Genomic DNA, 72,089 nt, shown 5'->3' with positions numbered 1-72,089 from the left:
TATATGCATAATAAATGTTTGTTTTGTATTTGCTTCTTGATTTCATTGTGTGACTAGTTCTGGGCATTGAGTTGAGCTCAGAAAGCATTTGCATGGTGTAATTATGAGTAATCGCTCTTTGTTACAGGACTAGGGGGAAATGGCGTTAGTAGAAACCGAAGAGGCTCGCAGAGAGCGGGAAGCAAGAGAAAAAGAGGAGGCAGATGCAGCAGCTAGAGCAGAGAATGCACCACCACCACCACACCCAATGATGCACCCAGACTTCCAACAGTATATGAGGGCAATGGAGGAAGATAGGAGGCGTTACTAGGAAAGTCAAAGCAAGAACATGCAAGATTTCTTTACCCACGTCATCAATGATAGGGGTAATGAAGGCAAGGGAGTAGCCCTATCAGACTTCCAAAATGCAAGACCACTACCGTTTACATCAGCTCCAGAACCAATGGACGCTGAAGATTGGCTTATGGATACGGAACGGAAGCTGAAGACCGTTGGATGCAACGATGAGGAGAAGATTAGATACACAACTTATCTGTTGTCAGGACCAGCAGCGTCATGGTGGGAGAATCTTGTAGCAGTACACCCTCCAGATAAGGTGTTCACCTGGGAGGAGTTCAAGAAGAAGTTCCGGGATGCCCATGTTCCGGACAGCGTGGTGGAGCTGAAGAAGAGGGAGTTTGACGAACTACGATAGAATACTGCACCCATCATGCAGTATGTTCGGGATTTCAACAGGTTATCCAGGTATGCACCTGAGGATGTAGATACGGAGGAGAAGAGGAAGAAGCGGTTCATGAAAGGCATGAATCCATACATGAAGATGCAACTGAGGTTGGCACGGACTGCCGAATTCCAGGAACTGGTTGACTCGGCAATCACTTTCGAGGATGATTACCGGCAAGTCCAAGAGGACAGGAGGAAGAGGGCTCGTATAGAGCCAAGGAAGTACCCAATCAGTAAACCAACACCTGATCGGAGTTTCAAACCCCGATACCGACCTACTACTGGTAGCCAATACAACCGGGGAGGTCAGAGTCAGAATCCAATCAGCCAGATCATCTGCAACAATTGTGGCCTAAAGGGTCATTTGCAGAAGGATTGTCAGAAGCCCAGGATCATTTGTTATGGTTGTGGGAAGGAAGGACACATCAAGCCGGATTGTCCAAACAAGGCGTCTTGGAGCGGACAGAGCTCTGGAGGACGAGGTGGAAACAACAACAACAACAACCGCAACAATAACAACAACAACCGCAACTACAACAACAACAACAAGAGGGGAAAGCCTTATGGAAAGCTGAATTGCACATCTTTGGAACAAGCGGAAGAGTCGGATCAAACAGTCTTAGGTACGCTAAGCATTCTTACTCATCCTGGCAAAGTATTATTTGATACTGGAGCAACCACATCATTTCTTGCATTGGAGTTTGTGGAAAAATTTGGGCTTAGATGTTCTAAGTTAGAAACTCCTATAACTGTTCTATCCGCGGGGGGAACGATCTTAGTAACCCACGTGAAAGAAGCACAAGTCCTAACCATATGTGACTGTGTGTATTTCGCGGACCTATTCATCATACCCATGAAGGACATATCTGTCATCCTAGGGGTGGATTGGTTGACAGAGAATGGAGCGGTGATTAACTGTGGAGACAAAACAGTATCACTTCGCAACTCCATCGGAGGTCGAATAGTGTTCCAAGGAGATAAGTACAGTGAGTTGGAGATCGGACTGGAACTCAATAGTCTGAAGGAGGTGAGAATTAAAGATATTCCTGTAGTGAATGAGTTTCAGGATGTATTCCCTAAGGAACTACCGGGGATGCCACTCGATAGGGAGATTGAATTCACAATCGACCTGATTCCAGGCACAGCACCAATAGCTCAACCACCATATAAGATGGGGCCAAAGGAATTAGTGGAACTGAAAGCTCAGATTGATGAGTTAGAACAGAAGGGATTCATTCAAGAAAGTGTGTCACCATGGGGTACACCAGTTATTTTTGTGGATAAAAGAGATGGAGGAAAGAGAATGTGTGGAGATTACAGAAATTTGAACAATGTAACTATCAAGAACAAGTATCCTTTACCTAGAATCCAAGACCTTTTTGATCAAGTTCAAGGAGCTGGAGTCTTTTCGAAGATAGATTTAAGGTCAGGATACCATCAAATCAAGATCAAGAAGGAGGATGTACCAAAAACAGCGTTCGTATCAAGGTATGGACACCATGAATATTTGGTTGTACCATTTGGACTAACAAATGCACCAGCAATTTTCATGAATTTGATGAACAAGATATTCATGAAGTACTTGGACAAGTTTGTGATAGTGTTCATAGATGATATTCTAATCTATTCCAAAGATAAAGAAGAACATGCCAAGCATTTGAAGATAGTTCTGCAAACTCTGAGAGAACATCAGCTATATGCAAAGTTTAGCAAGTGCAAATTTTGGTTATATAGTGTTGAATTTCTTGGACATGTCATAACCAAAGAAGGCATAGCGGTGAATCCAAGCAAGGTTCAGTCCGTATTGGAATGGAAATCACCTAAAAATGCTAAGGAGATACGAGGATTTCTTGGTATGGCAGGATATTATCGGAGATTCATAGAGGGATTTTCGAAGATTGCAGGACCGATGACCAAGTTACTCAAGAAAAATACTCCATTTGAGTGGACTGATGAGTGTGAAGCCAGCTTCCAAACACTCAAAGATAAGTTAACCACAGCACCGGTGTTAGCAGTTCCTGAACCTGGAAAGGATTACACGGTGTATTGTGATGCTTCCAAGAATGGACTTGGATGTGTTCTTATGCAAGATCGGAAGGTAATAGCTTATGGATCAAGGCAGTTGAAACCACATGAACACAACTACCCAGTACATGATTTAGAGTTAGCGGCAGTTGTGTATGCTTTGAAGAGTTGGAGACAATTTCTATATGGATCCAAGTGTGAGTTATACACCGATCACAAAAGTTTGAAATATTTCTTCACCCAGAAGGAATTAAACATGAGGCAGAAGAGATGGTTAGAATTGATTAAGGATTACGACCTTAAGATCAACTATACACCAGGCAAGGCTAATGTAGTAGCAGATGCCCTGAGTAGGAAGAGTACGGAGAATCAACCTACGGAATGGGAGATTCCAAAGGAACTTCGGAAAGAGCTAGAGGATGCTCAGATTTTGTTTATTCAAGGTGATGATAAGGGAAGTATAGCAACCATGAGGATTGTGGATGAGATGTACTCAGATTTGAAGTATGAGATTATCCGGAAACAAGCGGATGATTTGTTCATCCAAGAAGAAATCAAGAGGATTGGAGAAGGAAGACCATCAGAATTTCATCTAGGGGATTTTGATTCATTATACTTCCAGAAAAGGATCTGTGTACCGGATGATCCAGAAGTGAAGTCAATCATATTAAAGGAAGCACATGAAACCCCTTATGCAATACATCCGGGAAGTACTAAGATGTATATGGATTTGAAGGAGATGTTCTGGTGGAACAACATGAAAAGAGAGATAGCACAATATGTCTCGGAATGTCATACATGTCAACGAGTGAAGGCAGAACATCAGAGTCCTGCGGGATTACTCAAATCACTAGAGATACCGGAATGGAAATGGGATGAAGTCGGAATGGATTTTGTTACTGGTTTACCAATGACTAGTAAGAAGAAGGATATGATATGGGTAATAGTGGACAGACTTACCAAGAGTGCTCATTTCGTAGCCGTAAATACAAAAGATACTGCAGAGAAGCTTGTGGATATATATGTGAAGGAGATTGTGAGTAAGCATGGCGTACCCAAGAAAATAGTCTCAGATAGAGGTTCAATTTTCACATCAGCATTTTGGAAACAACTACAAGAAGCTTTGGGATCCAAGTTGGATTTCAGTACCGCTTATCATCCACAAACCGGAGGACAAACCGAAAGAACCAATCAGATACTGGAGGACATGCTTAGAGCTTGTGCTCTGAACTTTGGAGGCTCATGGGAGGACCATTTACCTTTAGCGGAATTCTCATATAACAATAGTTATCAGAGTAGCATCCAGATGGCACCGTACGAAGCATTGTACAGAAGGAAGTGTCGATCACCAATTTGTTGGTTTGAAACCGGAGAAAACAAGGAGTTTACACCGGACTACATCAAGGAGAGACAAGAAGTCATCGAGGTGATCCGGGATAGACTCAAAATAGCTCAGAGTCGTCAGAAGAGTTACGCCGACTTAAAGAGAAGAGATTGGGAACCGAAAGTGGGAGACATGGTATATTTAAAGGTTAGCCCAATGAAAGGACTTAAGAGGTTCGGAGTGAAAGGAAAGTTAAGTCCTCGATATATAGGACCATTTAAGATACTCGATCGAGAATCGAGGAACAGCTTTTGAGTTGGAATTACCAAATAACTAAGTCAAGTTCATAATGTGTTTCATGTATCACAACTCAGAAAGTGTTTGAAGGCACCGGATGATCCTATCACATATGAAGAAATAGAATTGCAATCTGACCTAACTTATGTGGAGAGACCGGAAAAGATCTTAGAAGTACAGTGGAAGAAGTTAAGAAACAGAGCAATCAAATACTGCAAAGTTCAATGGCAACATCATCCTGAGCGAGAAGCAACTTGGGAGACGGAAGAAGAATTAAGGAAGTCTTACCCCGAGATGTTCAGGTACCAATCTTAACTTCGGGACGAAGTTTCTGTTAAGGGGGAGAGGCTGTAATAACCCAGAACATAGGAACAACGAAGGGTAGATTTAGAAATGGGATGTGCATTTCATCGCAAAACGGGGGAAATTTTCGCGCCTTATTGCAACTAAACCTAAGAGGGATCGAGGTTCTCTCTCATTTTGCACTTAGGGTTAGGCAATGTGAGTTAGGGAAATTTCGACATGATCTCTTTTGTATCTTGTTACTTTGGGGAATGATTGCATTTGATAAGTGTTAAACATTTAACTATAAACATCACACAATATAAACAATGAATTCATAATTCAAACACAAGATATAAATTCAAATCACTTTGAATTTCAAAGTGAATATCAAATACAATATTTAATCAAGAATATAAATATTACAACATACAAAAGCTCATAAACCAAAACTTGAGCTTTATTGATATACAACACAAATTACAAAGTCTTTACAAAATTCTTGATACAAGAATTGAGACATAATGATCAGAAATAAAAGAAAAAGGAAAATTACAAGTTTGTTCTAAACTAAACCTAGACTAAGTGTCTTGAGGATGATCTTCTGGCCATAATTCAAACCTGCAAAACAAATAGCAAAGAACTAGCCAGAATGTAAGTGTTAGCAAAAATCACAGGAAAATTCAGTTTGGACAGTTAGCCAAATAACACAGAGATTCAGTTTGGACAGTGCACCTTTGTCAAGACACTTGTGCTTGTCCAAATTCTTGGACAGCACAAGATAGGCATAGGCGGACCAGGCGAGCAAGCCACAGGGGCTCAAGTTTCACCATATGAAGGCTGTTGCTAGCCAAGCAACAGCAAGGCAATGCAAGGGGTGAGTCATAAAGTAACCAGGCTTGTGTGTCATGGCCAGGGAAGAAGTAGAGACCATAAATAGCACACAAACCCTAGAACCATGACAGTCGACCAGATATGCAAATCACCAGGTAAGGGTGAAGCAAGAACCAGCACCAGTTCATCCAGTTCATACTCAAGAACAGAAACCAACACAACCACTTAGCCCCAGGAATCATGGTGACCTGAGAAGCTCAACCATAAACTGGAGGTGAAGGGCTGTGAACAAAAACCCCAAGTCTGCAACAACCAAATATTTCAATCTAGCGAAATTTGGAACAAGGTATACCAAGTTCCTGGACAGATCCAATGGATCTGATCCATACAATATGCATGATATAAGCATGGGATTGAGCAGATGCTCAAGAGGGTAGATCATCACTTGGTTTTCACCAAGGATTACTGCCAGTCTAAAAGCCACTAAAAATGGAAAGCATCTAGATACAGATCTTGTACACAGAAGCTAGCAAACATGCACAGATGCACACAATAGCCAGATCAGATGCACAGATAAGCACCAGTAGATGTATTGCAAGGATTAGCAGCTAATAAAGACTACACAGTAAATCCTAAGCTATGAACCATCAGTAAACCCTAGATTTTCATCAGGCAAGCATATTGGCATTCATATCTAGTATGATTCCCAAATATGCAAGCAAAGGTTGAGTAGCCACAAGATCCAATTAAATAGGTGAGCAACCAATCAGTAGCAAGGCCACTGAGGTCACATCACACTTAGCACCAATTAAAAGAAAGCCAACTATAGCACATCATTATCCAGGAATGGATTCAGATTCATTTGCTTGCTAAACAATCATGAATAGCCAAATCATTTGCAAGCAAGTCATTTAAATCATTACTGCATAAGCAGTTCATCATAACTTAATTAATTCAAGCATGAATTTATCACAGATCCATGCTTAGTACTGACAGTAGCATAATATAAGGCAACACAGTTTAATCACTGCATCATAGCCACTGGAGCAAGTCCAGATAGCTTGAATGAGCAACAGCACAAGTAAGCAGCAGCATAGTGATGCTTGAGCATCAGCATCAACAAGGAAATTGAATCACTTAGCCACAGAATTTAATCAGTAAGCCATCACTGACATTGAATTGATCAAATGGATCAATTGAATCAAGTCAAGCTACACAGGGAAGCTAGCCAACAAGCAATGGATGATCCAATGGATCATTAGCTTGCATAGGAAGCACAGAGGCATTTCACAAACACCACTGGCACACACAAGTGTCACTGATGCATCACAGAATACCTAGACAAGCAAGTATGCATGCCAGTAAGCACAAGCAAGCCATAATCAAGTACAGCATAGTATAGCAAGCTTTTGAGCAAGCACAGCAGAGCATGGCAAGTACAGGGCATGCTAGGAGCAGCAGATAAGCAAGTAAAGCATGAATCGCAAGCAAAGCAACAGCCGGTACGATGGCGGTAATTTGGCCATGAGCTTGCAGTAGATAGCAGCACTGGAAGATTAAGCAACTATGGCATAGCTCTGTGTGATCACAGGATCACCAGAGGGCAACAGAGCATGAGGAGGAAGAAGAACAGTAGCAAGGGAGGCGCACAGAAGAGAAGGAGGAGATGAAGTACTTACACGCGCCTGGAAGCAGAAGCTAGGGCATGGCGAGGCAGTGCTCGCGCGGCCCTAACAGCTGCAAATCCAGGGTAGGCGCCGACGTTACGCCGGCGAACCCAACACCACCGTAGCAGATGCACCTGAGGCGACGGCACGAGTACTGCGAGCAGCACCCGCACCAGATCAACCTCAGGGGCACACCCATCGTCGGCGAGGACGAGAGCTCACCGGAGTTCGTCGAGGCGATTCTCCTCGAGATCCAGAACGGAGGCGATTTGCCAGGAGAGGAAGAGAAGGGGAAAACCACGCGGACAGATCGATAGATCTGCACGCGGCGGTTCTGATTTGGTAGGTGGCTACGGTGGGGGAGCTCGGAGCTGGCCGAAGCGCGGCGGCGGCCATGGCGGCGACGCCGTCGCCACGGGCGTCGCAGGAGGTTAGGGTTAGAGACGAAGGAGTGAGAGAGGGCCGAGTGATTGAGTGAGGTGGGCCGTTTGGCGCCACCGACCCATAAGGGACAAGCCTTAATGGGCTGTCCCTGGGCTTTAGTTAAATGGGCTGGCCCAATAGGGGCCAGGGGGGTATTTTGGTCTTCTAACAATTAATAAAAGGCCAGAACTTTACCAATTTTTAGTAAATAAAATACAACTCTAAAAATCCATTAAAAATTGGATTAATGAATGAAAAATAAATCTTAACAAGAATAAAATATGAAATAGAATTTATGAAACAAATTCAAAATTATGAATTTTAAGAATTTAAATAATAACTTGGAATTTTAAACTATTATTTCCTTGTATTTAAAATTCAAGGAAAAATCTCAAATAAGTTCAAATACTTATTTTCAAACATTTCAAAATGAAATTCTACTATTCCAAGTCATTTTTATTGAAAAAGGTATTTTTCCAAGAAAAATACTATATTCCTTTTATTCCAAAAACTATAGAGATAACTCTATAATTTCAAATTATTTTTGGAATGATTAAGGGAATCAACAAGTAAAGTAGTTTTACTTTGAATTATGTTACTTTATGTGAATTAAAATGGTTTATACTTTTAATCCATTGCAAGTTACTGTCAAAGACATAAATCTTAAACGCAACCCTAAATTGCTATAACTCAGCGGGGTAAAGGGATTCAACATAAAATAATACATCCATGATTGCATTATTTGGATTTTATAACATTGTCCTTACCGGACAATGATGCTTCTTACAGAACCCGAGGTCCAGGTTCCATCAATCGCATTGAATCGCACTATCTCGCAGTCCACAGGCAAGTTCACCCTTGCTCATGTCAACTTGATTATTTTCTACTACTTTAATGCAAAGCTATATACTTATCATTCCTGCATCACAAATGAAATGTTACTTTCCAACTATGAATATGACTATGTGGTGGGCAATGGAACCATGGTATGTGTTGATATGGTGGAGGTTCCATTGCAAAGGGGTTATATCACCCTAGGATTAATTACCAATGACGTCCAATGATTCTAGCGCCGTACAAACCGCGTTGACCATGAGATCTATAATGGCTCTGGGGAAGCCAGCTGTATCTTTTCCCTTCTGCACGCCAACGGATTGGTAGAGCCGGCGGGGTGTTGGAGGCACTGCCGTAGGTTGGGATAGCCTTTTAAATCCCCTTCCATTAGTGATGATGGCTCTACGATCTATGAAGGATTGTCCGGAGTACACCGTGAGTAAAGCCGTATTATCGGGGGAAGTCTACTGGGGGTGTACGGTTGGACAAAAGGGTGGGTTTGCAGTCGCGGAGAAGGCGGTGTGGGCTTGGATCTTTATACCTGGCCTCACACCAAAGGAAGTGTGAACGGGGGCAAGTCCCTGCGGATGGCAAAAAGGGTGAGATCTCTTGTGGGAAAAGTAACGCACCTCTGCAGAGTGTATCAAATTGTGGCTGTCACTCCTTGTTCCGGGAAGGGAACTGCGAACGCGGCAGGAAAGGAACTCCACGAAGTTCTAGTCAACCTGCGAAGACTGACGGGCATAGTTTTCATAATAAAAGCAACCTTTTGAAGAAATGATTTCAAAACATGCATTGACCTGCGATTTCCTGATCAATGGTCGTATCTAGTGCATCAAACACTTTTTTTTTACTATTTTAGAACTTGCTGAGTACCCCTGTACTCACTTTCTTTCGACACCCTTGCTAGACTGTGATCCGGAAGTGGAGGCCATCAACGATGGAGCACCAGAAGGAAGTTACGAGCTGGTCTACGAAGAACCTGATCTTACCGGCGGAGTGGAAGGAGTAGACTATGGGATAGTCTACGGACAAGATGACACGGAGGTGGAGGAGTAGTGACATACCCTAGCATCATAGAGCCGAGCAACGTAGAACTTACCTAAATAAGTTGTTGAGCTCTCTTTATATTTGGTTATGAGTTGTAATCGTACTTAAGTAGTATCTTAGGGTGTTCTCATAGGACCTGTGAGAATACCAACTTGTTAAGACAATGTTTGTAATAATGTATGGAGTGTTATGACCTGCAATGTTTCTGTTGTACCACTCTGAGGGATATGGCAATTTGTGAAGAAGTCCCTTCACAAAGATCATATCAACGACTTGTATACTACAACATGCAATGGTATGCTGGGTCACCGCAGCAAGACTCTAAAAGTCGCTTTCGTTGGGTATCGCGAACACAACTTGTATGTGGTGGACTTTTCGGGGACCACCACGACAAGTGCGATGTGCCTATTCGGAAAGGCGGACGTGGGTTGGTTGTGGCATCGCCGCCTAGCCCATGTCAACATGAGAACTTTGCAAAGTCTTCACAAGGGGAACCATATTGTGGGACTAATGGAAAATGTGTCTTTTGCCAAAGATCGTGTTTGTAGGGCTTGTGTTGAGGAAAAAATGCATGACTCTCCGCATCCAAGCAAGACCATCATCTCTTCCAAGAGGATCTTGGATCTCCTTCATGTGGATCTCTTTGGTCCCGTTACTCATGCAAGTCTTGGTGCGAAGAAACATTGCTTGGTGATTGTTGATGACTACTCAAGATACACTTGGGTCTACTTTCTCAAGACGAAAGATGAGACTCAACAAATATTCATTGACTTTGCTACCGAGGTGCAACGCCAACACAACCTCCTCATTATGGCAATAAGAAGTGACAACGGCTCCGAGTTCAAGAACTATACACTCAATGATTTTCTTAGTGATGAGGGGATTCGACATCAATATTCCGCTGCTTACACCCCTCAACAAAATGGTGTTGCGGAGAGGAAGAACCGGACTCTTATGGATATGGCAAGGTCTATGATGGCGGAGTATAAATCCCGCTATAACTTTTGGGCCGAAGCCATCTCCACCGCTTGTCACTCCTCTAACCGGCTCTATCTCCGCAAGGGCTTGAACAAGACTCCATATGAAATACTCACCGGGAACAAGCCTAATATCTCATACTTCAAGGTGTTCGGGTGTAAGTGTTTCTACAAAATCAAAGGGGTTCGTTTATCTAAATTTTCTCCTAAAGCTTTGGAGGGTATATTTGTTGGTTACGGTGCCGAATCTCACACTTATAGAATCTTTGATATATCCTCCGGGATTATCATCGAATCTACTATTGTGAAGTTCGAAGAAAATGATGGCTCCCAAGTGGGGCAAGTTGATGTATGTGCAGGTGATGAAATACCTCAAGATGCCATAGTAAGAATGGGTGTGGGATTTTTCCGCCCCGTTGAGGGACACGGTGTGGCGTCTCGGGAAGGACTATGCTCTACCACGGTGGAGCCTTCATCTTCTCAACATCAACAAACCCCATCAAGTGAAGCAAATGATGCACCAACCCAAGAACAAGAACAAAACCCTCCCTCTTGTGTGCAAGATCAAGGACAAGATCAAGGTCAAGATCAACCAAGAATTCATGATGGCTCCGACGAGTATCCATTTGATATTTGCTCCGCACCAAATGATGTCCAAGATCAAGCACATGAGGTTGAGCACACTCAAGAGATTGAAGTTGCTCAAGTTGAAGGTCAAGACGGGGACCCAAATGATCAAGTTGATCAAGTGACACCTCCAAGGCCAAGAAGAACCAAGGAGGAGATCGAGGCCCGTCGTCTAGCAAGAAGAGAAAGGCAACTTGAGCGTCTTGAACACACACATGACAAGGTTCTTGGTGATGTAAGGGCAAATGTTTCCACAAGAAGGCAATTGGCTAACTTTAGCAATCATCATGCCTATATCTCCTTAGTGGAACCCAAGAAAGTATTTGAAGCCCTTGAAGATTTGGATTGGTTGGAAGCTATGCACGAAGAACTCAACAACTTCAAGCACAACAAAGTGTGGACCTTAGTAGAGAAGCCAAAGGGGTGCCGCAATGTTATTGGCACTAAATGGATATTCAAGAACAAGCAAGATGAGTTTGGAAATGTTGTGAGGAACAAGGCAAGATTGGTGGCTCAAGGGTTCTCTCAAGTTGAAGGAATTGACTTTGGAGAAACCTATGCTCCCGTGGCTCGCCTTGAGTCCATCCGTATCCTTCTTGCTTATGCATCGCATCATAACTTTAAGTTACAACAAATGGATGTGAAAAGTGCATTTCTTAATGGTCCTTTGCATGAAGAGGTTTATGTTAAGCAACCCCCGGGGTTCGAGGATCTCAACTTCCCTAACCATGTCTACAAGCTTGATAAAGCTCTTTATGGTCTCAAACAAGCTCCTAGAGCTTGGTATGAGCACCTTAAAGAATTATTGGTAGACCGTGGGTTTGATGTTGGGCTAATCAATCCCACTCTTTTTACTAAGAGGGTCAATGGGGAACTTTTCGTTTGCCAATTATATGTTGATGATATTATCTTTGGCTCTACTAACAAAGCTTTCAATGATGAATTCTCAAAGCTTATGACCGATAGGTTTGAGATGTCTATGATGGGAGAGATGAAGTTCTTCCTTGGTTTTGAGATTAAGCAATTGAGAGAAGGAACCTTCATCAACCAAGCAAAATATCTCCAAGACATGCTCAAGAGGTTAAAGATGACCGAGATGAAGGGTGTAGCCACTCCTATGGTTACTAAGTGTCATCTTGCACTTGATCCCAATGGTAAAGAGGTGGATCAAAAGATATATCGCTCCATGATTGGATCCTTGCTTTACCTTTGTGCATCTAGACCGGACATAGTGTTGAGTGTTGGTGTGTGTGCAAGGTATCAAGCTTCTCCTAAGGAGAGCCACATGATGGCTCTCAAAAGAATCTTTCGGTATTTGGTTGATACCCCAAGATATGGTATTTGGTATCCCAAAGGCTCAAGCTTTATTCTCAGTGGATACACCGATGCGGATTGGGCGGGAGACAAGGATGATAGGAAATCAACTTCCGGGGCTTGCCAATTCCTTGGTAGGTCTTTGGTGTGTTGGTCTTCTAAGAAGCAAAATTGTATATCTCTCTCCACTGCCGAAGCCAAATATATTGCCGCCGCAAGTGGATGCACTCAATTGTTATGGATGAGGCAAACTTTAAAGGAATATGGTGTCATTTGTGACAAAGTGCCTCTATTATGTGACAATGAAAGTGCCATCAAGATTGCCTATAATCCGGTGCAACATTCAAGAACGAAGCATATTGAGATCCGGAATCATTTCATTAGGGATCATGTTGCCCGTGGTGATATTGAGCTTATCTATGTTCCTACCAAAGATCAACTTGCCGATATATTCACGAAGCCTCTTGATGAAGCAAGGTTCACTTATTTGAGGAATGAGCTAAATATCATTGATTCAAGGAGTATAGCTTGACCATCTTGCAAACACACCTTTCCCCATCCAAGATCTATTTGAAGGTCTTCTCTCCCTGTGGCGGCTGCTCCTCCCTCCGGCCGGATCTCCCTCCTCCAGCGACCCCCGCCGGATCGGCTCCGTGGATTGGCATCCCCTCCCTCTCCTCCTCCATGGCTCCCCCCGGTTTGTGCCCTCTCCCTCTCTATGTGTGGGTAGACCTCACTAGATGAACTATAGGGCATACTCTAGGCAAAGCTATGGTAGAACATCTCTAGATGCCTTTCCCTTACTAGATCTTGCATAGGATGCTGTGGTAATGCGGGTCACCTAGCCATTGCCGCAGATCTGGTGAGAAACTGCTGCTGTTTTCGAAGAGCCGGAAGTTCCGGCCCTGCACGCCGGAACTTCCGCCCCGGGCGGAACTTCCGCCGGTTCTCACCGGAACTTCTGGCCTGGCAAATTTTTCTGATGTTACTGAATATCCTGTGCAGGCTCTGGTTTTGGCCTCTTTGCTGGTGTGCACTCATTTATCATTCCTATCCTATTGATTCCATCTCAGGTGGTTCCAAGAAGAGAGGCAAGGCTCATGTGGATGAGATTGAGGAATAACTTGAGCAAACTAGACCATCCAAGCTCACCGCTCGTCAGCAAGCAGCTCAGAGGCACAAGTCACCCGCTGTTCGAGGCAAGAACATCCATGTATCCGTGAAGAACATGCAATATCTCGAGTACAAGGAGCTCCGTGACATGAACCCTTACCTCACCCCTCATAGCAATAGGGTTGGGGATAAGCGGTTCCACAACAAGACCCAAGAGGAGATTTTCTATGAGGTCTATGTGCCATTCAAGAAGGGGGTAGCCCCTCAACATGTGGCCGCTTCTAAGTACTTTGAAGAAGCCTATGCTATGTGTGGAGAGTTTGGGCTCTATCCCATTATGGAGCTCAACAAGGATTATGATATCGGGTTGATTCAACAATTCTATGCCACCGTCCACTTTGAACAAGATGAAGCTAGAACATTCCGGTGGATGTCTCATGAGAGGCTCCTTGAGTCTAACTTGGCAAAGTTTGGAAGTGCCCTTGGATACCCTCGCTACCCGGGCGTAAATGCAAATGGTTGGAGGTGCCATGATAGTTCATTTGCTCAAACAAGGGAAGTCTTGGAGCACCTCTACATCAAAGGTTGGGGTATTCCGGGCAAGAGTGCGGATCTTCTCCCTACTTGGGACATTATGCTTAGAGTCTACCGGGAAACCATTGGACCAAGGGGTGGCAACCTTGATGAGCTACATCCATATGAAGTGGATCTAATGGCAAACTCTTTTGCTAAGAAGGGCACCAGTGAGAGGCTTGATGTGATGGACTACATCTACCATGAAATGTGGTCATGTGTGATGGAGAAGAAGCTTCCCTCGTTTGCTCCGTACATTATGAAGCTCATTGAGGACACTTGGGTTGACACTTGTGAGAGTACCCTCCTTCACTCTATTCCTCTCAACATCACATCTCATGAAGTGAAGGTACTGAGGACCAAGCGCCACAACTCCCCCATAGAAGATGTTCCCCCCATGGATGAGAAGCCACCTAGCTAGGCTTCTAAGCTTGCTCGCCGCATGAGACAGATCTTTTGCCTCACCTCTGCAGTCAACCACCGTCAGTTTCAGCAGCATGCAGAAGCCAAGAAGTCTCGGGTTCGTCAGAAGAGCATCATGAGGGCTCTTGAGGTGGAAGTGTCTCCTCCCGGATCCGAGGAGAATATCACTCCGGAGGCTGAGTGGGTTTCTCGGCATGGTGTTCCTCTTCCTCCGGATGGTCTTGAGATCGAGTCTCCTCCTCACACTCCTCCCCACCCCGGCGCTACATCGAACCTCCCTCCCGGCTGGGCTAACGCCGACCCTTGGGACGTGTAGTTTCTCCTATCCCTTTTTGGTGCCTTGGTGCCAAAGGGGGAGAGTGAGAACCTTATTAGGTTGCTCTCCGTTGGGTATTTGCATGGGGGAGTCACAAGCTCGTGTTGGCTTTGATTTTTATCGCTTGTGATTCTATTTATCCTTGTGGTGTCGAACTATGTTATTAGTTTATTTGGTTTGTAAACTCTATCTATGTGTATGGTAAACTCCTTATGTGAGTCTTCCATGGTTATCTATGTGTGCATGATCTTTTTTTTTGAGATCTGCATGATCTTATTATCCATATGCTTATCACTATGTTGTATTGCTAACCCATGGAAGACGGATGCAAGATATAGGGGGAGAGTCTTATGTACCAATGCTCATATCTATGGGGAGCTCCTCTATATCTTTCACATTGTTGGTTTACATTATTCATTCCTTGCAAATACTTGTGTTGTCATCAAACACCAAAAAGGGGGAGATTGAAAGAACATTTTCCGCCCTTTTGGGTTTTGTGTGTTTGATGTCAACACTAGGTATATATTTATGTGTGTTGATGTAGACAGGTACAAGTTTTCGGGAAATATATTTGATCGGTGAAATGGTATGGCTGTTCTGAAGTTCTGAGGGTCTTCTTGTTTCTGGCGGAAGTTCCGGCCCTAGCAGGCGGAAGTTCCGCCCTGGTGCTTCCAGCAGAGGCCTCTCAGCGCAGCTTCATTTGCAGGTTTTATTCCCTGACCGGAAGTTCCGGTGAAGTTGGGCGGAAGTTCCGGTCAGCGGAACTTCCGCCCAACTTCCGGACAAGTTCCGGAATTCCCGAAATGTGGCTCAGTAATGTCCAGTATGGTTTTCTCCAAATTCCGGAACTTGGCCGGAACTTTCGGTCACCGGAAGTTCCGCCCTAGTTCCGCCCAAACATCTTCTGAACTGGATGTCTGACAAGGCGGAAGTTCCGGCCCTCCTGGCCGGTACTTCCGGTGGAAGCCGGAACTTCCGGCCCTCCTGGCCAGAACTTCCGGTGTTAGTGGATTTCGCCCCAACGGTCAGATCTGAGAGCTCCAATCATATAAATAGCTCTCTTCTCCAAAGGGACAAGCTGCTCAATCATTGCAAGAAAAATCTGCCAAGCTTCACCACCATTAGAGCCACCTCAAGAACACAAGATTTGCAAGATCTCCTTCCTCCCCCAACCAAAGCTCTTGATATTTGGAGATTCTAAGGAGAAGACACCGATCTACATCCTCACCGAAGCGTTCTTCATTCCCCCTCATTTGTTTGAGGGATCTCATGCTAGTGTTCCTATTTGGTTCCCTAGTTGATTTGTGTTGATGTGTTGTATTGTTACAGATTTGGGAGCCTCCAATTCAGTTGTGGATGTGTGCCCCAAGAACCTTGTAAAGGCCCGGTTTCCGCCTCGAGGAAATCCCTTAGTGGAAGTGGGCTAGGCCTTCGTGGCGTTGCACACCGGAGATCTGAGTGAAGCCTTCGTGGCTGTTGGTTTGGCTTTCGTAGCAACCACACTCCTCCAAACGTAGACGTACCTTCTTGCAAAGGAAGGGAACTACGGGAATCATCTCCGTCTCATCGCGTGCTCCACTCTCGGTTATCTCTATCCTATTCTATCTCTTATATTGTGTAGCTATATCTTGCTTAGTTGCTTACCTTGTCATATAGGTAAATTCACTTAGTTGCATATCTAGAGAATTTACCTTTGTGTCAAGCCTAAATTGAAAAAGAACTAAAAATTGGTTAGCACCTATTCACCCCCCTCTAGGTGCGGCATACGATCCTTTCAGAGACTCATACCGAGGTGGTTGTCTCATATAGACCTCTTCTTCCAGAACACCATGTAAGAACGCGTTCTTCACATCTAACTGGCGAAGTCTCCATCCCCGAGAAACTGCAATAGCCAGTACCAAACGAATAGCCGCCGCCTTGACAACAGGACTGAACGTGTCCTCATAGTCAATACCATACCGTTGCTTGAAACCTTTAGCAACCAAACGAGCTTTATAGCGATCCATAGTGCCACCAGATTTATGCTTCACTTTATAAACCCACTTGCAATCAATAACATTTTGACCCCTAGCAGAAGGAACCAAGTGCAAGGTTTTGTTCTTCATGAGAGCAAGATATTACCTTATCCATTGCTGCTTTCCAGCGAGAGTCAGAGAATGCTTCACTAGAACTTGTAGGCTCACCGGTGCTGCAAAAATTACCAAATCTAATACGGTCATAACGAATGGTGCCATCGGTAAACTCTTTGGGCCTCGAAATACCACTTTGGAGGCGTGTACGTTGGCGTTCCTGCAATGGTGCAGCTGTAGCTATGGGAACCAGTGCCGCAGAAGATCTAGACGAGGCATCTGAATCTGCAGGATTTGCAGCATCGGCCACAGATGATCCAGGCAACCCTGTGGCTGACAGAGAAGCAACAACAACAAATGATGTAGAGGATCCTAGCGTGCAGGAGCTGTCAGCCGACAGTGACGGCATGGAATCTCCACGGTGCGAAGCAGACGGGGAGACATGCGAGTGCGGAGGCGCCACGTCGGGCGCACGAGCGTGTGCAGCGGGGACCAGCCGCGATCCTGGGGCGCCTGACATGCGCGATCCCGGTGGAGATGGCGTCAGGGATGAATCGCCTTCGGAACTCGTGCCAGAACCTGAAAATTCATCAGAAATAGACACAAAAATTCAGCATATTCAGCAGTGATATTAGCAGTAGGATTAACGTTAGGTTTAGCCTGTAAATCATGCTCCTCATGACATGCAATATAGAAGGTTGCAAATGAAGAGGAAGAAGATTAATTTCAGCCCACAAACGAGCACCCACATTAGAGTGAAGTGAGGCAAACGGAAACACCGTCTCGTCGAATACTACATCACGTGAGATATACACACGTCCGGTAGAGATATCTAGGCACTTGTAGCCTTTGTGAACATTGTTATACACAAGAAAAGTCCATTGTTTAGAGCGAAATTCTAACTTGCGCTTGTTGTACTGGCGAAGATTGGGCTAACACGCACAACCAAAAATCCGTAAATAATCACCTTTATCACCAAGTAGACGCTCAATGGGTGTTTGGGAGTGAATGACTTGCTAGGGAGACGATTGATGAGATAGACCGCCATGAGAAAAGCTTCGTCCCAAAACTTGAGAGGCATGGAAGCAAAAGCAATAAGGGAGAGACCAACCTCAATAATGTGTCGATGTTTACGCACATCGGATCCATTCTGTTGGTGCACATGAGGGCAAGAAACTAGGTGGGTGATGCCAATGCGCTGAAAGAAAGAGTTGAGTTTTTTATACTTGACCCCCCCCCCCCCTTCCCAATCTGTTTGCATTGCAATAATATTCTTATCAAAGAGACGCTCAACAAGATGTTGAAAGTCATGAAACTTCTGAAAACATCAGATTTATTTTCCAACAAATATATCCATGTGAACTTACTAAAATCATCAATAAAACCGACATAATATTTATATCTTCCAGTAGAGTCGGGAGCTGGACCCCAAACATCAGAAAATACAAGTTCAAGCAGAGAAGTAGACACACTAGAAGACTTTGGGTATGGAAGTTGATGACTCTTGGCCTGTTGACATGCATCACAAATAGAATCTTTAATGGACTCACTAAAAGGAATTTTATTATCTCGTAGAACTTGATGAACCACACTCGAAGATGGATGACCTAGATGCCTATGCCAAAGCAAGGATGATGACTTGGTGACACCTTGAGCTTGCCGACACAAGGATGAGGTAGATGACTTCCATCTCGGCACAGTATATAGACCACCCACATCTACCTTGAAGAATAATTTTCCTCGTGTCCCGATCCTTAACCAAAAAAAAAAGAATTAGGCCTATACTCAACAAAGGCATGGTTTTCTTTGGCAAGATGACTAGTAGACAAAAGATTTTTAGTGGCTTGTGGAACATGAATAATGTTTTTGAGATGCAGGTCATGATTATGAGTATGAAGTACATAATTACCAACATGACGAATATCCATACCTGCACCATTAGCTGTGTGGATTTGCTCGTTCCCATTGTAGTGATCCCTCACGCGTAGCTTGTCGAGCTCACTCGTTATGTGATCAGTTGCCCCGGAGTCACTATACCAGTTTGTATCGATGCCATATGATCGAACAACCGCTCCTGCTGACCTTTCAGGACCATGATAATTCTTCTGGAATCGCTTCCAACAGTTCAGCGTTGTGTGGCCCTCCTTGCCACAAACCTGACACACCGGCTTGGGGCCTTGTTCACCACCTCCATACCGAGGGCAATACCCCTGCTGCTAATTGTTGTAGTTGCGGCCACTATTGCCGCAATTGTCATAGTTGTTATTGGGGCACTTGTCGTTGCCGCGGTAATTGTTGTTCCCGTGCTGATCATAGCTGCCTCCATTGCGTGGTTGGTCTCGATAGCCACCGCGTCCTCCACCGCGACCATCCTAGCCGTGATACCCATGACCTCCTCGGGTCGCAGCATTAGCGGAAGATCCACCGCTAGGATTGTGATTGTCGATCCTGGCCTCACAAGCAAGGAACATTGAGTACAAGTCACTCATATACTAAATTACTAATACTTCTGAGCCTTGAGCAAGGCATTGACGGAAGCAACAAATTTGTCATATTCTTCATCAAGACCAGCCAGAACATATGATATGATGTCGTCATTGTGAAGAGGTTTTTCGGCTGTTGCCATCTCATCAGCAAGACTTTTAATCTGACCAAAGTAAAAAACACCAGTCTTGTTCTCCTTGCAAGTCTGGTTCAGACGGGTTCACATATTCACAACACGTGATCAAGATTGGGAGGAAAACATTTCCGTAATTGCACCCCAGACACCAGCAGCGCTAGTATGTCCAAACATCTGGACAAGAATTTCCTTTGACATGTTCCTCCGAAGATAGCCGAGAACAAACTGGTCCTGCGTGATCCAGCGACTGTACTCTGGATTCGGGACTGACACCTCCTTCCCATCAGCTCCCTTGGCAGTCATCTCCTTCTACGGTTCAACCGCCATCCCATCGAGGTAGCCATAGAGTTGGGCACCGCGAATATCAGGGAATATCTGGGCCTGCTTGAGGAGAAAATTGTCACCATTGAGCTTCTCAGTGACCACGCTCGTGAGAACGCCGGAGGTTGAAGATGACGAGGACGTGGCTCCGAGCGACATGGCGGCGGCGTAGACGAGGACTAGATGCGATCGAAGAAGCCTTGCTCTAATACCATGTGAAAGATCAATATGGGATGCGTAACCCTAAACAGGGCCGCACGTGGTGCTTATATATGATGGACAAATACATGGTCCACCTTTTCATACAAGGAGTACAACACAGGAGATATACGAAGGCTACAGATACATCTATACAGATACTTTAACAGTCACCATGTGTAGCAACGGTCGAGCAACCCCTTGTGGCTGTCGGCGGAATCAAATAACGACACCTCACACACAGCTTCAAGAAACAGAGCAATGGAGCTTCCAAAATGCGCTAGATGGATGTAATGTCATCCTGGAGCTCGCCCCCGACCTGCGGAGAGAAATAGTGAGACGAGGCGGCAGGAATGTCGGAATATCCAATATCAAGCCTCAGTGCAAGCATCCAAACTCTAGTAAGGGACTAAATTTGCAAAGCTTCTATGACATTCCTTTGAACCAAACTACTCCAGCTGTTATGATTTATTCAGATATATACACACGTCCCATCATTGCAATATTTTTTTTTGCGGGATCCCATCATTGCAATATGGAGATGAAGTAACGGGCAATCATCGAAAACGAAAACATTTGATCAATATAATATAAATTTTGCACTATAAAAATTATACCACTAGAAAGTATAAGATCTAATCTTTTTAATGATATATATTTTATAGTACATATCTTATGTTACGTTGGTGAAATTAGCAATCTAAAGATACGTGCAAGACCTGTTAACTGGGATGGAAGAAGTACATTTTTCTAACGGAGCAAGATCATGACACCTCAGTTTATATTAACTAGCTAGCCGTGATTGCAGTGCGTACCTGCGTAAATTAACAATAACCAGTCGGATTCAGTCCGTACAGACATACACGTATCCGAATTAATTCAAGCCAATAACCAAGCTGGAGGATCTCGCACGTCAACCTAATTTTCTGATAGAGACGAAACGTTCAAGCCTCGCTTCTAATATTCGTACTGCTAAAAATAAGAGTCGACCGACCGCTCGATCTGTTGGTACATACATAGAGGACGCATTTGCAGCTTGAAAGAGGTCTGGTTCGGTCCATATGGGATGAAATCCGACCGTTTGGATGCCAGCATGTGATGTTGAGCTAGGCCAACGCGAAGTTTAAGCCAGCCCCCTGCTAGGCTTAGCAACAACGATCGGTTCGGTTGTTTCCATCGAGCATGTCCCAGGTGAGCACCAATTAGGAATTTAGGATGCAATCGTTAAATATCTGCACAGGCGGGGAAGGGCTGTAGACTCAAGCCAATAAGAACAAGTACAATAAGGCTGACTCAGCAGGCTATAAGAATTAAAATAGTGTTGTTTTGCTTAGGTGGATGAGAGAGAAGTGGAGAGAGAAGAGAGATGAGCTCTCATGCAAGAGGAGCCAGCTCTTGCACGTGCTTCTAGACACTTTGTGAGTATGTGTGGTGAACCTTTTACACATAAAGTTATCAATCCTTAAAGTCAACTACTCCCTCCGTCCACAAAAGAGTGGACGTGCGGCCTTATAGCCAGCACCCGGCTGCACTATTGGAATTGCTCTAAGCCGTGTCCTCATTCCCCACTCTCTCACTCTACTGGCATATCACTTTCTCACCGCTTCTCTCACTCACTCATCTTCTCTCTCTGTTCCATTGGAGAGACCTATGGTCTCCTCCACCATCGTACCTCCGGCGATGGATCCACCTCAAAACCTTATGCCTTGTCATGCCCCATCTTTCTCCCGGGCCCCTAGAGCCGGTTTATCCAAAATAAAATAAAACCTGACTCAAAATACAACCCCTCAAATAGCCGTAAATTAGGTGTCATCTTTAATAATTTTAGAGTCGTTTGAAAATAGCGGCCGTTGCTAAATATGTGCAGGCCGGAAAGAAAAACTGGCTCAAGGAAGGCAGGAAGTCCTCTTACGATCAATATATATATATTTCTTGCCGTCTCTAGTAGTCAGGTCCTATGCATAGTTGTCCGTAGTACTACTATTATCATGTTAGTAAGTCGATAACTTACGCTATCAGAACCAGCTCTTTTGGAGTCGGGGTGTGTGTATCCCTGACGTTTATTACTACTGTGAAGCATTTTCTTCCGATGTTAAGTATTCGGCTTGTTTGTTCTGGATGTTGTTAATATTTTGCTTGTGTATTCATACGATCATTGTGTTATGGTAAGCCTCACCAAATTTGAAAGTGGTGAGTGTATCATGCCTATGCAAAATGAGAATATATATGACGGGCAACCAAACACTAGTACTCAATCCTACCGCAGCAAGTACGAAACCCAGACAAGTAAATAGGCTGCCAATTCCTTGCAACCCACGCAAACTAGCCTACTAATTAAACGGGCTGCAAAATTTAGCCAAAATGCGTTCTCGCCTGACTAAGCTTTTCCCGGCGCCATGCGAGAATCAAATGCAGCATACCAAACGCTTCCAGAGTGTATGCCAAGCTGATCAGATGGACGTGAGATGCTTTGAGAATTGAGACTCATGTCGATCACTTGGCTGCCTATATTACGTGGTCGGCCGTACACGCGGGGTGTGTACACATACACTTGGCGCGCGCGGGCGGGACGGGCGAGCATGGGCGCGCGGTTCCCCGGTCGACTTGAACTCTCGTAGGCGCGCGCCACCTCGGCTGTCCGCTCCGGCACGCCGCCGTGTCCGTACCTACCTCAGCCTACTACAACAAAGCCGCGGGCGGACGGCCGGCCGACTCGCAGGATGACTGGGCCACGACGCCACGTGCTCCTTTTTCCTCTCGCGCTACGCGCGCAGCTCGTAGCCGGAATCGAGACGAAAGGCCTGGCACCACCCACCCATGCGCGCCCGAGCTTTTCTTCCACCCTTTTCGAAGCCCATCATCACTTCTCATCAATTATCATGCTGCCTAGATCTGCCTAGGTCTACGTAGTAGTACGTGTCAACTTCCGTCGGAAAAAAAGGCGTGCGTACGTGTTGACCGACGCAAACCAAAAACGTGCGCATCGATCTACGTGGCGGCGGTATATATGATCGCCATGTATCTGCACGTCGCTGCCACCTATAAGCGCCATGCGCGTGTGCAACTGTAGACGGATAGCGAGACCAAAGGTGACGGCCCATGCTCGTGACCACGTATCTACAGCTCCACGCCCGTGGGCCCACCAGACCGGCCGGCGCGGGCGCGCGGGAGGAAAGAGGACGGCGGAATCGCCGGGCCTGCCACACACGGGCACCAAAACCTTCAATTCTCTCGGCAACGCCAGCCAGCGTCTAGCTACGCCGTATACGCATGGCCTGATACGTACGTACGCGTGCGAATCCTCGTGTTGCATGCGTACAAAACAGCGTACAATGACCCAACACTACAGGCTACACTACGGCCGGGTCGAAAGTACCGGGTGTGGGGGGGGGGGGGGGGGGGCAATGACACAGTGATGAGAATGCGTGAATTAAGTTGCCCCAAGAGCATGTACATGGGTATACAGTCAGCCGTAACAAAGACACGGTACACGTATCAACTCGTGAGAGCAAATTTTTTGTTAGCTTCGAAATACAAATATGTGCCTAATCATACTAAACAAATTACAACGTACTATTATTGCTAATCTGGGCCGCTGGATCATGGTAAATATAGGTTGATGTACTGAATGTCACGGTGCGTCGCTACTAGGAAAAGAGTCTTTCATTCGGACCTGCTCAGATCATTAGTTTCGGCCGTGTTTGGAACCGGGACTAGTAGAACGCCGCAAAGGACACGACCATCATTAGTTCCGGTTCAAAAGGGACCTTTATTTTCGGTTGAAGACATCAACCAGCACTAAAAAGGCTGCGGCTGGTGGGAAAGTCTTTAGTTTCGGATGGTGTCCTCGATCGGGACTAAAGACTTTTTGGGTTTTTTTTTTTTGCTCCATCTCATTGGATCGCCTTTTTTTAGCTTTGTAAAAAAACAAACGAAAATGATAGATAGTTCAAAATTAAAAATTCTTTCAGATGTAGTTAGGTTAGGCGATCTAGTTATTATGAAAAATAACAAGAATTTTGATTTATTTTATAGAAAAATTGTATTTTCCATAAAAATGGCAATAACTTTTGCATACGAACTCGAACAAAAAGTTTAATACATGAAAATGTAACTACACAAAAAGTTACATCCGAATTCAACGACCTATGGTCGTTTAGCCAATTTGTAGATTCTAAAACTGCCAAAGGGAAATATGAAAAATTCAGATTTTAGGTTTTGCCAAAACAAAATATAAAAGTTAAATTTTTATTGTTATTTATTTATTTAAATTATTATTACTTCATTATTTTTATTATTTCAAATTATTATTTAGAATTCAAACAATAAAAATATGTGACATCGTGACCAAGAGGTTAATAGGATTGATATGATACTAATATTAATAAGATATGCTGGTGGTACTTGGAAGTTCGTTCGAAAGGAACTTAAAAGTTAAGCGTGTTTGGGCTTTGATCTAAAAGTTTAAACTGGTCAAATAACTTAAATACTAGAAATTCCAAAAACAATTACTAAAAATTTAAATGGAAAATACAATATAAACGTCCTCCAACGCTTGACTGCACTCAACATCCTTCAGCGTCAGCACACGACAGCAGCCCATGCGAAGGCCTTCAGTTTCAATTTGTGGGCAACTAAAACTAAAGAGGGAAGACTTTAATCCCGATTTCGTAGTCTTGGTTGGAAAATCAGGACTAAAGCCCGTTTTCATTTGGGACAAAGGCTCTTTTTCTACTAGTGCGTCTAGCAGGAGTGAAGCGACATATATAATTGGTTGTCGATCAGAGGCGACAATCAGGGACATGCATGCATGGATCGAACTATTTTTTACATCTTTTAATCTCTTCAAATGGATCCAAAAACTCGATCTGGTTACTTTGTTTTGCAAAACATTCGTAGAGTTCAATTCAACTTCCTTTGATTGTCGGATTTCTTTTGCTATGAGCAGCAGCGAATTGTATGACTGTACCGGTGAGGAGAGAATCTTTGTAGGAATTGTCCATTTCAAAATTTACAGATTAAGGTTGTGTCGTTGGCACTATAGTGTATTAGGTGATCCGTTTGGTTGAACTACTTTGGCATGTTCTCTTGTTCGGTTCGTTGTTTCTTGGTATAATCTAGAGTAACTGATGCATCGATCATTATAGTTAGTGTAACGTTTGTTTTTCTTATGTATATTTTGATGCAGTACGTACAAGTTAGTTCATAGTCTAGTTTGAGCAACATGCATACTAAAACAGGAAAACATCACTTTACTTGCACGAACTATGAAAAAAAATTGAGTCCTACAATGAATTCATTCTTAAATTGCTATAATTGCGACTTTACCTAACAAATTGCTCCACTTCTCACTATCAAATGGCCCTAGTGGCGGATCTACCACCCATGCTTGCCGACGACATAATGCTTGTGTTCCATTGTTTTGTACAATGATTCTGTCTAAACATTTGACATATCTTCATCTCGTTTTCCCAAGCTTCAGTATGTTTCTAGGTCCACCATTTGGTGGTCCCAAGTATAAATTTGGGTGACGGGGCGGTGGGCACGTGATAGAAAAAAAGAAATGCCATTGGATTTGTGCCTACACCAAATATAAAGTCTCTCTCGAACAAATGATATTAGAATATAGTTTAGATAAAACTTCCATACAAATTAAAAATTACTACGAGTCCCGCAATTTGTTGTTGATGACATATGTAAATGATGTTGCAACGATTGGATACATGTGACGTCCATGTCGGTCAAAATACTTGTGAGGAACTACTCGAAGGTAAATGGTGCATTGTTTCAATATTTCAACATTGTATTTCAAATCAGGATTGAAAACTAGAAACTGAAGTTCTATCATGATTGAACCATGACTCTTTTTGTCAATTATAAACAAGTTAGCGGAAGCTGTTTAACAACTGCAAACTAAAAATAATTATATGGACTGTTGTCTTATGTCTAAAATCAGTGAATCATTACTCCCTCCATACTGGTTTATTATGTTACTACACACTTCAGTTAAATAATTAATTTTTATACTAGCATACGTCTCATATTTCGTTGACCAAATCAATCATCAAAGTTTTTTTCATTTCAGTGCGTAATCAAGGATGGCAATGGGGAGGGTATGGGCAGGGTAGAGCAATACCATACCCATACCCGTTTAGTCGATGGGTACAAACTTCTACCCATACCCGTGTCCATGGGTATGTATATAAGTTTACCCATACCCATACCCGGCGGGTATCCGTACCCATTGGGTACCCGGTGGGTAGGTTAAATTATACACAAGTTACTCGTAATTTTACATTTATCAATAACAAATTTGATTAAAAATGAATTATCTCAACTTGAGAACAAGTAGTTTAGTACATAATAATAAAAAAATATGAAATCCCATTCTCATATAGTAACTCATAAGTAAACAAAAGTAGACGTGTCACGTAAGAAATTGACAATAAACGGGTAGGGTATGGGTATACCTGCGGGTACAAAGCTATACCCGTGCCCTACCCATGACTTAACGGGTAGGATATGAGTACTACCCATGGGCATGAAAATGTACCCATACCCTGCCCATACGGGTACGGTACCCGCGGGTACCCATACCGTGGGTAAAATTGTCATCCTTATGCGTAATAAACTACGGAGAAAGTACTACTAGCGGTGTGGCAGCTTTCATCGTAGCTATAATTATTTTTGATGATATCAGCAGTGATTAAACCGGCACGTACGCTCTCACTAAACAATCAACCCTGATTGCTCCAATTGCATGCTCGTTGTACACATTGAATACGACAGGAGCCTTACCTATTTACGATCGACGAACTGATCGCCAAGTTGAAAACTTACCTATTTATTGCACGTACAAGTGTCCGGGTCTAATTCAGATCTAAATTCAGAGCAAACAAGTTGCCACTAAATGAAGGTAGTACTGAATGGATTCAGGCTGCTCATAGTGGGGAGTAACTTAGACTAGTAACATATGCCATGTTACTAGTCTAGGTTACTACCTTCATAGTGGGTAGTAACTTATATGTGGTGTCATGCATTGTGTCATTTATGTTGGATTATTAGGCAATTTCCGTGTGAGTTTAATTACCGAAAGCAACATTACAGATGCACAAGCATACTTAACCATACACATCAGACTAAGCACATGCATCAGATCTGAACATGGAATAAGTAGCAGTGCAAGGTAGGAGAGGGAAATCACGTACATCGCGATCGGGAAGGTCGCACCAGCAGTAGCACCACTACCACCATGGGAGTTGTTGATGTCGCCCATGGTGTAGTCGTAGTCGTTGATGAAGCAGACGGACCGGCGAAGATGAACACGAACAGCAGCGAGCAGTCGCGCCGAGACGCTCCCCAAAAACCTTATCGCCCGTCTCCCGGTGCAGGATCTCAACGGACGGAGTTTCGGAGGCCTGCTCTCCCGGACGGCTGTGCACGCAGTCGCCGGGATGGGGAAGACTAGAGAGTAGCACAGCAAAAGGAACTTCACGAGAGAGAGAGATCTAAGAGCCTTGTTTCCAGATCTGATCGGTCTCCTTGTATAGCCTGGAAGGAAGCCAACCAGCCCGCGTTGACACGCGTAGGAAGCCAGGGACACGCGGCGAGCATGCACATGCAGGTCGACAAGTACCCAACACAGTTGGTGCACCAAGCAAAAATTTAGGCTTCCTTGAGTGTGTCTCGAACTCGAACTCGAGTGACGAAACGCGACGTGCGTGCGTGCGTGACGTGTCATGCCGAGCCGAGACGGGCGGGCGGAGGAGGAGGAGTGCGCGAGGGCTCTTTCTATTCTCACTCACTTGGAATGACTAGAACAGCAGCCCTTATATACCACTCCAACTCACTCCCAACTAGCAATGTGAGACTAAACTTTGTCCCCCAAGGCTGTCCCAAGCTGCCAACGTGATGTGCCTTGAGATTTCAGGAATTGTAGACCACATGGGCTGCCTTATTGGGCTGCAGCCCATCTACATTCAACAATCCCCCACCAGATCTCACATGCACATCAGATGACACATTAGTTCCATTCACTGTTTAATATACCTGCACTTCGGTGGAGACTGTTAAGTTGAACTTCCACTTAGGCAAGGTGCTACGCTTGACTACAACTGAACAATGGACTATGCCTTGAATTGTCAGTCTTTGTGCAGCAAGTTTCGCTCAATGCCGGCACGGTACTAGGCTACCTTAGCCTTCCCCTCGGGTGGAGCTTATAAGTCATACTCCTCGGCCTTTCATGAGCTTACTAGAGATTCAGCCAAATCTCCCACACTATGACCAGTAGTGTCACTCATATAGGTGTGTTCTTCAAAAGATCGCCATGTAGGACGGCGTCTTCGCTCATCAAGAGCCGCTCAGAACACATTAAGACATTGTCAACCTGCCTTACAGTAGCTATGAGAGAATTGCATCTGCAGCGGAGTGGGAGTATTAAATTTTCTCTCAACTCAGTTGCTCCGGTTTGTTTTCCCAGGTCCTACTTCACGGAATTTCCGATTACATAGGTTGGGTTACCCCCTCGGCAACTCAAGTGGGTCTCAAACCCATCTCCCTCGATGCAAGGTCTATCATATTTCTTGATAGTCCTTTTGTGAAAGAATCTGCCAGATTTTTAGCACTTTGGACATAATCCAATGCTATCACTCCGGAGTTTCTCAGTTTTCTGATAGACTTCAGTCTCCTCTTGATATGTTTGGAACTTTTCATATTATCCTTAGAACTTTTCACTTTGACAATCACAGTTTGATTATCACAGTTCATGAGGATAGCCGGTATTGGTTTTTCAACCATAGGCAAGTCCATCAAGAGCTCACGAAGCCATTCCGCTTCGACAGTAGCTGTATCTAATGCTGTGAGTTCTGCTTCTATAGTTGACCTCGTTAAGATGGTCTGCTTGCAAGACTTCCAGGAAATAGCGCCACCACCAAGAGTGAAAACATATCCACTTGTGGCTTTGATTTTAGCATCAGAAATCCAATTGGAATCACTATACCCTTCAAGTCCTCTTGGATACCCGGTATAATGAATTCCATAACTCATGGTTCCTTTTAGATAGCGCATCACTCTCTCAAGAGCATGCCAATGATCATCTCCCGGGTTGGCCACAAACCGGCTAAGTTTGCACACAGCAAACGAGATATCAGGCCTCGTAGCGCAAGCTAAATACATGAGTGAACCAATGATTTGAGAGTATCTCAATTGATCTCTAGTTGCCTTTTCATTCTTTCGAAGCAAGACACTAGAATCATAAGGTGTGAGAGAAGATTTGCAATCAGCATAGCCAAATCTGCTCAACACCTTCTCTACATAATGAGATTGCACAAGTGTAATCCCATTATTCTCATCTCTCAAAAGCTTGATGTTCAGTATAACATCAGCTTCTCCAAGATCTTTCATCTCGAAACATTGAGATAAGAAGGTTTTTACCTCCTCAATCACTTTGAGACTTGTCCCAAAAATTAGTATGTCATCCACATACAAACATAGGACAACTCCCTCACCCCCACCATGGCGGTAGTACACACATTTGTCGGCTTCATTAACAACAAAGCCCACAGATGTCAAAGTTCTTTCAAACTTCTCATGCCATTGTTTGGGTGCTTGTTTAAGACCATACAAAGATTTCTTTAATTTACACACCTTTCTTTCTTGACCTTGTAGTACAAAACCATCAGGCTGTTCCATGTAAATTTCCTCATCCAACTCTCCATTTAGGAAAGCCGTCTTAACGTCCATTTGATGAACGAGAAGACCGTGTGAGGCAGCCAATGACAGTAGTACTCGAATGGTGGTTAATCTCGCCACAGGTGAGTAAGTATCGAAGAAATCTTCGCCTTCCTTTTGGGTATAGCCTTTGGCTACAAGCCGAGCTTTGTACTTCTCAATAGTACCATCAGCTCTAAGATTCTTCTTAAATACCCATTTACATCCTACATGTTTGCACCCATAAGGACACTCAGATAACTCCCACGTTCCATTAGCCAAGATGGAATCCATCTCGCTTTGAACCGCTTCCTTCCAGTAGTCTGCATCAGGAGATGCGAGAGCTTCTGAAATGGTAGTGGGAGTATCATCCACAAGATATACAATGAAATCATTACCAAAAGACTTTGCAGTCCTTTGTCTCTTACTCCTTGTGGGAGCTTCATTGTCATCTTCATCAGAATCTGAACTTTCATTATCAGATTCCTCATCAGACTCCATAGGAGTTTCATGTGTTGGATCAGATTCCCAACTAGACATGCCATGCATATCTCTCATAGGGAATATATCCTCAAAGAATGTAGCATCTCTTGATTCAAAGATGGTGCCAACATTCATGTCGTCCACTCCAGATTTCACCACAAGAAATCTATAAGCAATGCTATGGGCAGCATAGCCAAGAAAGACACAATCCACGGTTTTTGGTCCAAGCTTTCGTTTTTTGGTGATTGGCAAATTCACTTTTGCCAAACAGCCCCAAGTTCGTAGGTAGGAGAGTGTTGGTCTTTTCTTTTCCCACTCCTCATAAGGGGTAATCTCTTTATTCTTGGTTGGAACACGGTTTAGGACATGACACGAAGTCAATATAGCCTCCCCCCACCATTCCTTGGATAAACCCGAAACATCTAACATGGCGTTAACCAAATCTGTTAGAGTACGGTTTTTTCCTTTCCGCAATCCCATTGGATTGTGGGGAATTGGGAGGCGTCCTCTCATGGATTATACCATGTTCCGCACAGAATAAATTGAACTCATTAGAAAAGTACTCTCCACCACGATCGGACCGAACCCTTTTTATCTTTCTTTCAAGTTGGTTCTCAACTTCAACCTTATAGATTTTAAAGAAATCAAGAGCCTCATCTTTAGTTTTCAGTAGGTACACATAACAGTACCTAGTGGAATCATCAATCAAAGTCATGAAATATTTCTTTCCACCTTTTGTCAACTCACCATTCATCTCACATAGATCTGAATGCACGAGCTCTAGTGGTGCCAAGTTTCTTTCCTTCGCAGGCTTGTGAGGCTTGCGAGGCTGCTTTGCTTGCACACAAGCATGGCACTTAGAGCCTTTAACAAAGGTGAATTTCGGAATTAAACTCATATCAGCAAGCCGCGTCATACAACCGAAATTAACATGACAAAGTCGTGAATGCCAAACATTAGTTTCATTAACACTAGTGCTTACATGGTTCACAACATTATCACATAAGTCTTCTAGAGAGAAGCGAAACATTCCCTCACATTCATATCCCTTTCCAACAAAAGTTCCATACTTGGACAGTACAACTTTATTGGATTCAAACACCAACTTAAACCCATCTTTCATAAGACGGGAGCTGCTAACGAGATTCTTCTTGATAGAAGGGACATGCAGCACGTTCCTCAGTTGCACGATCTTTCCCGAAGTAAACTTCAGATCTACCGTGCCAACACCACGAACAGTAGCATGTAACCCATTCTCCATCATTACTGAGGAACCTCGGGCCTGATAAAAGGTAAACATGGAGATGTCAGCACACACATGAACATTGGCACCTGTATCAACCCACCATTCCGTGGGCTGAAACACCGAAAGAACAGTAGGTAACATATTAAGATACCCTGTAGTTCCTTCCTCTGTGTTGCCAATGACCATACTGACAGAATTTGAGCTCTGTCCAGCCTGACATTTCTTTCCTTTGCATTGTGGACAGCGATTAGCCCAATGGCCTGTCTCGCCACACACCCAGCAAGGATCTTTCTTCTCCGTTTTCCCCTTCTTCTTGAAGTTGGTAGTCTGGGAGACTCCCTTATTCTTTCCTTTGGAATTGTGGGCATTTTTCTGCACCATATTGGCAGCAGAACGTCCCTCGGTTCCTCCAGTGTGTTTGTCTTTTGCCCTCGCCTTCTCTTCAACATCCAGAGAGCCCATGATATTCTCAACAGAAAACTCATGCCTCTGATGTTTGAGAGAAGTGGCAAAGTTCCTCCATGAAGGAGGAAGCTTAGCGACAATGCATCCCGCGACAAACTTGTCCGGTAGCACACACTTGAGGAGCTCGAGTTCCTTTGCCATGATCTGTATCTCATGAGCCTGTTCTACTACAGATCGGTTCTCAACCATTCTGTAGTCATTGAACTGCTCCATAGCATACAGTTCACCCCCGGCATCGGCAACACCAAACTTAGCGTCCAGTGCATCCCACAGTTTCTTCCCATTTCGTATGTGCAGATAAGCATCAACCAACTTGTCTCCAAGCACACTTAGAACGGCACCCACAAAGATTACGGTGGCATCCCCGAACGCTTTATCCTCTTCAGGAGTAAGCGGACCTCTGGGAGTACCTTCCGCAACCCGGTGCACGCCCATAGAAGTGAGCCACAAGAGGGTCTTACTCTGCCATCTCTTGAAATGAGAACCCGTAAACGGGATCGGTTTGAGCGCAGCAGCAAAACCAGACGGTGAAAATTGCCTAAGCAAATAAGGTTTTTGGATTGTTGGATTATTAGGCAATTTCCGTGTGAGTTTAATTACCAAAAATAACATTACAGATGCACAAGCATACTTAACCATACACATCAGACTAAGCACATGCATCAGATCTGAACATGGAATAAGTAGCAGTGCAAGGTAGGAGAGGGAAATCACGTACATCGTGACCGGGAAGGTCGCACCAGCAGTAGCACCACTACCACCATGGGAGTTGTTGATGTCGCCCATGGTGTAGTCGTAGTCGTTGATGAAGCAGACGGACCGGCGAAGATGAACACGAACAGCAGCGAGCAGTCGCGCCGAGACGCTCCCCAAAAACCTTATCGCCCGTCTCCCGGTGCAGGATCTCAACGGACGGAGTTTCGGAGGCCTGCTCTCCCGGACGGCTGTGCACGCAGTCGCCGGGATGGGGAAGACTAGAGAGTAGCACAGCAAAAGGAACTTCACGAGAGAGAGAGAGAGATCTAAGAGCCTTGTTTCCAGATCTGATCGGTCTCCTTGTATAGCCTGGAAGGAAGCCAACCCGCCCGCGTTGACACGCGTAGGAAGCCAGGGACACGCGGCGAGCATGCACATGCAGGTCGACACGTACCCAACACAGTTGGTGCACCAAGCAAAAATTTAGGCTTCCTTGAGTGTGTCTCGAACTCAAACTCGAGTCACGAAACACGACGTGCGTGCGTGCGTGACGTGCCGTGCCGTGCCGAGCCGAGACGGGCGGGCGGAGGAGGAGGAGTGCGCGAGGGCTCTTTCTATTCTCACTCACTTGGAATGACTAGAACAGCAGCCCTTATATACCACTCCAACTCACTCCCAACTAGCAATGTGGGACTAAACTTTGTCCCCCAAGGCTGTCCCAAGCTGCCAACGTGATGTGCCTTGAGATTTCAGGAATTGTAGACCACATGGGCTGCCCTATTGGGCTGCAGCCCATCTACATTCAACAATTTATTATGTTGTAGACTCATTTTGTCTTGGGGTATGTGATGTTATGGTAACATAGCTAGTTACCACCTCACTCTCTTTTTTCATTTATTCGTATGTCATGTTACCAAAATGCCTTGAAATGTGTGATGTTACTAGCTATGTTACTCCCACTATGAGCAGTCTCAGAAAAAGAAATTAACTAATAAAGTCAGAGAGGATAGCATGGCACCATTTCTGGTAATGCATATCCATCTCGTTCTGGCACTGAGAGAAGAAGGTTTGCACTATACGACTCGATCCATGTATACATGTCCATGTGAAAAATGTTTGGTTGAGTTCTTACATCAAGGCTGTACCCTGACAGAGAAGACCGCTCCAGTTGTGATCATCAGTCCAGCTGAGACGTAAGATGGACGTTGTTGTGGGTATACTTCATGGGTGTACCATCGACAGTGCCTAGATCCGGCAAGCCCGGGTGGCCCACAGATGGTGGTGAGGCATGTGGCCCATCGGGCGGCCCAGTTGCTGTTGATCCTGACGGAAGATGTCCGGCCCAGGAGCAGGGAGCCGGATCCAACCGACATTGAGGAGGAACCCGGATCCACGGAGGCCCATTAAGGGACCCGGATCCGGTACGACGTAGATGGAAAGGCGGATCCTTGGCGTACACGGCAAGACATTGTACCGTAGTTAGGAAACCTGTATCCGGGTAGGACTCTCCATGTAAACCCTAGATCCGTGCGCTTTTATAAGCCGGATCCTGGGAGCCCTAGAGGTAGAACCTCAACTCATTGTAACATCGCGAAAGCGCCCAGATAATTCCAGACAAGCAGCAGTAGGCCCTGTCATCGTGCAGGTGTTCCGAAGCTGGGTAAATCGCGTACCACCGTCCCGTGTGCACTCCGCCCTATGGCCCCTACTTCTTCTCCCCCTCGTGAGGATCGGCCAACTGTCGTTGCCTAATCGACGGTACCCCGGAGGAGGGAACCTCAACTCATTGTAACATCGCGAAAGCGCCCAGATAATTCCAGACAAGCAGCAGTAGGCCCTGTCATCGTGCATGTGTTCCGAAGCTGGGTAAATCGCGTACCACCGTCCCGTGTGCACTCCGCCCTATGGCCCCTACTTCTTCTCCCCCTCGTGAGGATCCCTCCTCCAGGGTATCATCGATTAGGCAACGACAGACGTGCTGCCACCGTCGGAGATGGATCGATCGACCTATCCATGACCAGGATGTATTTCGGGCCTGCAAGCCCAGGAGTGCACGCCAGCCAGATCATCGATGGCTCATTCTGCATCCCCAGGCTCCCGCTCCGATCATAATCTGACGCCGACCTCATCGAACTAAATTCCTTTGGATCTATGCACGCAGTTCAGTGGCGCGCCGTGATCCACGTCCACCTGTGCGCATCTAGCCAGCGACGGTTCTGTCACCGAGCTAATGAAGGATAGCCGCGCTTGATTTCTACGTGGTCTGGTTTGGCCATTGATACGTACTTGGGCTGGGTATCGGACGAGCTGGACTGCATCATATCTCTCCTAAGGTTTATTATGGTGTATTGGGCGTATAATAGCACGCTCCGGATGACTGAGATAGGTATGGTGCATGAATAATCATCTCGGTATGGAACAGCTATGCACGCGCTAGCCAGTGTCAACTTGGGTTGGCTAGCACAGTGCCCACAATCATATTCCTCTTGTCTTGCCAAATATATGTAGCTGTCTATAAACTCTGGTTCTCGAGAAAACGGTATGTACATGTGTACTTTGTGTATCAGGTCGAAGTGACTGGTTCTCAATTTATGAGAACTGAAAACTACCTTAATTCTCAGTAGAATAATATCATCGAATCTCAATTGCCACTAGTAGAAAATAATCCTTTGGTTAGGCACCTTTAGTCCCGGCCGTGTCCTGGGCCGGGACCCAAGGCCTGGCCACGTCGCCCAGAAAACGTCCAAGCGTACGGTACCAATTGGTCCCGGTTTGTTACGACTCATTTGTTCCGGTTTGAGATATAAACCGGGATTTAAGGGTTCTGTGGCCCACTGCGGCCAGGTGCTACCCCTTTAGTTTTTTCTCAAACCAAGACAAATGGGCGAGCCCTATATATATGGCACCCCCCTCCCCACTCTCTTGTTTTTTCCTGGTGGAGGAGTGTCACTTTGTGCTAGTATTTTTTTTTACTAGTATGCACTAGAGGTGTTTGTTGAAATATGTGTTAGAGCGACGCCACTCGAGTTCATAGAAGAAAAGCATGATATGAGGTGCCCGAGCCACACTTAAGCTTCCTCCTCTTAATTTCGACTTCTCTTGCAAGGTTAGCAACTATTTTCTTGTTTAGACCGTGCGGTACTAATTTTAGGATTGTGATTGTGTTTCATATACAGTTGTATGATGCAGATGAGCCATTCATGGATGTATGGTGACCGACGCACCCCCGCTTATAGAAAAGGCGTTCATTCTTTTCGCGATGCGGCCGAGCCGAACAAGCATGGTGATGGCTTTATGTATTGTCCATGTGTTGATTGTCGGAATGAGAAGGATCACACTTCCTCAGGAGTCATTCAGAGCCACCTTCATTCCGGTTTCATGTCTGTCTATAATGTTTGGACGAAGCACGGAGAAAGAGGGGTTATGATGGAAGATGACGATGAAGAAGAGAACAATGATGACTACCGATCTATGTTCCCTGAGTATTCTGATACGGCAATGAAAGACAATGAAGAAGAATGTCAGGGTGAAGAACAGGAACCAGATGAGCTCGCTGCTGATTTTGGTCAGGTCATTTCTGATGCACGACGAGGCTGCGATACAGAAAAGGAGTGGTTGCAGTTCGAGCAGATGTTACAGGACCACTGATGTCTACGCACGCTTCTATTCCTGTAGACAGTGTTGGGCCTCCAAGAGCAGAGGTTTGTAGAACAGCAGCAAGTTTCCCTTAAGTGAATCACCCAAGGTTTATCGAACTCAGGGAGGTAGAGGTCAAAGATATCCCTCTCAAGCAACCCTGCAATTAAGATACAAGAAGTCTCTTGTGTCCCCAACACACCTAATACACTTGTCAGATGTATAGGTGCACTAGTTCGGCGAAGTGATAGTGAAATACAAGTAATATGGATGATTATAAGTAGTAATTGTAATCTAAAATAAAAATGGCAGCAAGCGAACATGTAGCAGAACTTGTTGGAAACGGTGTTTCAGTGCTTAGAAACAAGGCCTAGGGATCATACTTTCACTAGTGGACACTCTCAACAATGATCACATAATTAGACAATTAGATAACTTCTCTGCACTTGTGCTACTCTGAATTACTCTCCTATTGGAATCACTAATCATCACGTAGTGGCTACAAAAGCTCCACTCAAAGTTCATCAAGTACTTGACAAACACCACTCGTAGGGATATCCTCATCAAATCATAATCCAAGATAATACCATTGCAATTTAGACCGAGTACTAACATAGCATACACACTGTCAACAATAGCTATGAAAGGGGGAATAGATCACATCAATACTATCATAGTAATAGTTAACTTCATAATCCACAAGAGATTACAATCATAGCCTACGACAAGTACTACATGATGCACACGCTATCCTTTTACATCATGGAGGAGGAATAAACTACTTTAATAACATCACTAGAGTAGCACATATATTAAAAGTGATACAAAGCTCATGATCACATAAAGATCACACCATGGGAGAGAGAGAGAGATTAACCACATAGCTACCGGTAGAGCCCTCAGCCTCGGGGGAGAACTACTCCCTCCTCATCATGGGAGACAACAACGGCGATGAAGATGGCTGTGGTGTCGATGGAGATGGATTCTGGGGGCACTTCCCCGTCCCGACGGCGTGTGATACGCGTACAGCACGTTGGGAACCCCAAGAGGAAGGTGTGATGCGTACAGCGGCAAGTTTTCCCTCAGTATGAAACCAAGGTTTATCGAACCAGTAGGAGCCAAGAAGCACGTTGAAGGTTGATGGCGGCGAGATGTAGTGCGGCGCAACACCAGAGATTCCGGCGCCAACGTGGAACCCGCACAACACAACCAAAGTACTTTGCCCCAACGAAACAGCGAGGTTGTCAATCTCACCGGCTTGCTGTAACAAAGGATTAGATGTATAGTGTGGATGATGATTGTTTGCAGAAAACAGTAAAACAGTATTGCAGTAGATTGTATTTCAGTATAGAGAATTGGACCGGGGTCCACAGTTCACTAGAGGTGTCTCTCCCATAAGATAAACAGCATGTTGGGTGAACAAATTACAGTTGGGCAATTGACAAATAAAGAGGGCATGACCATGCACATACATATTATGATGAGTATAGTGAGATTTAATTGGGCATTACGACAAAGTACATAGACCGCTATCCAGCATGCATCTATGACTAAAAAGTCCACCTTCAGGTTATCATCCGAACCCCCTCCAGTATTAAGTTGCTAACAACAGACAATTGCATTAAGTATTGCGCGTAATGTAATCAGTAACTACATCCTTGAACATAGCACCAATGTTTTATCCCTAGTGGCAACAGCACATCCATAATCTTAGAGATTTCTGTCACTTCCCCAGATTCACGGAGACATGAACCCACTATCGAGCATAAATACTCCCTCGTGGAGTTACAAGCATCTACTTGGCCAGAGCATCTACTAGTAACGGAGAGCATGCAAGATCATAAACAACACATAGACATAACTTTGATAATCAACATAACAAGTATTCTCTATTCATCAGATCCCAACAAACACAACATATAGAATTACAGATAGATGATCTTGATCATGTTCGGCAGCTCACAAGACCCGACAATTAAGCACAATGGGGAGAAGACAACCATCTAGCTACTGCTATGGACCCATAGTCCAGGGGTAGACTACTCACACATCACTCCGGAGGCGACCATGGCGGCGTAGAGTCCTCCGGGAGATGAATCCCCTCTCCGGCAGGGTGCCGGAGGCGATCTCCTGAATCCCCCGAGATGGGATTGGCGGCGGCGGCGTCTCTGGAAGGTTTTCCGTATCGTGGCTCTCGGTACTGGGGGTTTCGCGACGGAGGCTTTAAGTAGGCGGAAGGGCAGGTCAGGGGGCCACACAAGGGGCCCAGATGACAGGGCCGCGCGGCCAAGACCTAGGCCGCGCCGCCCTGTAGTCTGGCCGCCTCGTGGCCCCACTTCATCTCCTCTTCGGTCTTCTGGAAGCTTCGTGGCAAAATAGGACCCTGGGCGTTGATTTCGTCCAATTCCGAGAATATTTCGTTACTAGGATTTCTGAAACCAAAAACAGCAGAAAACTTGAATCGGCACTTCGGCATCTTGTTAATAGGTTAGTTCCAGAAAATGCACGAATATGACATAAAGTGTGCATAAAACATGTAGATATCATCAATAATGTGGCATGGAACACAAGAAATTATCGATACGTCGGAGACGTATCAGCGTGCCGGAACAGAGACTTCTGTCCCCCTAACTTGGCTTCGCGATGGCGGCGGCTACGGAACTCTTCGTGGAATATCATCGACTCTCTTAGGGTTTTCGGAGACGGAGGAATATATAGGCGAAGGGGCGATGTCGGTGGAGTCCCGAGGTGGGGTCCCCACCTGGTGGCGCGGCAGAGGGGTGGGCCGCACCCCCTAGGGTGTGGGCACCTCGTGGCCCCCCTTCGTCTCTCCTTCGGAATCCGTGAAGCCCCTGGAAAAATAGGAACGTGGCCTTTTGTTTCATCCAATTCCGAGAATATTTCCTGTGTAGGATTTCTGAAACCAAAAACAGCAGAAAACAGGAACTGGCGCTTCGGCATCTTGTTAATAGGTTAGTGCCGGAAAATGCATCAAAATGATATAAAGTGTATATAAAACATGTGAGTATTGTCATAAAACTAGCATGGAACATAAGAAATTATAGATACGTTTGAGAAGTATCAAGCATCCCCAAGCTTAGTTCCTACTCGCCCTCGAGTAGGTAAACGATAAAAAGAATAATTTCGGAAGTGACATGCTACCAACATGATCTTGATCAATACTATTGTAAAGCATATGAGATGAATGAAGTGATTCAAAGCAATGGTCTATAGTTTGCTAACAAAAAGGTAGTGACTAAACAATTGAATCATATAGCAAAGACTTTTCATGAATAATACTTTCAAGACAAGCATCAAAAAGTCTTGCATAAGAGTTAACTCATAACACAATAGATTCTTAATAGAAGGTTTTGAAGCAACACAAAGGAAGATTTAAGTTTCAGCAGTTGCTTTCAACTTTCAACATGGATATCTCATGGATAATTGTCAACACAAAGTAATATGATGAGTGCAATAAGCAAGCATGTAAGAATCAATGCACACAGTTGACACAAGTGTTTGCTTCTAAGATAGAAAGAAGTAGGTAAACTGACTCAACATAAAGTAAAAGAAAGGCCCTTCGCAGAGGGAAGCAGGGATTACTCATGTGCTAGAGCTTTTTATTTTGAAAACATGGAAACAATTTTGTCAACGGTAGTATTAATTCATATGTGTTATGCATAAAACCTCCTATAAGTTGCAAGCCTCATGCATCGAATACTAATAGTGTCCGCTCCTTGTCCTAATTAGCTCGGATTTCCATGGATTATCATTGCATTACATATGTTTCAACCAAGTGTCACAAAGGGGTACCTCTATGCCACCTGTACAAAGGTCCAAGGAGATAGATCGCATTTTATCTCTCAATTTTGATAGATCTCAACTTGAGGACATCCATACCGGGACAACATAGAAAACAGATAATGGACTCCTCTTTTATTCTTTAAGCATTCAACAACAGATAATATTCTCATAAGAGATTTGAGGATTAATGTCCAAGCTGAAACTTCCACCATGATACATGGCTTTGGTTGGCGGCCCAATGTTCTTCTCTAACAATATGCATACTCAAACCATTTAACTCATGGCAAATCTCTCTTACTTCAGACAAGACGAACATACATAGCAACTCACATGATATTCAACAAAGGTGTGACAGGTTGATGGCGTCCCTAGAAACATGGTTACCGCTCAACAAGCAACTTATAACAACTAAGATACATAAGCGACATATTTTTTACTACAACAGTTTTTAGGCTACTTTCCCATGAGCTATGTATTGCAAAGACAAGGAATGAATTTTTAAAGGTAGCACGCAAGCAATTTACTTTGGAATGGCATAAAAATACCACATAGTAGGTAGTTATGGTGGACACAAATGGCATAGCTTTTGGCTCAAGGTTTTGGATGCACGAGAAGCATTCCCTCTCAGTACAAGGCTTTGGCTAGCAAGGTTATTTGAAGCAAACACAAGTATGAACCGGTACAGCAAAACTTACATAAGAACATATTGCAAGCATTATAAGACTCTACACTGTCTTCCTTGTTGCTCAAACACTTTTACAAGAAAATATCTAGACTTTAGAGAGACCAATCATGCGAACCAAATTTCAACAAGCTCTACGGTAGTTCTCCACTAATAGGTTTAAACTACATGATGCAATAGCTTAAACATGATCTACTTGAGAGCTCAAAACAATTGCCAAGTATCAAATTATTCAAGACAATATACCAATTACCACATGAAGTATTTTCTGTTTCCAACCAAATAGCAATAAATGCAGCAGCTTTCAACTTTTGCCATGAACATTAAAAGTAAAACGAAGAACACAAGTGTTAAAATGAAAAAGCGGAGCGTGTCTCTCTCCCACACAAGCATGATAGGATCCAATTTATTCAGAGAACTAAGATAACAAAACGAAAAAAAAAACACACAGACGCTCCAAGTAAAGCACATAAGATGTGACCGAATAAAAATATAGTTTCACTAGAGGTGACCTGATAAGTTGTTGATGAAGAAGGGGATGCCTTGGGCATCCCCAAGCTTAGATGCTTGAGTCTTCTTGAAATATGCTTGGGTGACCCACGGGGGCATCCCCAAGCTTAGGCTCTTCACTCTTCTTGATCATATTATATCATCCTCCTCTCTTGATCCTTGAAAACTTCCTTCATACCAAACTCAAAACAATCTCATTAAAGGGTTAGTGCATAATCAAAAATTCACATGTTCAGCAAGGACACAATCATTCCCAACACTTCTGGACATTACCCAAGGTTACTGAAATTTAATGGAGCAAAGAAATCCACTCAAACACGGTAAAGGAGGCAATGTGAAATAAAAGGCAGAATCTGTCAAAACAGAACAGTCTGTAAAGACGATTTTTTTCGAGGCACTTAACATGCTCAGATGAAGAAGCTCAAATTGAATGAAAGTTACGTACATATCTGAGGATTGCTCATGAATTTTTACAGAATTTGTAGATTCTCCTACAGAGAGAACAGCTCAAATTCGTGACAGCTAAAAATCTGTTTCTGCGCAGAAATCCAAATCTAGTATCAACTCTCTACCAAAGACTTTACTTGGCACAACAATGCAATAAAATAAAGATAAGGAGAGGTTGCTACAGTAGTAACAACTTCCAAGACACAACAAAACAGTAGCAAAATAAAAACATGGGTTATCTCCCAGGAAGTGCTTTCTTTATAGCCATTAAGATGGGCTCAGTAATTTTAATGATGCTCTCGCAAGAAATAAGAGTTGAAGCAAAAAAGAGAGCATCAAAAGCAAATAAGAAACACTTTTAAGTCTAACCCACTTCCTATGAAAAGGAATCTTGTGAACAATAAATTCATGAAGATCAAAGTGACAAGCATTGGAAGATAAAACAGAGTAACTTCAAAATTTTCAGCATGTAGAGAGGTGTTTTAGTACCATGAAAATTTCTACAACCATATTTTCCTCTCTCATAATAATTTCCAATAGCATCATGAACAAACTCAACAATATAACTATCACATAAAGCATTCTTATTCACATGCATAAAAGTATCATTACTCTCCACATAAGCATAATCAATTTTATTAGTAATAGTGGGAGTAAAACTATCACAACCATCATTGTAATCACCATAAATTGCAGGCATGGTATAATCATAATAAACTTTATCCTCCATAGTAGGTGGCACCAAAATACCACTATCATTATAATCATCATAAATGGGAGGCAAAGTATCATCAAAGAAAATTTTCTCCTCAAAACTTGGGGGACTAAAAATATCGCAACCAGCTTTCCCAAGTTTAAATTCTTCCATAGCATTAGCATTAATATTGTTCAAAGAGTTCATGCTAATAACATTGCTACAACTATTTTGCAAACAAAGTTCCATGGGTTTTTTAATTCTCTATTCAAACACATCATGGCCTAATTCAATATAAAGTTCATAAAGATCTCTAATTTTTTTGTTGTTTTCCATTAAGCCTAACTAGTGAAATAAAAACAAGAAACAAAAATATATAATTGCAGAATCTAAAGGAAATAGCTTCGAGCACTCACACACCGGCAACAGTGCTAGGAAATATCTTAGTAGTCGGAGGATGTGAATATCTTTTACCTTACCTCCCCGGCAACGGCGCCAGAAAATAGCTTGATGTCTACGCACGCTTTATTCCTGTAGACAGTGTTGGGCCTCCAAGAGAAGAAGTTTGTAGAACAGCAGCAAGTTTCCCTTAAGTGAATCTCCCAAGGTTTATCGAACTCAGAGAGGTAGAGGTCAAAGATATCCCTCTCAAGCAACCCTACAATTAAGATACAAGAAGTCTCTTGTGTCCCCAACACACCTAATACACTTGTCAGATGTATAGGTGCACTAGTTCGGCGAAGAGATAGTAAAATACAAGTAATATGGATGATTATAAGTAGTAACTGTAATCCGAAATAAAAATGGCAGCAAGCGAACATGTAGCAGAACTTGTTGGAAACGGTGTTTCAATGCTTAGAAACAAGGCCTAGGGATCATACTTTCACTAGTGGACACTCTCAACAATGATCACATAATTGGACAATTAGATAACTTCTCTTCACTTGTGCTACTCTGAATTACTCTCCTATTGGAATCACTAATCATCACGTAGTGGCTACAAAAGCTCCACTCAAAGTTCATCAAGTACTTGACAAACACCACTCATAGGGATATCCTCATCAAATCATAATCCAAGATAATACCATTGCAATTTAGACCGAGTACTAACATAGCATACACACTGTCAACAATAGCTATGAAAGAGGGAATAGATCACATCAATACTATCATAGTAATAGTTAACTTCGTAATCCACAAGAGATTATAATCATAGCCTACGCCAAGTACTACATGATGCACACGCTGTCCTTTTACATCATGGAGGAGGAATAAAATACTTTAATAACATCACTAGAGTAGCACATAGATTAATAGTGATACAAAGCTCATGATCACATAAAGATCACACCATGGGAGAGAGAGATTAACCACATAGCTACCGGTAGAGCCCTCAGCCTCGGGGGAGAACTACTCCCTCCTCATCATGGGAGACAACAACGATGATGAAGATGGCTGTGGTGTCGATGGAGATGGATTCCGGGGGCACTTACCCGTCCCGGCGGCGTGCCGGAACAAAGACTTCTATCCCCCGAACTTGGTTTCGCGATGGCGGCGGCTACGAAACTCTTCATGGAATATCGTCGACTCTCTTAGGGTTTTCGGAGACGGAGGAATATATAGGCGAAGGGGCGATGTCGGTGGAGTCCCGAGGTGGGGTCCCCACCTGGTGGCACGGCAGAGGGGTGGGCCGCACCCCCTAGGGTGTGGGCACCTCGTGGCCCCCCTTCATCTCTCCTTCGGACTCCGTGAAGCCCCTGGAAAAATAAGAACGTGGCCTTCTGTTTCGTCCAATTCCAAGAATATTTCATGTGTAGGATTTTTGAAACCAAAAACAGCAGAAAACAGGAACTGGCGCTTCGGCATCTTGTTAATAGGTTAGTGCCGGAAAATGCATCAAAATGATATAAAGTGTATATAAAACATGTGAGTATTGTCATAAAACTAGCATGGAACATAAGAAATTATAGATACGTTTGAGACGTATCAACCACAACAAATTGTTCTACCCAACTTGTGAAGATGACCAGAAGAAGCCAGGCAGCGCACTAGAATTGCTGAAGTGGAAGGAAGAGAGCGGTGTGGCTGACTCGGCATTTGAAAAGTTGCTGCTAATAATGAAGAAGATGCTTCCAAGAAAGAACGAATTTTCCGCCAGCACGTACGAAGAAAATAAGCTTGTTTGCCCTCTAGGATTAGACGTGCAGAAGATACATGCATGCCCTAATGAGTGCATCTTCTACCGTGGTGAGGAGTACGAGATTATGGATAAATGCCTGATATGCACTGCATTGCGGTATAAGATCAGAAAAGATGACCCTGGTGATACTGAGGGTGAGCCACGCGGAAAGAGGGTTCCTGCGAAGGTGATGTTGTATCCTCCTATAATACCACGATTGAAACGTCTGTTCAGAAACAAAGAGCATGCCAAGTTGGTACGATGGCACATGGAAGACCGTATGAAAGACGAGAAGTTGAGGCACCCCGCTGATGGTTGGTAGTGGAGAAAAATCGAGAGAGAGTTCCCAGACTTTGCAGATAACACAAGGAACTTATGGTTTGGTCTAAATACATATGACATGTATCCTTTTGGGGAGCAGAACTGCAGTCACATCACCTGGCCCGTGACTCTATGTATCTACAACCTTCCTACTTAATTGGTTGTGCATGAAGCGGAAGTTCATTATGATGCCAGTGCTCATCCAAGGTCTGAAGCAACCCGTCAACGATATTGATGTGTACCTAAGGCCATTAGTTGATGAACTTCAGCTGTGGGCCAAACAAACTGTACGTATGTGGGATGAACAAAAACAAGAGCAATTTGACCTACGAGCGTTGCTTTTCGTCACCATCAATGATTGGCCTGCTCTTAGTAACATTTCAGGACAGTCAAACAAGGGATATAATGCATGCACGCACTGTTTGAATCAGACAGAAAGTATATATCTGGAAAAATGTAGGAAGATTGTGTACCCCTACAATCGTCGTTTTCTTCCGCAAAAGCATCCCTTAAGGAAAAAAAAAGGCAAGCATTTCGATGGCAAGGCAAAAACCTGGTCGAAGCCTGTCACCCATACTGGTGATGAAGTATTTGGTATGGTCAAGGATTTAAAAGTAATCTTTGGAAAGGGTCCTAGCAGCCAACCTATTCCTAACGCCGCTGATAAGCGTGCACCCATGTGAAAGAAGAAATCTATATTTTGGGAGCTACCATATTGGGAAGTCCACGAGGTCCGCTCTGCAGTCGACGTGATGCACCTGAAGAAAAATTTTGCGTGAATATTCCAGGCTTTCTAGGCTTGTATGGGAAGTCAAAAGATACACCAAAAGCACGGGAGGATCAGAAACGTCATAAAGGATGAGGCGGAAAGCATCCAGGGCAGTTTCAAGGGCCTGCCAGCTACGTTCTTACCAAGGAAGAGAAGGAAATATTTTTTGAAGTCCTTTTCAGTATCAAGGTCCCAACTGGCTTCTCGTCGAATATAAAGGGGATAGTAAATATGAAAGACAAAAAATTACAAAACCTTAAGTCATGACTACCACGTGCTTATGACGCAATTGCTTCCGATTGCATTGAGGGGACTTCTACCGGAAAATGTTCGACTGACCATTGTGAAGGTATGTGCATTCCTCAATGCAACTTCTCAGAATGTAATCGATCGAGAAAGTCTATCAGGGTCACAGATTGATGTGGTCCAATGTCTGGCCAGCTTCGAGTTGTTGTTCCCGCCATCCTTCTTCAATATTATGACGCACCTCCTAGTTCACCTAGTTGGAGAGATTAGAATTCTCGGTCCTGTGTTTCTACACAATATGTTCCCCTTCGAGAGGTTCATGGAAGTCTTAAAAAATATGTTTGTAACCGTGTTAGGCTAGAAGGAAGCATCTCCAAGGGCTATGGAACAGAGGAGGCAATTAAGTTTTGTGTAGAATTTCTTCCTGACCTTAAACCGATTGGTGTTCCTGAATCTCGGTATGAGGGGAGGCTGACTGGAAAAGGCACACTAGGAAGGAAAGCAATGGTATGTATGGACGGGCATTCTTTCACTCAAGCACACTACACAGTTGTACACAATTCCATCGTGGTGGTGATGACCCACAAGTATAGGGGGTGTATCGTAGTATTTTCGATAAGTAAGAGTGTTGAACCCAACGAGGAGCAGAAGATGTTGACAAGCAGTTTCGATGAAGGATTCACTGTAAATGCTCACAGACAAGTATTCAGGGGGTTTTGATATAGCAGATGAATAAAGTACGAGTAAGTAAAATGTGAGTGTAATAATTGCAGCGAGTGGCCCAATCCTTTTTAGCACAAAGGACAAGCCGGTTTGTTTACTTATAATGACCAAACGTTCTTGAGGACAGACGGGAATTTAGTCTAGTGCTTTCGCTTCATATAGCTGATTTATCTTCATTGTTTTGATAAGTGTTGTGTGGGTGAACCTATGCTAATGCATCGCCCTTCCTAGGACTAATACATACTTGTGATTATACCCCTTGCAAGCATCCGCAACTACAAGAAAGTAATTAAGATAAATCTAACCACAGCCTTAAACTCTGAGATCCTGCTATCCCTCCTGCATCGATATACCAACGGGGGTTCAGGTTTCTGTCACTCCGGCAACCCCGCAATTGGCAAACAAGTACAAGATGTATTCCCCTAGGCCCATAAAGGTGAAGTATCATGTAGTCGACGTTCACATGACACCACTAGAAGAATAACACCACAACTTAAATATCATAACATTGAATATTACTCAACCATAATTCACTACTAACATTTAGACTTCACCCATGTCCTCAAGAACTAAACGAACTACTCACGAGACATCATATGGAACAAGATCAGAGGTGATATGATGATGAATAACAATCTGAACATAAACCTTGGTTCAATGGTTTCACTCAATAGCATCAATAACAAGTAGAAATCAATACCGGGAGAGTTTCCCCTATCAAACAATCAAGATCCAACCCTAATTGTTACAGCGGTGACGATGTGCAGCGGTGGAGACGGTGGTGATGATGATGGAGATGATGGTGATGATGATGGAGATGATGTCCAGCTCGATGGCGGTGACGATGGCGTCGATTTCCCCCTCCGGGAGGGAATTTCCCCGGCAGATTTCAGCCTGCCGGAGAGCTCTTTTCTCTCTGGTGTTTTCCACCCCGCAGAGGCGGCTGTGACTCTTCACGACTATCCTCTGGAGCTTAGGTTTTCGGGACGAAGAAGTACGCGAAGGAGAGGAGGCCAGAGGGGGCTGTGGGCCCCCTCCCCACATGGCGGCGCGGCCAGGCATGGGCCCGCGCTGGCCTATGGGGGGCCCATGGTGGCCCTCCTCGGCTCCTCCTTTTGGCTACTTCCGTCTTCTGGAAAATAGGATTTTAAGTATAATTCCCGTCAATTGTTGATCTTCCGAAATATTGCATTCTGACGCGGCTTTTTCCAGCAGAAATCCTGACTCCGGTGCGCGATTCTCCAATATCCATGAAACATGCAAAATAGATGAAATAACATAAGTATCACCTCTAAATATGAAATATATCAATGAATAACAGTAAATTATGATATAAAATAGTGATGCAAAATAGACGTATCAGGTGGCTCCGTATATCGAGAGACACAAGAATATTCTACGCTCCGAAAACCCGGGGAAGGCTGACTCCTGGATTAAAGGGGAACACGAGAAGACTTTCAGCAGTTGGTTGCAGACACATCTCATGAATAACACCAAAGTTGGAGATCAGCTGTACTGGTTGGCCAGGTCACCATCTTCGACTATATGTACTTTTCAATGGTACGGGATAAATGGGAATACATTTTAGATGGTCGCCCAAGATAAAAAGAGCACCAACCAAAACAGTGGTGTCCGCTTTGATGCAATAGACGAGAATGGGCACAAGGACACATATTATGGGTACATAGAGGAGATATGGAAACTTGACTATGGACCTACTTTTAAGATCCCTTTGTTTTGGTGCAAATGGGTCAAGCTGGCAGGAAGCGGGGTACAAGTAGACCAAAAGTACGACATGACAACAATGGATCTCAACAATCTTGCGTACATGGATGAACCATTCGTCCTATCCAACGATGTGGCTCAGGTTTTCTATGTGAAGGACATGTCTACCAAAACGAGAAAAAGAAATCAACAAAAGAATACTGCGTCCGATGAGCCAAAGGGCCACATAGTTCTTTCTGGGAAAAGAAAAACATCGTGGGAGTAGATGACAAGACATACATGTCAGTAGATTATAATAAGGTTTATGAAATTCCGCCCTTCGCAATGAAAACTAACCCAAGCATCATGTTGAATGTTGAAGATTCTCCATGGCTATGACCCAGAAGAAAAAAGAAACAATGATGAAAACCCAAGCATCAAGTTAAATGATGAAGATGCTACATGGTTACGGCCGAAGCGATCATAGCTTGTGTATCTCAATATGAAAATCATTTTCCCATTTATTTTTGCGTAATAATGTTATTGTATGTAAGATATTAACAATGGAGACGGTTGGCTTTTTTTACTAGTTAAATAGCTTTCACGGGCCTGCGGAGAAATTTTTCCAAGGCGGAGCTTTCGAAGATGTCCTAGGGTGTGAGCACCAACGACATCTTCAAGAAGCTCCACCACGGGAGATTTGCCAACCCTTTCGCCAACGCGGTTACAGGAGATCGAGGCTTTCACGGGATGCTCTCTCTGCTCTCCCCTCCTTTGGTACCCTGAGCTACTGGTTGTTAGGTGTATACTAGCAGCTTCCGGGCGGGAGTCCTGCTTGTGGGAAGAGTTCGCTCGGGCGGAGCTTCCGAATATGTCTAAGACGGCCGGCCATCTAAGACATATTCGAGAAGCTCCGCCGGAGAGGCTCTTTCCTTCCAGGTCGCCCCCATCGGGTGTATACCAGCTCCCGGGAAGCTCTCTCTGCTCTCCCCTCCTTTTGTACCCTGAGCTATTGGTTGTTGGGTGTATACTAGAAGCTTACGGGCGGGAGTCCTTCTTGCGGGAAGAGTTCCCTCGGGCAGAGTTTCCAAAGATGTGTAAGACGACCGGCCATCTAAGACATCTTCGAGAAACTCCGCCGGAGAAGCTCTTTCCATCCTGGTTGTTACCTCTCCTCTCTCTGCTCCCAGGCTGTTCTCTCTGCTCTTCCCGGAGGGGCTATATATAGCGGCATGCCTCCAGATAATCCCCCCCCCCCCCCAGATAAGTCCCCTCTCCCCCCCACATAAGGCAAACACCAGATAAGCCTCCCCCAGATTAAGCCCCCCATCTTTTGTCATGGTTTGAGCCCTCACCCGGGATAAAAGGGGTAAATAAACTAAATTTAAACTAAAACACGACAATGACTTTATTGAAATTTAACTATATACCTTAATTAAATTTAAACCAAAGTAACGACTACGACTTTATTGGAATTTAACTATATACGTTAACTAAATTTAAACTAAAATAACGACTTTGACTAGTTCTTTCCGTGCATCCGCTGCTACCCTCCTGGCTGCCGCCTCCTACCGTAGCTGCTGCTGCAGCTCCTCCTCGCGACAACGCTTATGCATCTCCTCACTATCCAGCTCCGCCACACACCACCGCTTATGCAGCTCCTTGAGACTCTGCCTCTCAAATGCTTCTATGGTAGCTGCTAGCACCGCCTCCTCCCACTCCTCTATCTCCGCGAGCTGCGGGTCCACCTCCACAGGCGGCGGGTGCGGCTTTTGGGGCATTGTGAAATGGGCTAGGGTTCGGTGAGTGAAGTGGGAGACGGGGACGTAGGAGCTATTTATAGAGGCGTGTAGGCGGGAAATCTCCCGCGCGGCGTCGTTGCAGGAAACTTTTCCACGCGGCCGGCGTTGTGGCTACAACTTTGGCGCTCCGGATACCGCAATAGCGCGCCCGGGAAAAGATTCCTTTCCCGCGCCGGTTTGACGCGTCCGCTGGAAGGTCCGCGCGTGCTAAAATCCTAGCACGTCGTTTCGCGCGACTGTTAGAGATGCTCTTAGAATAATTATTTTGTAAAACAGAAAATGGATTTCGATTCCTTATTTAAATTCAAGCATATTTCATATTTAAAGTTTTCTCAAATACATAAGTATGTAGAAAGTAATTTACTCAAATATTTAAATTTTTGTAAAATATTTGGGCCCATATCTGGAAATTTGTGCAGAGGCCACGATCTGCGCGGGAAGCTGGAAAACCCCCGCACCCCCTTTTGTCCTGCACCGTGGCATGAACCGCGACTAAAGAGGGAGCGGTATAAAAGGGGGAGCTTCTTCCCCGGACGGTTCCACCGTCCGGGACTTAGTAATTTTCGCGCAAGGAGGAGCTGTCCGACATCGTCAGGCTGCCCGATTCCGCCGCCGCCGGCCTCACCGTCGCCGTCGCGCATCGCCTCCCCGGCACCGCACCGTCGCCTCCGACTCACCCCGCGCGCGCAATACTCCGGCCGCGCCGCCAAGCCCGGCCAATTCCGCGCGCCGCCGCACCCCTGCGTCGCCTCCGCCGGTCTCCTCCGCCTTCGTCGCCCGCAGGTCCGGCCACCCCCGTCCCGAGCCAAATTTTGTTTAATTAGTTAGGATTAGTGTTAGTATTTAATTTTCATTTTTATTATATATATATATGTGTTAGTTCTATTCTATATATATGTTAGTTCTACATATGCAAAATTTGTATATATTAATAAATATTATTAGGAGAAATTTTCATTTTTATATATGTTAGTATATATTATTAGGAGAAATTGAAATAGGAAAATATAAAAAATTATTAGGATAAATTGAAATAAGGAAATTTTATATATGAACTATTATTATTAGTTTTATATATGCAATAGGGGAAATTTTATATATCTACTATCATTATTTTTATATTTGTTAGTTTTATATATGCAATAGGGGAAATTTTATATATGAACTATTATTATTAGTTTTATATTTATTAGTTTTATATGCAATAGGGAAAATTTTATTAGGACAAACATAAATAGGGAAAATAGAATAGTTTTATTTTATATATGAAATATTATTAGTTTATATTTGTTAGTTCTAGATGCAATAGGGGGAATTTTATATATGAACTATTATTATTAGTTTTATATTTGTTAGTTTTATATGCAAATACAAATATAATTGTGTGCATTTTGAAATAACATTGTGTGCATTTTGCAGAAAACATGGATTCACCTACGAGAGACCTAGAACAAGAAGAAATTCTCGAGGGTATAATCCACGCCGGCCCTGATGTTGAACCAGCTGAATCTCCGTCATCGTATCTAAACCCCTCTGGGGATGGAATGGAGGTCGACCGACGTGAGGATGAAGCTGACGCAAATGATGAAGAAGGCGATAGTTCCGATGATGGAGAAGGCGATAACTCCGATGATGGAGAAGCCGGTGAGGTATATATATATTAAGTTCCGCGATCACTAGTAATATGTGGAAATATTGGATGGAGTTGTATATATTGAGTTGTATACATATAAATTGACGAATGTTACTACTCTTAGGCCTCCACATCAAGCAAAGCTATGAAACGAGGGCCGACCAAAAAGTTGGGTGCATGAACGCATTACACATTTGAGGTCATAGCCCCTACTGGCGAACCCAAGTTACCCAAGAAGGCTGTCGACGTATTTAAGAAACAATGCGGAGTTCTAGTTACGGATCACGTCCCGATCAGCGTTCGGGAGTGGCATAAGAACAAAGGGGCTGAAGATAATGACTATGTCACCGAAAGGTACAAAGAGGGTCTTTGGAATGACCTCATGGCATATTTCAACCTGCCAAAGTGCAAGGATCAAGCCGCTACTGCAAAATTGAGGGAGAAAGTCAAGCACTGGACTCTTAAGAAGATGACCGAACTATTCCGGATGTGGAAGAAAAACTTATGGCAGAAGTATCAGAAAAAAATAAAGTACCAACATTCGAAGGACATCTATTGAAGCAGGCGAATAACTGGAAGGAATTTCAGAAGTTCAAGGAGTCAGAAGATGCCAAGGCCTTGTCAGCTAAGAATAAGAAAAATGCCGTGAACAAGGTGTATCACCACCATTTGAGGCCAGGGGCTATGAGACTGCCATGCCTAAGTGGGATAAACAAGAGCAAGATATGCTTGCTAGAGGGATCTAACCAGAACCAATCCGCGATGAGTGGGAATTGAGAGCAAGAAATTGGTTCCTTGCGCATGGTGGTTCATACGACGAAGAAACAGGGGACCTTCTTTGCAGTGACGGTCTTAGGGTATCGAGGGAAAATTGGAAAAAAAATAGTGAAAGAAATTAAAGAGGGGAGCATAAAGTTATGTCCTGATAGAGAGAAAGACTTGCTCACACTGGTCCTCGGGAATGATGAACACGAAGGGTGAACACGAGGCTTTGGCCCTTCTTACCCGTGGTGGCTTGGGTTTGTCAAAGACCAAGATACTTACAGAAGCTGAGCGAGAGCAAAGAAGCGACAAGAGGAGGAGCAAAATGAAAAATTGAACCAGTTGCTTGCCAAATTTAACCAGCGACAAGAGGAGCAGCAGAACCAGATTGATGAACTTAGAGGAGTACTGCGCCCGCCGCAAGATCCTGTACTCGATATTACCGCCGGCCCATCTCAGCGTAAAAGCAGTGTGGCTAACTCGGAGGCCCCATCTAACAATGCACAACGGATGATAGAGGGCGGTCCCGGCTACCCTGTGGGTGGAATCAAGGAATCAACACCTTGTGAGCTCCATCAGATTTAAGAACATATCCATGAAGGTGGCGGTTGGACAAGCTTTACCTTGTCCACCTGACGCACGCTGGCATGGCAATGAGATTCCACCTGGCTATGCTAAAGTCACCGTGGATGAAATCGTAACGGGCTTTCATGAATTGGAGCTTGACATCCCTGGACGTGAAGATGAGAAGACAATCAGAGAAATAGTGGGTGGAGTCATTCTATGGGAAAAAACTACATCAAGCTTCCAGGCTCGGCGCTAAGGATAACACTGCCTCCGAGTCGTCGCACATCACCTACACCTCCATCACCTCCATGAAGCCCACCCCATGACCACCGGCACCATAGCGCGAGTCCATACCGATCTCCGCCGCCGGACTTGGGTCGGCCATCTCCACCGCCTCCGCCCGGGAAGCGTGCCAACGCTCTGTCGATGAGTTCTAACTGATGACAGAGCCCCCCAAAGCGAAAGCTGTCGCCCCTCCCAAAGGTACCTCATCACAATCTTCCCATCAGACCTGACGATCGCGGAACTTTCTGACCCTGCCTTCGCAATATGACTTGCACCATAAACCTGATGACTATGTATGCACAATGCAGAAGATGAAAAAGAGCAAAGCAACTAGCGGTGCAAGTGGGAGAAAATCAAAGAAAAGTGCAAGCGAGAAAAGAACAGACGTTCCCCAGCTCGGATAACAGGCCAAACAATCGATCCCACCACTCAAGGTGTTATCCGAACAAGTTCCCCCCTGGTGCAGCAGCAAAATATGGAAGACGCAAAGAAGTGGGCGGCTGAAGGGGTATGAATGTTGACCAAGTTCTGGCTTCCCAAGACGAGTCGTTTCCCAAGGCTATTGTAGCCCCTAAGCCTATATTTGTCATGGGGGAAGCTCTTGTCAGCAATGAGAGGTTGGAAGAACTGCCAACACATATGTTACTTGCATGCATGGTACCCGACTGCCGCAAAGAATGGGAGAATAATGATCGTGCTCCGTGTCCCGGAGGAGTACTACGTCGGCCGATAGGAAGAGATCCATGTCGAGTTTGACGAACTCTTTCAGATGTACAATTTGAAAGCCCTCGACAAATCTCTCATGAGTTGCTATTGTCTGTAAGTTGTTCAATTCGCCATCTACATATAAGTTGTTCAGTTCATTGCATGTAATTATCCTCACTATATCCTTTTGTACTCTATTATGCAGAATGAAGATCCTGGTCTGTAAAAGAAAGGGCATCCTAAATGTTGGGTTCATTGACCCAGATAAAGTACACATACATACGCTAACTAATATGCCCAAGAAGACGGAGAGAAACCTTCTAAGGTTTCTAAAGGATCAAAATTACTATGACCACATGCTGTTTCCTTACAACTTCAAGTGACAATCTTACTCAGTTGTGTCCATTCACTCATAAGTTTAACTGATGAGTTACTGATATATTTATATACGTGTGCAGCTTCCACTGGATTCTTCTAGACATTCAAATTGATAATGAAAGAGTTGATATCTACGAACCATTAACGAGAAACTTGGAATACTTCCAAAGCATGCAATACATGCTCCAAAGAGGTAATTTCAATCATTCTCTCGCGCTATGTCAGTGTCTTTCAATGATTTCTGAGATATCAAGTAATGAATAACTTAGCAGTTCATTTGCCTTGCCGGGCAGGGTTTGTAAACGGTTCAAGTCCGAGACCGTCGGTATCTCTCATGAGAAGCTAACGTTTTGGAGTGTTCCGGTAAGTAGTACAAGATAGGGTCGTGCATCTCTTTACTACTATTTTAAATATAATTATGATGCATGCTAGATTATTATTTGATTAAATTCTATTCTCTTAAAGTGCGACCAGCAACCACCGGGGACACATCTATGTGGATACTTCGTTTGCGAGTTCATTCGCACGTTTAACTCTGAGCACAAATATTTAAGATACAACGTAAGCAATACATTCACAACTTCATTTTATTACCGTCATTTTTATTATCATGATTGATATTCATATTGATCTCCTTTACTTATATAGCTCGACGTCATGCGAGGGAGGTCCACACCAGAGGAACGCGCAACTGCTATTGCAGAGGAGCTGGCGGGTTTTTTTGAGGGAGGAAGCTATAGAGGACAAAGGAAGATTTAGTGTAGCTAGAGGCCATTACTGATGTCGGTTCCGTGTAATCGAATAGACGGGCTCTAGTCCCAACAATTTTGGGATCTCCATGTAATTGTATATATATATATATATGCTGGATCGATATCGTAAGACAAGTTATCTTATATATTTATATGTACGAACATGTACGTGTAGAAATATACGAAAACTATTTTAAAATGAACTCCTACCGCAGCACAGAAAGTGTCCAAATTCCTGCCGCGGCAGCCCTAACCCTAAACCCTAACACAACAAAATGAACTCTTGCAGTGGCACAGAAAGTGTCCTAATTCCTTCCGCGGCAGAGACTATTTAGTCGCGGTCCGTGTTACGAGCCGGGACTAAAGGTGTTGGCCCCATCCTGCTCCGCGGCATCCACGTGGAGGGACATTGGTCCCAACTAGTAGCAGGACTGGGACTAAAGGTTGCACCTCTAGTCCCACTTGTTTGGTCGCGGTTGGGGAACCGGAATTAAAGGCCCTTACGGGTCGGGACTGAATGCCCTGTCTCCACTAGTGTGCAATTCATGTTGCAACTCACCATTAACACGGATCACGAGGAAAATCTGATGGTTTGGAGGATTTTTTTGCAGTTGCAACCTAACTTGCAACTGAAAATTTCAGTTGCAACCCCAATTACAACTGAAAAAGGGATTTGCTAGCCTTCGTGCTCAGTCAAGTCATACATCGTTTGATTTGCATCATGATTCATGCTAGTCATGTGTTGCAACATGAGTTGTACATAAGATATGATGACATCATTTGACTGATAACGAAGTTAGTTCTCAGTCGACTGAGTAATAGTCACACCCAAAAAAAAACCAGTTGCAACCCTAACTTATAACTCAATTGTATGAATCACAATGCAAATCTGACGTTTCGGGAGTTTCCTGACCACTAACTTAGTTCTCAGTAGACTAGCAATTCCCGTATTAATTTGGTCACATGTTGAATTTTTTCGAGAAAGGAAAGCTCTACTAACCTAGAAACGCATCAAAGTGATACAACCGCAAAGAGTTTACATCCTGACCATTGTTTAACTACGATGCACAAAGTTAGGCAAGCTCCAGCATCCGGCAACGAAACATATTGACAAGGCTCAATAAAACTAAAGGCAGCCCTAAAACACCGGATGACTGGTCCGAAGACTAAACATCCATTTATGCGGGGTAAGCCCTCCTAGGCCACTCTCCCCAATGGGATACATCCATCACAAATACGTAGTAGCTATCAAGCTTCATGCACTAGCCAACGCAATCAAAAGTCCGAACTGATGGAAAGGGCAAGACAATCCACTTATATATCTCAACACCCCTCCTCACGTGCGACCGGAAGAAGAGAAGAGGAGGTCAACACGTGGAAAGCAGAATAGCACACGTATGAATGATCGTATACGCGGCGGACATAGAGGTGGGTAAATATTGCGAGAACCAGGACTCGAACTCGCGACCCTGGGCTCTGATACCATATCAAGCTTCATGCACTAGCCAACGCAACCAAAAGTCCGAACTGATGGAAAGAGCAAGGCAATCCACTTATATATCTCAACAGTAGCTACTTGTGTTCTAGGTGCTACAACAAATAAGAAACCTTACAACGCAACATTGGTAATTATATTTGAGTATAACCAAAGAGCCCAACATTAGAGCGTTGTTCCCACCAAGGTACGGAAACTGCCAATTCCCAAACATGTTTGAACACACTACGGGGCGGATACATATTAGAAGACGAGCTGTCAGACCAACTCAACATTATGAGGATTTTTTTATTTCCTTACCAATTACCTTAGCAAGGTTATCCCTACTCAAGATAGCTCCTACTCCAAGCTATAAAAGGATGACCTTAATGTTTCAAGATTCTTTAACCACCACAGTTTCTTATTATACATGCATGCAGCTAAAATGCATTTAAGCAAGGTATTGTAAGTTTAACAAAATTGCCCTTTTGGCGAATATTCCTTCTAAACTCACTCTACCTTGCAAATACTCAAGCATTCCAGGCTACTAGCCGCGGCCCAAAGATTTTTTTTTGAAATGTTACATTGGAGGAGATCTATCCTCTCAAGACCTCCATGATTGTAGCCTACACGAGACCCATTTTTAATGGAAAAGGTCCAAAATTGGAAAAATGATTGTTTGACCTTCCTTGATCTAGCTAATAAGTGAGGGTCTCTAGGTTTCACTTGAACTTGCGAAAAAACTTTGGAACCGACCAAATCGTGGCATTTATCATGGAGTGGGGTGTTTTTCTTTACTTTGAGATCTTGGATTCCTCGCCCCGCCCTGGTCGTTTTAATGGAAAATGAAGCTCTGTTTGGCCGCCATCACTTTTCTGGAAAAAAAATGAGTTTAGTATAATCTTTGAAAACACTTTTTAGCATTTGAATTTACAAAGTGAAGTAATTATAACAAACCCTAATTAAATGTTGTTTTCAAAAGAAGGTTCCAACAAAAGAGAATATGAAATAAGCATTAACTTTGACCGCCAATAATTTAGTCCTTTTGAATTGAGAGTTCATGGGCTAGGTGAAAGTAACACTACGGGAACCCGCCGACGTGCCGATGGCCAGAACCTGTGCCGACGGCCGCCGTCGGCACAGCCTCACTCGCCGTCAGCCCAGTAAAGTGGCCGTCAGCACAGCTTGGCCGTCGGCACAGAACCCCCAGAGCCGACGGCCACCGTCGGCACACTTTAGCCGTCGGCACAAACCCAGTCTGTGCCGACGGCACGTAACCTAGCCGTCGGCACATGGACAGATGGTGGGGCCACCGACAGCCACCGACAACGGCGTCAACAGGTGGCTAACGGCGTGATGTGGGCCGACGGCCAGGCCGTCGGCACAGCTTCCCCGCCAATTTTTCCTCCTTCCCGCCCTTTTTCCCGCCATTCTTCTCGCGCCATTTCCTATGTAGGGGCTGGCCGTCGGCACAGCTTCCCGCCAATTTTTCCTCCAACATTCCCGCCATTTTTCTCCGCTCCTTCCCTCCCGCCCTTTTTTCCCGCCATTCATCTCGCGCCCATTTTCTCCCGCCAAGTTTTCCCGCCGTTTCAGCCGTCGTCGTCCTATATATAGCCATGTCTTCTCCACTAACATCACCAGCAACATTTCTCTCCTCATCAACTCTCTCATCCAAAAACACCACAGAATCCTCTGAGCTCAGCTGCCGTCGAGATGGCTCCTCGTCGCCGTAGCAACACGGGCTTCATCGGCGTTCGCCAGCGGGCTGCGGGCCATTTCGCGTCTGAAATCACCGCCGGTGGTGTGCGTGTGTGGCTCGGCACCTTCTACACGAAGGAGGCTGCTGCCCGCGCATACGACGTTGCGGCTTGGAGGTTTGGCCGGCCGCGCCACGAATTGAACTTCCCGGAGGTCAGGTCTCTGGCGGAAGCCCAGAGTCTCTCTACTGAGCCGCTACTTCGCTCACAGAGTGAAGCGCGGCGGTACAGGTCTGGCCAGCGGCGGATTGATACCACCGAGGCGGACGAGCAGTTCATGGCACAGTGGCGCAGAGACCATCCCGGAGACGTCGAGGCAGAGCGCGCATTCTGGAAGAGCAAACAGACGTACAGGAGAGAGAGGAGGGCGGGAAAGCGGCAGAGGAAGGCCGCGGTTGAAGCAGAGTATGCCAAAGGAGAGGCGTCGACATGGGGGGAGGATGATGAACGGTGGTCGTGGAACCTCACAACTACCGCTTCAGAGGACACCCCCAGCGAGGACGAAGATTTCGACTTCTCTGATTAATATGTGTGTGTGTCGAGTCCGTGTGTCTAGCGGGTCATGCGTCGACCCAGTGTTAAGTTCTTTGTTCGTGTGTGAGTGTAGTTCTTTAAATGTTTTGGTTTGTGTGTGGGTCTAGTTCTTTAAGTGTTTTGGTTCCTGTGTGGGTGTAGTTCTTTAAGTGTTTTGGTTCCTGTGTGTGGGTGTAGTTCTTTAAGTGTTTCGGTTCGTGCTTGGGTCTAGTTTTTTAAGTGCTTTAATTGTATCGTGTGTGGGTCTCAAGTTCTTAAGTGCATCAATATTGTGTGTCGTCAGAAATCGAGCATCGGAGGGTGGAAATGGTCCCAAAACTCAGGCAGATTATAGACTGTAGGGGTAAAATCCAGGATATGTATGTGCAAACTCCTGGTACGGCTAAAACGGAGCCTATTTTATGGTAAAGTAAGCCCAACCTATGGTTTCCCATGTACATATGTCCTAAACAAACCAAAGCAAATAAAAAAATCCATTGTTACACCGTCACACGGAGAAAGCTATAGGGGTAGATCTGCGGGGTCCCCGCCCTAGGGTTTCCGAAGATGCAGATCACCGGAGCGTCGGAACCGCTTAAAAACTTGCATATATCCCTAGCATATGTGCACAAGTGTGATGTAGGGTTTGGCTAACCTTGCATGTACCCGGCGTTGACGATTTTCGCAGACATGGGCCAGCACTTGGTGAAAATCCAGGATCTGTATGTGCAAACTCCTGGTACGGCTAAAACGGAGCCTATTTTATGGTAAAGTAAGCCCAACCTATGGTTTCCCATGTACATATGTCCTAAACAAACCAAAGCAAATAAAAAAATCCATTGTTACACCATCACACGGAGAAAGCTATAGGGGTAGATTTGCGGGGTCCCCGCCCTAGGGTTTCTGAAGATACAGATCACCTGAGCATCGGACCGCTTAAAAACTTGCATATGTCCCTAGCATATGTGCACAAGTGTGATGTAGGGTTTGGCTAACCTTGCATGTACCCGGCGTTGACGATTTTCGCAGACATGGGCCAGCACTTGGTGAAAATCCAGGATCTGTATGTGCAAACTCCTGGTACGGCTAAAACGGAGCCTATTTTATGGTAAAGTAAGCCCAACCTATGGTTTCCCATGTACATATGTCCTAAACAAACCAAAGCAAATAAAAAAATCCATTGTTACACCGTCACACGGAGAAAGCTATAGGGGTAGATCTGCGGGGTCCCCGCCCTAGGGTTTCCGAAGATACAGATCACCGGAGCATCGGAACCGCTTAAAAACTTGCATATGTCCGTAGCATATGTGCACAAGTGTGATGTAGGGTTTGGCTAACCTTGCATGTACCCGGCGTTGACGATTTTCGCAGACATGGGCCAGCACTTGGTGAAAATCCAGGATCTGTATGTGCAAACTCCTGGTACGGCTAAAACAGAGCCTATTTTATGGTAAAGTAAGCCCAACCTATGGTTTCCCATGTACATATGTCCTAAACAAACCAAAGAAAATAAAAAAATCCATTGTTACACCATCACACGGAGAAAGCTATAGGGGTAGATTTGCGGGGTCCCCGCCCTAGGGTTTCCGAAGATACAGATCACCTGAGCATCGGAACCGCTTAAAAACTTGCATATGTCCCTAGCATATGTGCACAAGTGTGATGTAGGGTTTGGCTAACCTTGCATGTACCCGGCGTTGACGATTTTCGCAGACATGGGCCAGCACTTGGTGAAAATCCAGGATCTGTATGTGCAAACTCCTGGTACGGCTAAAACGGAGCCTATTTTATGGTAAAGTAAGCCCAACCTATGGTTTCCCATGTACATATGTCCTAAACAAACCAAAGCAAATAAAAAAATCCATTGTTACACCGTCACACGGAGAAAGCTATAGGGGTAGATCTGCGGGGTCCCCGCCCTAGTGTTTCCGAAGATACAGATCACCGGAGCATCGGAACCGCTTAAAAACTTGCATATGTCCGTAGCATATGTGCACAAGTGTGATGTAGGGTTTGGCTAACCTTGCATGTACCCGGCGTTGACGATTTTCGCAGACATGGGCCAGCACTTGGTGAAAATCCAGGATCTGTATGTGCAAACTCCTGGTACGGCTAAAACGGAGCCTATTTTATGGTAAAGTAAGCCCAACCTATGGTTTCCCATGTACATATGTCCTAAACAAACCAAAGCAAATAAAAAAATCCATTGTTACACCGTCACACGGAGAAAGCTATAGGGGTAGATCTGCGGGGTCCCCGCTCTAGGGTTTCCGAAGATACAGATCACCGGCGCATCGGAACCGCTTAAAAACTTGCATATGTCCCTAGCATATGTGCACAAATGTTTTTAGGTCTATGAAGCGTCATTTTATATGCTAAATATTTTCCGTTTCGCGCGTTGGCGGACGGGTGCAACCGCGTGCCCGGTACGGCCATACCGCATGTCCCGGCGGCCCCGTTTTGCATAGTTGGCGAAGTAAACGGAGCCAAAAAAAATCGAGCGGAGCCTCGTGGCATCATTTTATGTGTCCTAGTAACCACTGCAAAAGATGAAACTGGGATACGGCAATTATCTTGAAAAACCCTTCACGAACAGGGCTATCACGTCCGGAGTTCTATGGCTTTTAGGGGAAATGAGTAGGAAACGGCCCGTTTCACCACATAGTTTGTCGGAAAGAGGCCATATTTGGCACGTGCATGGGCCCTAGGATGGGAAGCAAGGCCCCAGTCGCGGATTTCCAATCCGAACCACGGGCGACGGTTTTTCCATTTTCGGGGTGCCGGAAGGGCTTTTTTTTGTGAAGCGGCTACATGGTGCGCATTTCAGTATTGCGCGGGTCGTCCGCGCAGCGGTAGGATACCTCCTACGCACCACCTATCACATGCCATATGTGCGCGGTAGCCATCTGGGAATCCCTCCCGCTTCCTGCGGTGTCCTACCGAATCCGCTGGAAACTGACCGGATTTGAACTGGGGCGACACTTTCCTTCGCTCAATAAATGAAGGGAAAAATGTTTTTAGGTCTATGACGCGTCATTTTATGTGCTAAATGTTTTCCGTTTCGCGCGTTGGCGGACGGGTGCAACCGCGCGCCAGGTACGGCCATACCGCATGTCCCGACGGCCCCGTTTTGCACAGTTGGCGAAGTAAAAGGAGCCAAAAATACGAGCGGAGCCGCGTGGTGTCATTTTATGTGTCCTAGTAACCACTGCAAAAGACGGAACTGGGATACGGCAATTATCTTGAAAAACCCTTCACGAACAGGGCTATCACGTCCAGAGTTCTGTGGCTTTTAGGGGAAATGAGTAGGAAACGGCCTGTTTCACCACATAGTTTGTCGGAACGAGGCCATATTTGGCACGTGCGTGGGCCCTAGGATGGGAAGCAAGGTCCCGGTCGCGGATTTCCAATCCGAACCACGGGCGACGGTTTTTCCATTTTCGGGGTGCCGGAAGGGCTTTTTTGTGAAGCAGCTACATGGTGCGCATTTCAGTATTGCGCGGGACCTCCACGCAGCGTTAGGATACCTCCTACGCACCACCTATCACATGCCCGTGGTCGGCACAGCCCCCTGGACGTGCCAAATGGCAGGGGCTGTGCCGACGGCATAGCCGTCGGCACAGGAAGGTGGTGCCCAGCGGCGGCGTGGAGCGGGCGGCGGCGCGTCTGGGCCGAAGGATCTGGGCCGACGGCTTGGCCGTCGGCACAGCAGCAGGGGCGTGGACGCGTGGCAGCCGGTGGTCGTCCGATGGCAGTTGATGGGCTGACGGCTTGGCCATCGGCACAGCAGCAGGGCGTGGACGCGTGGCAGCCGCTGGTCATCCGATGGCAGTGTCTAGGCCGACGGCTTGACCGTCGGCACAGTACCTCCCTTGACCTAACGGCCGTTAGACGCTTCGTGGGCCCCACGTCGACTGTGCCGACGGCTACTGTGCCGACGGCGTCGTTTGACCGTCGGGCTGGCGGCTGTGCCGACGGCAAAGGCTGGGCCGACGGCGAGCCAGTCTGTGCCGAGGCCATATTGTGCCGACGGCGGTGTGCCGGCCATCGGCACAGACGTGGGCCGACGGCAGGTGATGCTGTGCCGACGGCCGCCGGCCGTCGGCCCCTCGGCTGGTTCCCGTAGTGTAACAACGGCATAGAAGTCAAAAGCTTAATTAACCACCTCCATGCTACTTTGGCTGCCGTGAACAACCTTGCTGTTTCCTTCACCACGACGTCTCTTTCAATCTAAAACACAGGGGACCCTTGTCCTTGATAGTAGTATTTAAGCCCCCCGATCCCCTTCCCAAACTTTTAATCTTCTCTTAACAACTTCAATCCCCTCGAGACTGTAACACCAAAAAGGTTAGCAGTCCTCCTCTCTTGCTCTCTTGCTCTCTTCCTCTTTTCTTCTACTAGCTACTTCCTCCTCATGTTCTCTCTCCCTCCTCCGTACTACAATAGTGCTAAAAGAATTGATCATGTTCTTCTTCGTGTGCCATGTACTAGCTGAATCCATTTTCTTGTGCATGCATCTAATTTGTAGGTGATGTAGAGGTTGGGGCTATGCTCCCATTTCGGAAAAAAAATCTAATTTGTAGTTTAATTGTTTCCTGTAGTGCTACCTAGTTGCAGGCTGTTGCTAGAAATCAAATTTCTGCCTTCGTGTAATTGTACTAACTTATATACATGATTTTGTCTCGATATTCTCCTAGACAGTCCTAGTTTATGCTCATTAGCTGGAATATATGTGTCTTTATATCTCAGGTTAGTTGCACTACGAAACCAAGAAAAGACCAGCTATAGCTAAGCTTCCGGGGCCGTGCAACTGGATCGAGATGGAGCATGACGTGCAGCAGGAGCAGCAGCAGGAACCCATGGAGCTTCCGCCGGGCTTCCGTTTTCACCCGACCGACGAGGAGCTCATCACGCACTACCTCGCCCGGAAGACAGCCGACCCCAGATTCGCCCCCCTCGCCGTCGGCGAGGCCGACCTCAACAAGTGCGAGCCGTGGGACCTGCCATGTAAGTCGATCTTGAGCTGATTTGTGTGTCATGATGGCTGCAAATATTAAAGATCAAATTGTAAGGCGCGCTTGTGATGTGATGTTGATGCAGCTCGGGCAACGATGGGGGAGAAGGAGTGGTACTTCTTCGTGGTGAAGGACCGCAAGTACCCGACGGGGACGAGGACGAACAGGGCGACGGAATCTGGGTACTGGAAGGCGACGGGCAAGGACAGGGAGATCCTGAGGGGAAGGTCTCTCGTCGGCATGAAGAAAACGCTCGTCTTCTACACGGGGAGGGCCCCCAGGGGCGGCAAGACCGGCTGGGTCATGCACGAGTACCGCCTCGAGGGCAAGCACGCCGCCGTGCCCTACAGCCTCCCCAGGGCTGCCACGTCCAAGGTACGCACCTACATGATCAGCATAGAACATTGCTTGCTTGAGTGCCATGGCATGGCGGTCCGGCTAATGTCATGTTCACGTTCGGGCAGGACGAGTGGGTGCTGTGCAGGGTGTTCAAGAAGAGCCTGGAGCTGCCGGTTGCCAGCAACGGCAAGAAAGGCACGTCGTACACGGGGACGGCGGACGTCGTGGCAGGATCCTCCATGTCCATGGCCGGCGTCGGCCTCGCGTCTTGCGTCCTGCCTCCGCTGATAGACGTGGCGGCCGGCAGCGGCGGCGGCAGCACCTTCGCGCCACCAACACCGTCACACGTGGCCTGCTTCTCCAACGCGCTGGAGGGCCAGTTCCTGCACCCGCCGTTCCTGCTCCCCTCCGCCCCCGCGACGACGAACGCGCCGCAGCGCGCCGCCGATCACCTCGCCATGGACCCCGCCTCGCCGTTCATGGCGAGCGCGCAGATGCAGTACGCGCAGGAAGCCGCGGGCGGCATGGTGCAGGAGCTCCTGCATGGCGGCGGAGGCAGCGTCTGGTACCCCAAGGGCGAGAGGGAGAGGCTGAGCGGCGGCGGCGCCTCGCAGGACACCGGCCTCACCTCGGAGGTGAACCCCGCCGAGATCTCCTCGTCGCGGCAACACATGGATCATGAGGCGAACTTTTGGGGATATTGACATCTTCTTGATCATCGCAGCTGCATTAGCTATTGATTAGTCATTGGATTAGTGGTATGAAAATTGTATTGTGTATGGGTATATGGATACACCAAAGCGAAGAGAAAATACGAGAAAAGTTTGTGTGTTGTAGATTTGATAATTCTGTGATGTATTATCTGGGTAAATGGATGCTGTGTTGTTTGTAAGATTAATTTCTTCTTCTTGTAATATACGTGGATCCTATAGCGACCAGCGAAAAATGGAAAACAAGAACTAGAAAGACGGTTTTGCCTTTGGGTCAGCTGTTTTCGGTCTCAGGGAAGTGATCGCATCGAACCTAAACTCTTGACCTGTCGTTGTGAGACGCTCATCTACCACCAAAGCTTTGGCTCGGTTTCAATGGCGACTGAGCTATCAATCCTGTTGGCTATACTACCTTTTGTCCCATGACTAGCGTATGTATCTATCCATCTAGCTAGCCAGCATCTGCAGAAACCAAATACGCATGTGGCTTGCCCATATTTCGTCACATGGGGATGGGTTTTAGCGGGAAAAGTTCCTTCTGCACATAGCCAACTCAGGAAAACAAACATCAATCGATCAGAACATGCTGAAGAACGTTGCGTGATCACGCACTGTAGCAGCACAAGTTGGGATGGCAAAGGGAACATCCGTCCAAGGTCCAACACAGGCAGCATGTCACCACTTGGTTCCCATGCCTTGTCCCTATGTAAGGATGGGGATCGCAGCCCCATGTCATCCGATTTGTCCCTCGCCACGCATCTGTGCTGTGCCATCACGGATCCACCCAACAAAAGCTCATGTTGTTTTCAGCCTGGAGATTTGATGGATGGGCTCCAAGCTCCATCCATGCAAACTGATCATGGGAAGCGCTCTATATTCTAACACGAAGGCCCAAGGGCAGTTAGCTCACCTACTAAAAATGAACCCCTGCAGCTGCAGTGCGCCCATGAGCAAATCACGCGAGGACAGGTGCGTTTCGTTCTAGATCTTTGGTTATCTTACCATATCTCCTCGTTTTGTTTAGTGTTGTCTCGTATCTTTGGACATATCTATCCCCACCTGTAGACTGCTGTGGAATTTTAAAATTAATGCAAAGTGTTTAGGCATGAACAATGGTCGATAAGAACGTCTTGTCTTTAAAAAAATCTAGATATAACAATAAATCATGATGTATAATATAATATATAGCTTATTTTCTTTTTATCTCTAATAATGAAACATCCCTAAATATATGGTGAGAAAGATTGTTGCTAGAGCAGTGGCGGCACCAGGAAATTGTGGCTAGGTATTCAATTCTAGAAAGAAACACCTCTAAGCAATATGAGAACACAAACAACATCTATATATAAGTGTTTAGGGCATAAACAATGGTTGATAAGACGGTCTTATCTTAATCACGCCACATAATCTAGATATAACAATAAAATAAATCATGATGTACAATAAGTTTTTGGTTGTATTTCTAGTAATGAAACATCCCTAGATATATAGTGTGAGAGATTGTTGCTAGGAGATGATCTCTTAGCTAAGAGAAGATAAACTTATTTTTTTATTTATCTCTCCAACACATCATTAATTATCATACGTGGCATCGCTAAGATATAGCCATTGTACATACCCTTAATTTGTGTCTTGATTGCTAATAAATGCACGGTAATCAGCTTGTTCTCCAAAGCCATCGCTTTGTGGCATCTGATCACTTTTGACGGACACATCGCATAGCCTGGTTGTCCCGACAGCTTCCATCCAAGGGCCACACCTGATAATGCGTCATGAGAAGAGAGGCGGTTGAATCACATGTTGGGGTGGATATCTCTCCCTTCCCCGTTCCCTTTCATTCCTGTCTCCCATTATGCATGTCATGTCCCCATCCTCTATCTCGCTAGGGTTTCCAGGCGCATTTTGAGTGAGCTCACTAGCGGAGGAGGGGACGCACAAAAGGAGGGAGTCGAGTTTTTCATTCGGGTGGTTTGCACGTGTGATGAGAGGGAGATTGGCGGCAGTTCGCGAGGCGCGTCAGAGTGCACCGAGCTAGGGTACGCAAATCGACTTATTGTCGGCAGAGGACTAGGCATGCAGGAGTGTACCGAGTTCAGTGACGAAGGTCAACCCGTGTGCACGAGGATGAGTCGTGTTCTTCATCCGAGAGCTACCCACACATGAGCAGCGGGAGATCGAGGTCCGTAGGTAAGCATGTGTCCTCAAATCCCTCAATCATATCCATAGATACAACCAATTTGCGTTCTATTTGGTGGGGATTTTGTCTCACACTAGTAGGAATAAGCATATAGGCAGAAGTTAATAGTAGTGCACCCTACTTTTCCATACGCCACTAGTAATACTAGTAGAAGCGGAATTAGTGTGCGCTACTAGTAAGGGCGCACTATTAGCTTACTCTTATAAAATGCATGCCACTAGTAAGAGGGACCCAGGGGTCTGCCCGGTCGCAAAATACTAGCAGCGTACCAATAACTGGGTACGCTGCCAATAGGCCCTTACTAGTAGTGTCACATAATTGGGTATGCTACATGTATTTGTACCTTATCCTCTCCTCGCGACTACCACAACCCTCATCAGCTTGATCTCTCTCTTCCTCTCTTCTCTCGATAGCCATTACCTAGCATCGACCACGGCCCCCAACACATTGACCCGCGCGCACGAGAGGCGGCTATGGATCTCTCTCCCACCCTCCATCCCCTTGCATCGACCACGACTTCCCTCTAGCCTCCCTCCTCCCTCTACGAACTCCACCCCACGCACCTCGATGAACCCACCGTCTCGTCTGTGGCCCCGACATAGGCTCATGCTCGCGGAGTCCACAGTTCTCTTGGCCGCTTCACTCGTGCTATTTGGGTTCGTTGGTTCTCGACGGTGTCCGCTATGGTGCGGTAGCGGCATCGCGATTTGTGGTGCGTGGTGGTGACGGGGCTCTCTATCACATCGCCACCTGCCTAGATTTCGTATGGTCTCGATGGTAGGGGATAGGTTCCATATTAGCTTTGTGGTTCCATGCATATTCTATTCTAGTTCTAGGTCTGGTTCAAGTGACAATGTTCATCAGTTCTAGGTCTCGTTCCACTGTCAATGTAGATGTTGATTAATTCCGCGAGTCTTGTTAGAGAAATGCGACTATCTGTGTGATTAGCTGAAGAATGTGTTGTTTATTTTATTTAGAAGTATTTTAGTATTGGGCAGTGATTCAAATATGTCACAATTTTAGTGACACGATTGACTCTATCCAACCTTGTGCATTGCACAAGCAGACCTCGTTGTGCATTGTACTTGGTTGGATGGAAACAATTGTGGCATTCCTCGTGTGATTGATAATATGAGCTCTTCATTGCACAAGCGTGCTTTCTTCTTGTGATTGGTTATATGATACTGATGATTAAAACGTGTCACACTTTTACGCACACAATTATCGTATCTGACCTTGTGCACTGTACAAACACTCATGATTGTGCTTACTAGGTCGAATAGAATAATTCTATTTTCAACATTGCGTGTGATTGCAACATAAGTATGAGGCATGTGTTTCTTCATTTGGTTGTACTTGATATTATTTTTGGTTTTGATTCGTTGCAATGGTCGTTGATTCTAATTTTGGATCTTGATATTCATTTTGATTTTGTCAATGATTAAATTGTTGTGGAACTAAAAGTTCCTCAATTTCAGACGTGATCATAGGGATGATGCAAGTGAACCAAGTGATATGCATAAATACAAATCTTGTGTGTGTTACTTGGTTGGCGTGAACCGTCCTTGTGATTTTTGTGTCACATTTAAGTATGAGGCATGTCATTCTTTATTTTGCCTTCATTTAGATGTGGAATTCCTTCTTGTGATCGGTTATATGATTTAGATTATTATAATTTTTGAGGGACTACTGAATGTCTAAGGATGTCGCCTAGATGGGGGTGAATAGGTGGGTTATCAAACTTCTACTTGAGGGCTTAACAAGTGCGGAATAAAACTATGTTTTACTTGTCAAGCACAAAGCCTACAAACTAGGATTTGCCTATGTGAACCAACAACCTATGCTAAGCAAGATAAGCAACAAGGTGATAGAAAACTATATATAGAACATCAAGCATGAAGACTATCACAATGTAAAATGCATAGGTAAATGAGCTCGGGTTGAGAAGTAACCGATGCACGAGGAGACGACGATGTATCCCAAAGTTCACACCCTTGCGGGTGCTACTCCTCGTTGGAGTGGTGTGGAGGCACAAGGCACTCCAATATGACACTAAGGCCACTGTATTATCCTCGAGCCTTTCCCACCAAAGGGAAAGCCTTGATCCACTAAGGGACCCTTGAGGGTGGTCACCGAACCCGTACAGGCTTGGGGAAAATACCCAAGTATCAAGCTTGAGGCAAACTCCACAACACACCAGAGGCTCTCAAATACAAGGCCACAAAGGCTACAACACGCCACACACGTGTACAAGGTCACAAAGGCTCCAACACCCCACAAGGGCAACAACGTCACAAAGGCTACCACGCCACAAAGGCGACAAGGCTACAAATGCAACAAGGCCACAAAGGCAACTACGCCGCAAAGGCGACAAGGCCACGAAGGCAACAACACCTCTAAGGTCTACAAGCCGTCTAGAGTTCCAAGAACCCTAGAGGTAACACTCACGAACTCCCACGAGACCGAAACCTTGTAGAGAACCCAAACCGATGCACCTAATGCAATGGCTAAGAACACCACTGAGATGCCCAAGTCTTTCACTCCGAAATTCTAACAAAGCTACAAAAGCTATTAGGGGAATAAGGGAGGAAGAACAAAATAGTATGAGGAACACTAATACTCCAAGATCTAGATCTAGCAAGATCCCCTCTCAAGAAGAGGGATTCAAATGGTGGGGCAGTAGATCTAGATCTCCTCTCTCTTTTCCCTCAAAAGGTGCAAAAAGTATAGGAGGAAACAAGAGGAGGAAGAACCTCTTCTAGGTCAACAATTGAGGAGAGAGAATGGGTGGAGAAGAGCTATGTGGATGGAGGTGGAAGAAAGGTATATATAGGAGCCTCCAAAATGTGTCCGATGGGGCAGAAAAACGGGCAGATCCGCGCTCGACCGGTACTACCACTATTCCAACCGGTACTACTGCTCGCGTGTAAAACAACATCAGAAATAGGCAGAAAAAGAATCTTGGGATGGTACTATCGCCTGTTGGGCCAGTAAAGCACAAAGAAATTAGGGGAGACGAATCTTCCTGGGCTGGAGCGGGGGAGTTGGGCCGGCCTGGGAGCAAGCTGAAGCGAGCGGCGTTGCGCGCGACACGCAGAACCAGCAGCGAGGCGACGCGATGGAGCGGCAGCAACAACGAGCAGCGGGGGTGAGCGATTCGATCGAGGGAGCAGCGAGCGCAGCGTGGGCTGGCCTGGCGTAGGTGTGGCGGCCCAGATGTGTTGTGGGATGGAGCGGGAGAGGGAGCTGGGCCAGCAGGCAGCGGGTGAAGTTGGTGGTCCGGCGGCTGGAGGAGGAAGAGGAGCCGGGTTGCCGGTACTTCTGGACCCGATACCTATACGGTTCCCGTAGTTGGACAAGGCCGGCCGGTACCTGGGCCGGAAGCCCAGGCGGTGGTACCGGTCGCCCCCTTCCTTTCCTTTTTTTTTCTTTTAAACCGAAATAACTGCGATACGGAAAATGCAATATCTCGAGATAGGAAACTCGGAATAGGATGAAACCAACTTTGTGTTGGAAAGAGGATGACAAGAGCTACCTCCACATAAGGTGAAAACACGGAAACAAGTGAAGGATGATTTCCTATAAATTCAGAGGTGCAACCTCTCAATACGGTAAACCGAGAAAATCATCCAACTCAAAAAACGCAACATGTGATGCAACCGGAATCCATTTTTGATGAGCTAGAGCTTTTCTTGAGAATGAACACAAGCTCTAGAACATCCCATGGATAAGAACCAACAACAACCAAGAAACATGATGCAATGAATGCAAGGGTTTGAGCTCTCTCCGAATGATGCGACCATGTGATGCATTCGAGAGCCCTCTTCATAGAGCGGACAACTATCATATCAAGAACAAACCTTGACCTTGCGCATTCCACTCGAGCCGGCAAGCTCCATCTTCATTCCTTTTCAACATTGCACACGCCACCGTCTTTATGCAACTTCTTCGACAATGCACATGACACTGTCTTAATCCAACTTTTCAACATACGCCACCATCTTCATCCCTCTTCTACATCGTCTTCATCCATCTTCTACATTGCACTTGATCTTCTTCATCTTGCGACCTTGAGACCGTCATATGGCTCAAGCATTGCATATGGACACAACATAAGAGAGAACCTCAATGCAACCATTAGTCCATGGGAATTGTCATCAATTACCAAAACCACACATGGGGGCTTCATGTCCTTTCAATTATAAGTTTCTCAATTTTGGATGTGATTCCGGGATGGTTCTAGTAAGCTATATGATATGCACAAATGCAAATCGTATCCTACTTGGCTCACTAGCTCCATTCCTAGAATTTGTGTGTGCAATGTAACTTTTATGTGTGTTATTGATTTTGGTTCTAGATATGCACACTACTAGGAAAAAGGCTAGCAGTGCCGCACTGATTTTTGGTACCAGTGGCGTACCATGGTGCGTCACTACTAGCACGCCACTGGTAGTCACTAGTAGTGGCACACAACATGGTGCGCCACTGGTAAGTAATATACCAGTGGCACATAGTGCCACTACTAGATGCATGGTGTGCCACTGGTAAGTAAGATACCAGTGGCACATAGTGCCACTAATAGATGCATGGTGCGCCACTGCTAATAACTCGAGGTGCACATTGCTAAATTTTGAAATCTGTATCTCTGGATCTAGCACAATTTTTTGAAAATTTTCCGCTCATTATTTTGCTCATTTTTGTTGTCCAAATTATTTGTCTCATTCATGTTCATGCTCATAACCTAGCCATCATCCGAAGGAGGTAGAGGATTGAGGAGAGAGGAAGGAGAGGAGAGGATGGAAGCGAGAGGGAGGAGAGGATGTAGGAGGTGGAAAAGGAGAGAAAGAGGAGAGGATGGAGGAGGACAAGAGAAT

The 72,089-nt window shown here is 45.2% G+C and overlaps 1 protein-coding gene and 1 pseudogene across 2 annotated transcripts; both read left to right on the top strand.

The window, feature by feature from the left end:
• The first annotated feature begins 36,034 nt into the window (after positions 1 to 36,034).
• LOC139832509 (uncharacterized) lies at positions 36,035 to 48,961 on the top strand (annotated as a pseudogene).
• A 14,240-nt stretch (positions 48,962 to 63,201) lies between these two features.
• LOC127326415 (NAC domain-containing protein 4) lies at positions 63,202 to 65,206 on the top strand. 2 transcript variants are annotated; one of them, XM_051353272.2, is made up of 4 exons: positions 63,202 to 63,301; positions 63,704 to 63,961; positions 64,055 to 64,344; positions 64,434 to 65,206. In XM_051353272.2, the coding sequence occupies exons 2-4, from the start codon at positions 63,775 to 63,777 to the stop codon at positions 65,010 to 65,012; spliced, it is 1,056 nt and encodes a 351-aa protein (XP_051209232.1). In that variant the 5' UTR covers positions 63,202 to 63,301; positions 63,704 to 63,774; the 3' UTR covers positions 65,013 to 65,206. The 2 variants fall into 2 exon arrangements, with proteins under 2 accessions (XP_051209232.1, XP_051209233.1); XM_051353273.2 differs by lacking the exon at positions 63,202 to 63,301 and adding an exon at positions 63,312 to 63,438.
• Positions 65,207 to 72,089: the final 6,883 nt, after the last annotated feature.

The sequence above is a fragment of the Lolium perenne genome, chromosome 6, assembly GCF_019359855.2.
Source record: "Lolium perenne isolate Kyuss_39 chromosome 6, Kyuss_2.0, whole genome shotgun sequence".
Taxonomy (NCBI): domain Eukaryota; kingdom Viridiplantae; phylum Streptophyta; class Magnoliopsida; order Poales; family Poaceae; genus Lolium; species Lolium perenne.
The sequence above is the reverse complement of the archived record's forward strand: the minus strand, read 5'-3'. Positions and strand labels throughout refer to the sequence as shown.

Excerpts from the sequence above, each read along its gene's own strand:
- LOC127326415 (XM_051353272.2), top strand. The coding sequence starts at position 63,775 with ATGGAGCATGACGTGCAGCAGGAGCAGCAGCAGGAACCCATGGAGCTT. Across the intron at positions 63,962-64,054 it reads CGAGCCGTGGGACCTGCCAT|CTCGGGCAACGATGGGGGAG; the intron begins GTAAGTCGATCT and ends ATGTTGATGCAG. Across the intron at positions 64,345-64,433 it reads CCAGGGCTGCCACGTCCAAG|GACGAGTGGGTGCTGTGCAG; the intron begins GTACGCACCTAC and ends ACGTTCGGGCAG.